The sequence below is a fragment of the Zophobas morio genome, unplaced genomic scaffold (assembly GCF_036711695.1).
Source record: "Zophobas morio isolate AGI-343-1 ecotype UQ-CSIRO unplaced genomic scaffold, CSIRO_AGI_Zmor_V1 ptg000011l, whole genome shotgun sequence".
NCBI classification, from domain to species: Eukaryota; Metazoa; Arthropoda; class Insecta; order Coleoptera; family Tenebrionidae; genus Zophobas; species Zophobas morio.
The window spans coordinates 4,016,230-4,088,318 of NW_026972116.1; the positions used below are offsets into that span (position 1 = coordinate 4,016,230).

Consider the following 72,089-nt stretch of genomic DNA (forward strand, 5'->3'; position numbering starts at 1 on the left):
GCAGCGTTGGTGACAAGCCAACAGAACATACGTTGACTGAGTATTTTAAATGTTCAATGTTTATTTGATGATGATATATGATATATGATTTCATACATGATTTGGCGAACTAAATTTTAATAACACATTGAAATATCGGATGATTAAAATAATTGTATCGAGTTATCTTTGACTTTGTCTTTATAGACTGGTACTGATATGTCAAATAAAATGGCAAATGTTAACACAAAAATGGCAAACACGAAAGCAAAATTTCAAGATGTATCCCTTTATCCTATAACGTTCACCAATCATGTTCACAAACAAAAATCTCTGGTATTCTATGCCCGATATCAATTAATTCCAAAACTGCTGTCAAGTTGTGAATCGATTCTGTACGGTTTTTTAATCCCCGATATAAAAAGAAGGCCGTTATGTTATAATTTTGAACCCTTTGTTTGTTTATAATACGAGTTTGTCTGTCTGTCTGTGGCATCGAAGCTTCCAAACGGATGAACCAATTTCAGTGCTTTTTTATTGTTTCAGAGTTGGTTAACTCGGGATGATTCTTAGCTATAGTTGATAATAATCACTTCAGTTATTTCAAGATCTGCAGCTTATAACACTTTTGGTGGTATGAGCTTGGTTGGCGCAAAGGTGAGAATAGCGCGTCGATCGCCGCAGCGAATCTCAATCAATTTCATACTTGTTAAGGGTTCATTGTTTTTGTGTTGGGAGTTTTTACGTATTAATACACTTTTCTTGTGAATGTTTTTACGTGATTCAGAAAAAGAAAATAAACACGTGAAGTTTGAAAAAATTTGTTATTAACATGCTGGAGTAATTTTGAATGTTATCCATTTTGTTCTAAGCATCTTTGATTTTGCAGCAAATGTCTAAATTTTTGTTAGCGTTTAACAAACTATTCGGTTAAACTCCTAAAGTACATTCAAGAGTAATGTGCGGTGATTTTTAACTTTCTGCTGTAGTTAGCCATGACGCTTACGTCAGCAGTGAAACTGAAACGGCTGACGTAAGCTTCATCGTTAACTGGAACAAAAATTTCAAAAATCACGGGGTGGTATCGAAGCATTAAAACCGTCGACAAGTAGACGGAAACGACACAACAAATTTTTCATATTCTAACAGAGTAAAATTTCAAAAAACTGTGAAATTATCCACCAATGAAGTGGATTGTATTGCAATAAAGTTAGACAAAATCACGCTAGATGTATATATAAAAATTTTGATAAAAGATTTGAAACCTTGTTACGCATATAATATGTACATAGTAATCGAATCCATAAGGCAAATTGTCACTTTTATATTTTTTGGATGTGTCATGACCTCTAGAGTACGAAACAAGTGGTCTCCCGTCTGCTTGTCTATCTGTTTGTCTAGCGTGTGTATTCAGTTTTATTAGACACGTTATCTCCGTAACTACTGGACCGATTATTGTCAAATTTTGCATGTATGTTAGGAACGACATGTAGATGGTTAAGCGCTAACTAAAACTTGGGTAATCATTCCCACCAACAATGAAATGACGTCATATCCAAAATTTATCATTATAAGTTTTTTTTTAATTTATAAAATAAGACACTCCTGCACTTAGGGTGTATGAATCCGTGTCGAATTTTCACTAGACATCCAGAATTTTTGGAAAAATTTCAAAACTCTACAGTAATATTTTTGCAATTTAACTTTGAAATTACTAAACCGAATGCTCTGAAATCTGGTAAATACTTTATGGTTATCGTATTCATGGTAAATCGTTAACCAAAATTTATTCGTTCATCTCATCTCAAAAAATTGATGACGTCATCTCAAACTTTGCCGAATAAATCCTCCCTGAAATATGCAAAATATTATAACTGTATCCTTGTGGTTTATCAACACACTCATAGCTTTTAAAATTACTTATATTGAGTGACCCAAAAATTTGATAAAAGAGTCAATTTATTTTACGGACTAAAGCAAGAACTGCACAACCGAATGCTTTGAAATCTTGCAGATGTTTTAAACTTATTGTAAGCATGGTCAATTTTTAAAATATATCTGTTCATCCCCCTCAAAAAAATCGATGACGTGATCTCAAAATTTTGCCGAATAAATCCTATCCAAAATGTGCAAAGAATAGTGACTCTGTACTTGTGATTTATTACTGCATTAAAATTTTTAAATTTCTCATACAGGGTGACTCATAAAAATTAATGAATAATTCAATTTATTTTATTGATTAACTCACGGCTCACAAAAGCCGCTCACTCCATTTTCCCGACAATTTAGGAATAAAATACTGTTATCATTAATATTACACTGCACGTATCCAAACTGACATACATGTCTTTGCAAAAATGTTGATGACGGCATCACAAAAAACTCATTTGAAACGTATGCGCAGCACGCATAACCAGTTTTTATAAATTGTCCCAATTTTCGGGAGTGTTAGTGTTTATAATAAGTAATTAAAAAAATACAATTCGAGTAATAATTAAAACACATAAAATAAACACAATAAACAGACTAATAAGATGCTTAATTATATCTAGTCAAAATACGAAGAATCAAATCTTAAGAATTAACGCCGAGGTATATCACCTGCTAAAAAGAATCTGTAAACTTATTTACACAGAAAATCTCGCGAGTGTATTTTATTACTGCAAATTAACTTCAAAACTTAATAAGTTTTACTAAATACTCTTTTCTGCTCTTAAAATTTTCGGGGAATAAATGGACCATAAGATAAGGTATATATTTCTGAAATATCCCAAATAAGCAGTTCAGAAAAAAATATGTAAAGATTATTACTCAAACATAACCAATACTACTTCTAGAAAAGTATTGCATTACCTTGTAATTTTTTGTTTTTTCTTTCGTGAATTATAAGTAAGTTTCTTCGTATTTTGCTATATGTTTGTAAAAAAATGCATGCATATGTAATGTCTGAAAAAAATTGCCAAATTTCATAAATATTGCTTGCCAAGCTGGAAGTGAGATAACAATACATTCAAATGGGGTTATTTGACAAATGTTTGTCATTATAGTATATCCGGTGATGGGATAAATAAAGATATTCTAGCTTAACGTTAATTTATTGTCAAATTTTAAACAGTCGGTATGTAAATTTCGAATAATATATCTAAAAGAAAGTTTAACAGACAGATGATAAATAAACAGACAGACGCGAAAAATCTGTATTTTTATAGTCCAGTTGTGAGTTATGGTATGCCAAGGAAGCTTGAAATTAAAAATTCATGAACAAAACAACCATATATGTAGGTAAACAGTTTTCTCCTAACACACTTTGAGCACATAAAATTCTATTAAAAAATCCATTTACCTACTTCTATTATATCATTCAGCTCGTATTGCCATCCATGTCCCATAATAAAACATACAAATTCCGCAATTTATTCAAGAAAATATTTCCAGCGTCCTGCCCTGGTGATGATAACCACACCTGTACTATATACATACACGCCGAATGAAATATTAACATACTCATAAACATGCTAATATCCGTAGCCAGTGGCCTATTTTTGTTAGCCTCGTTCCGTTTCTACTCGTGTTAAAAAATAATAGCCCTAAGAGCTTCGCAGATGTAATGCGGAGCTTAAACGTGGCGTTAGTTGTAATAAATCGGCGGGTAGAAAAGACGAATGGCAGCATTAAATGCGGTAAGCAAGTATTCTTCGAGTGCTATTCTCATCCTTGGAACCTAACACAAGGCGAACTGTCAGAGAATAGAAGCAGTGGTGGTTCCTGGCTTGAGCTAAACGCACGTGCGTTAGCCCGCATCCAAAACGGAAATCGCTGCTTCATAATAAAGATTTTCCGCCAACTTCCTCGGAGGTATCGTGTTTACACCCTGTCGACTCCATTTTTGATTAGTTTAATTAACCCGGACAAGCGCCAGAGCGCGAACCTACCGCATCTTAGAGTGAGGATTTGTTGAAGTCTGAAAGTCGAAATGATCTTGATAAAACACTGCAACTAATATCTCTAGGATAACGATGTTTAACAATAATGAATGCATTGTGATGTTAAAATGAACTTTCATTGTGGTGGAGTCTGAACGCAGTTTAAATATGGGTGGTGGTTGCAGTGAAGTGCCTTTCAATGTTCTCAAACTTTTGCAAGTGTGGACGGTTCTGTTAGCTTTTAGCCCAGCAATGTCAGGTTCGTTATTTGTTCTAAGACTCTTCAACGATATATGTATATTTTCTATAAGAGAATGGACTACGATGAGTAATGCAGTTAACATTTTTTGGACTGATATGGGGACGCTTTTTTTTATCTGAATTCAATTTTCATCAGTATTGAAAATACCACTATTGCAAAATTAACGATTTTTTGTAATCTATTTTCATTCAGTTATTAATTATATCCTGACGTGTAGGGTTACTTAACAAAATTTAAAATGATTATGTATATAGTATATATAACAAATTTGTTAACTTTTTGCGTATAATAACTTTTAAGTTATAGCAACTACGAATATGATGCTTCTACAATATGTAGTTTTCTCAACTCTCAAGTTAAACACCAATCAACGTTAAGCCCACGTGATCGTACCGAATTCAAACCTTACGTGTTTCTCTTTCTTTCTCTCTCCATAAAATTAAAATCCTTACAAAAGAATTAATAAGAGTAATTTATATCAGAATACATTTTAACATGCATGGAGAATTGATTGTGCTTCAAAGGCGAGGAAAGTTGTGTTTAAATAAATTTAGAAATTTTTTTCATTTAGTTTTGCCTCTATTTTTTGACATGAAAAATATAAATGGTAATTAAATTTCGTGAAAAATTATTATTATTGATTTGAATGATTCATGTTCTTTCAAATTGTATTAATATCCATGTTTAACAAACTCCTAATTTACTGATAAAGCATTCTATAAATTCTGTAAAGTAAAATCAATTTTTCCGGAAAATACTCAAAGTTGTTTGCTCAGCAGACTAACTTTGGGGTTAACAAAAAATAATAATCTGTTTGCTACATGCTACATTTGATTTTGAGATTGCGGTGTTGTTTTATTAACACTACATTTTTAGCTCCCCTCATTTGCGACTGTCTTACTTGCTTGCTGCCCCAAATCGATCTTGACTACATATTAAAGTTTGAGTAATAGCTATTTACTGAGCTCTGCATATTCACAAGAAATAATAAATAGGGAAGTACTTGCTAACACCGGACAAAGACTAACATGTGGCTGTAGGTGGCAAACCATCTGCATTTCTTAATCATAACATATAGCATGGGAAAATGTTTTAATTGTAGTTACTGCGTTCTTCTAATACACAAACTAAATTTATGATATTTGACCACCTGTGAAAACACTAATACACAACAGTAATTGTATTTGGGGTTGTTTTAAGAAGATAATCAGAACACCGGAAGTTCATATCAATACATGTTTATGTCACATTCTGTGTTAATAAATAACTATAACTATCTATATAAAAAATTCAATTCGTACAACCAACAGGAAAATAATTGATTACACCGTTCGAATAACATATAAAGTTTGAATTGGTTATATTTTTTAATAAATCAAATAAGTATAGAGTTTGTTAGCAAGTTTACAATACTGCTAACAACTTGACAATTTTAAGCAAATAAAAATTGGTCCAAAGTTATTTCGACAGAACTTCCCTCTCCCCTGAAATACAATAAAACAAATCCACCTTTTTCGACAAATTATAAAATTTGATTATGCGAATTTTATATTTTTATAAGCTAAAATAAAAATATGTATGCGACGGTAAAATAAATGTAAAGAAACGTGCTGGGCTTACCTTCCAAATTAGTTTTCTCTTAACAAAATCGGTGATGACGTCATCAATATTTTTGCAAAGACACGTATATTATTTTAGATAGGTGCAGTGTAACACTAATGATAACAGTTTTGTACTTTCAAATTTTCGGGGAAACGGGGTGAGCCGTTCCCGACTTAATCAATAAAATAAATTGACTCATTCATTAGTTTTAATGAGTCATCCTATTTTGTATATTTTGGATAAGATTTGTTTGGCAAAATTTTGAGATGACGTCATCAGTTTTTTGGGAATGGGTAAAGAATAAATTTTGCTTAACCATTTACCATGATTACGGTAACCTTAAAATATTTACAAGATTTCTGAGCAATCGATTTTGCAGTTTCACAGTTATCTTACAAAATATTATTATTCGGTTTTAAATTTTTTCCAAAAATTCTAGATGTCTTGGGTGAAAATTTGGCACGGATTCACACACAAGTACAGCAGGATCTTATTTTGTAAAATAAAAAAAAAACTTTTTATTATAAATTTTGGAGATGACATCATCAAATTGTTGATGGGGATGATTAGACAAATTTTGGTTCGTATTTAACCATCTAAATGATATTTCTAACATACGTACAAAATTTGACAACAATCGGTCCAGCAGTTTCGGAGATTACGTGTCTAATAAAAATGGATACAGACAGACGGACGAAAACGGGAGACCACTTTTTTCGTACTCTAGAGGTCTACAGGTCGAGAAAATATGAAAGTGGCAATTCGGTCGATGGATTCGATGACTATACTTCCTTAACTTACGCTCAGGAAGCAGAAAATATAGCAGCATAGCAAGTCTCATACATCTATGGCATCAAATACACACTATTCGTTTAATTTCAAACATGAAATAATTTCATCCATTTCAACTTCCTTCGGTTACGCTCGGTAAGTATTGTATTAGGGCCCATTTGGCGACTGGCTATTTTTATCTTTTCTTGACGTTCCATAGCCTCTTGAAGTACGAAAAGAGTGGTCTCCCATTTCTGTCTGTTTGAAATCTGAACCGATTTTTATTACACAGAATCTTCAAAATTTCTGGACCGAATGTCATCAAATTTTGTATGCATATTAAAAATATCATGTAGATAGTAAAACGCTAACCAAAATGTGGCCAATCCTCCGCATCGACAGTTTGATAACGTGGGCTCGTTGTATTGCGTAATTAACACTATTTAAATCTTATGAAATAATATACTCCTGGACTTGTGGTTTATGGATGTACTTTGATTATTATAACATTTGTTTTTTGTTTAACCCGCTTTGTTCTTTGGGACTATCTGTTTTTTATATTAACAAAATAGGAATAATAATAATAATTATGTTCAGAACATTTTGCTCCATTGTGGCGTAATTAATTATTTTATTTTATCTGTTTTGAGGAGACAAAGTCATTTAAATCAAACAAATTGCTGCGTGCTTAATAGTGACATTCTTTCGATGTATCAACATAAAAAATCGAAGTCAAGCATGTAGACTGGTGATAATATCTTTTTCCCCTTGACTGTTTGTTTTAAATATATTTCATATTCTCCGCATATATGCGAACCGGGCTTGCTTGGAACTTGGACGTACGCCTGCGCGGTGTACTTTACGCCACTGGTTTTTATTTTATAGAGGTTATTACAAAAAAACATCGCAAAATCAAATTTTATAATGTTTTAGTGAAGCGGAGTGTTGTACTGCAGTTCCAGGACTTCTCAATTTCTGTCGAAATAATTTTCGACCACTTTTTTCAACAAACGAAGAAAAAAATTTAAAATTTTTTAATGCAAAATTTGGTGATAGGACTGTGGGAGTCAGGGGGAAATGCGACGATATCAAATTTGACAGCAAAATGTGTTCCAATAGAAATAAAAAATTGAACCCCTTTGGGAAGTTTGTAAAATAAAAAGGAGAAGTAAGTTATGGTGGCTCCTTTTCATTTGAAATGTCCAGTAGTTTCGGAGATTATCTGTGTAATAAAAACCGACACAGGTGACGTACAGGCGGAAACGGGAATTCACTTTTTTCGTATTCTAGGGGTGATGAAATCGAGAATACATGAGGGTAACCTGCCACCCGGTGGAGACTATTACCGCTCGTGAAGTAAAAATCAGTAGAATCAAAATGCTACCTATCAGTTTCGCCAATGGGTGAAATGACAACCATCAATGCACCAAATAAAAATTGGTCGAAAGTTGTTTCGACAGAACTTTCCTCGTTCCTGAAATAAAATGATATTTTTTTTTAGTCACTCTGTATATGCAAATCCAAAAAATATTAATGGAATGATAAATCACAAGTACAGACTCATCATACTTTGTACAATTTAGACATGATTTATTCAGCAAAATTTTGGGGTGGCGACATCAATTTTTTAGGGGGGATGAGCAAATACATTTTGATCAAAAATTTACCATGCCTATGATAAATTTAAAACATCTCCAAGATTTCAAAGCATTCGGTTTTGTAGTTCTTGATTAACTCAATAAAATAAATTCACGCATTCATTAGCTTTTTTGGGGCACCCTGTATATGCAAATCCAAAAAATATTAATGGAATGATAAATGACAAGAAGAGACTCATCACATTTAGTACATTTTAGATAGATTTATTCAGCAGAATTTTGGGGTGTCGTCATAAATTTTTAGGGGGAATGAGCAAATACATTTTGATCAAAAGTCTACGATGCTTCTGACAACTTTAAAACATCTTCAAGACTTCAAAGCATTCGGTTTTGTAGTTCCTGAGTAAATCAATAAAATAAATTTACGCATTCATTAATTTTTTGAGTCACTCTGTAAAAAATATGAACGAAATGATAAATTACAGGTACAGACTCATCATATTTTTTACATTTTAGATAGGATTTATTCGGCAAACTTTTGAGCTGACGTCATCAATTTTTTGGAGGGGATAAGCAAATATATTTTGACTAGAAATTTATTAAGCTCTTTATAACCTTAAAACATCTGCAAGATTTCAAAGTATTCGGATTAGCAGATTCAAAATTAAATTGCAAAATGTTATTTTATAATTTTGATTTTTTTTCCAAAAATCTGGACGTTTCGAGTAAAAATTCAATTCGGAGTCATAAACTACATGTGTAGGGCTATGTTATTTTATACAATTTAAAACCCATTTACTATGTACAATTTTGAAGTGACGTTATCGCATTAGTGGTGGGGATGATTAGAGAAATTTTGGTTAGCGTTTTACCATCTATAGTCTTTGCCATTTCTATTGAAACACCACTTGTTAACCGTAAATTTGGCAACGTTCATATTCAGGACAATTTTCTAACTATAAGCCGTTGTCAGTCAACCGAAAGCTGTTACCAATTGCAAAATTTTAAGCAAAATCAACACGTGCTGTTTCAATAGAAATGGCAAAGACAATACATAATATTCCTAATATAAATACAAAATTTGACAACAATCGGCCCAGTACTTTCGGCGATTATCTGTCTAATAAAAATCCGTGACGGCAGACAGACGGACAGACAGACAGACGGAAACATGAGACCCATTTCTTCGTCTTATAGGGTCATGAAAGGTCGAGAAAATGTAAAAGTGGAGAGTCGGCCGACGGACTCGATTACCATACTTCCTTTGCTTACGCTCGGGAAGTAAAAATGAATTAAGGAGATTGATTGTGTTCTAAATGAAATGAAATAGTTTCTACACACAAATAAATACCTGCAGTAGTAATACAGAAAATGATTAGGTACATTTTCGTCATATAATGACAATTTCAATTGGCCGATAAGTCGCTTGATGTAAATGAGCTGAATGTCAGACATAAGTGCGTACGTTTCGTTTGAACTGTGCACAGCACATTTAAGTTTGAAATGTTTCATTACATGTGTGTATACAGTGTGTTTTACGACTGGACGAGTAGTAAAATACTACAAAATACACATTACACATTACACAATATATATATTATGTATATAAATTTATTTATAAATTAATTGTTATATAATAGGGAGCAAGTAAGATTCATTTTTCATTTCTTGCAGCTGTCTTACGCCATCGTTTTGTATCTTCCCCTGTTACTATGGTGAAATAGTCAAAATAAATATCTGGTAATGTGTTTTCCCTAATTTACCTTAAATATGTAACGTAACATCATAACAACTGTTAGAATCTTAAATCACGTTTTCGGTTTTGTGTTCACGATATACGGCGTACTTGATTTTATTATCCGAAGCAATTTCAATAAAAATGTAAATTTTTTCTACAATATTTAATGAACTGTATTTGTTTTTGTTTTTCCACAATAAAATATAAACGGCAGAAATGAAAGTCTGGCTACAAATGAACCGTGGAATATTCGCTCCATTTTTCATTTTTATTTTTAGAGCTTGATATGAGCGAATGAAAAAGTTTATGGTTTTTAATATTGTCTTTACAAAGTTTTGTTTGAACCTCTCTTTACCAGAATAATAAAAGATAACAGCAACTAATATGGAATTGGCTAAATTGGAATTTCTCCCGGCAGTAAAACGAATAAAGGGCGAAGTAAAGCTGTTAAAAATTAATTTTATTTAAAATTAGTATCGTTAAGCACTTTGCCGTTGACAGATGCGGAAGTTCAGGCAGATACAAAGAATTTCAACCCAGCTGAAACTAGAAAGGCGATGTTACAATGAGCTAAAGTTTTGTCGTTAAATTAGTTTCTCCCAAGGGTGTTACAAAGAATCCATAGCTGTTTAGGCCTCGTCCTCCTCATAGAAAAACATTTGGCGAGAATGGGAAATTTCTGTAACGAGTAGTTATTTTTAACATCCAAACTCCAGAAAGCACCTATCGCTGTATAAAACTTGTCGAAATCCATTAAATTTTATCTCTTAAAAATTTAAATGGTTGTTAAACATGCAAGCCAAGAACCTGAAGGTTCAATTAACAAGCGCACTGTAAAAATACGACCAGTTTTTACGAGCAATAAGGGGCACTATTCTGAGAATCCCAATAACCGACAATAGTAAATATTATTGTTATTTCGGTTGTTTTAATTTGATTTCCAAACAGTACACCTTTGTAAATACAAGAACCGTAAAAAGGGGACGCTGAAGCGGCCTTTTTAATCCAATTTTTAACCTTTTTACGATTTGGACAGCGGCCATATGAGGATTTGTGGTCCCTATTGTAATTTTCGTGGAACATCAGGAATATTTTATAATGAAAACAGCTATAAAACTTTTCGGTTAGCGGTTTACTAGAATTAAAGATGTTTACGTACCGAATTTCAACAAAAGCTCTTGCGTAATTAGCCTATTGTGAATCAGCGGTCCATCCATTTCGATTTGTGTAGAACAAATATTTTAACGGAATTAAATAATACAGTGATGTAACTATCTGAAATAAACCGCCTCATTTCGTGTGATTTAAACTGCTTCGTAAAGCTCCGTCGTATGACAAAGTGGTCGAAATATGTTTGACATTTATAACAGTTAGATGCTTTTAACTGCACAAAGTAAGTCGGCTTGTAATGGCTTGAAAATGTAAATCATAACGTACGTTTATTTAAATTTTTGCGTTGAAAGCTCCAAACGGCGGCTTGCTTTATTGTCGTTGGCATTCTACAATGCTTATATGTCTTTCATCTATAAAGAGAAAAGACTGTTTCATTATTTTCGGCATGCATAATTTAATGTGCTGGAGAAATTATCCTCGTTCTCTTCAAAGTTACATACTTTTTATAATTTGTATCTTCTATTTTACACGTTTTTGTTGGCAACAAAATTAGAAGCATCTATTTTTAGTCGCCAATTAACTTCGTATTTTGATCTTTCATTACACAATGGATGATATAGGAGTATAATATTTTAGTTTAATAAAAATACATTAAATTGGCGTTATGTTTTATCTTCATAATTATTACTCAAACAGAACGTTAACTTGTTTGTTTGTTAATTTTCTGTACCCTAAATTTACACACGACGGTCTGTTTTTTATCATCCCACTTGCTTATTTTTCAAGACTTTCGAAAAAGATCTTGGTTAACTAAATAAATATGAACGATAAACAGTATTTTCACCAAACAAATTATTTCGATTTTTTAGTCCATGGGAATCTAAATAAACTAGATTTTTTTAATACCTGTTTTTAGAGAAGTAAAATTCTTTTGTTGGACGTGGTGCCGCAACAACTCTATTTATATTACAATAGCTTGATTACATTTAGAATATTTAAATTTAGCTCTCTCTAGGTATGCAACTACGTGTTTAATTACTTAACACCGTTTAAAATAGACGACGATGTTTCAATTAAAATATTCATTGTTGTCTTAGTAGATTTGTATTAATTTTAATTTCTTTAATGATGGCTCGAATTTTCAAAAGACGTTTAAATACATGTAATGTAAAAACAACACTTCTGCAAAACAAGATAATTGGAGCAATTTGTTAACATAAATAGTTTGTTATTATTTGTAATGAGATATTTGCTAACATTTAAATATTTATGTACTTTGTGTTGGCAACTGATTAAAACATGTTGATTTTTTGAAGAACGACTTGTAATAAATTATTATTTTATTCTTTTTAACTGAAGTGATGATGTAACAGTCAACTAGCAAATTTACCAAGCTGTTCACCAAAATAATTTTCTTAAAACAATCAAGATTCAAAAATTGAAGCAGCTTCGAAAATGAAGTAAAATACATATTTGTTTTCCACTAATTTTGTTTTTGATGCCCGTGTCTTATTGATCTGATGTCAACATTCCTTTCTATGCAATAGCTAAGAGAAATCTTTTGTTTGTGTTCCTGTCTTTTTGTTGTTTTTCTATAGATCATTTCAGTAGAGAGAAAGACTCCAAACGGCTGTTTTTCCACTAGTGTTAAGATATTGAGGGTAACGACAAAAGATTAAGACCAATGTCTTTTCACCTGTTCCATTTTTTAAAAGAAAGAGACCTAAAACTGTCAAACAATGAGTATTTAAATAGCTTTATATGTTCAGTTCGTGGTTGGTATTTCAGAAATAATTTTTAACCCGTAACGCAAAAAGGGGGCTGTTATAACTGTGTGCTCTTTCTTTCTCTCCCCCCCCCCTCTCTCTCTCTCTCTCTCGCTCTCTCTCTCTCTCGCTCTCTCGCTCTCGCTCTCTCTCTCTCTCTCTCTCGCTCTCTCTCTCTCTCTCGCTCTCTCTCTCGCTCTCTCTCTCTCTCTTTCTTTCTCTCTTTCTCTCTTTCTCTCTCCCTCTCCCTCTCTTTTTCTCATGTGTCATAAACAGTTAAAACAGTTAGAATGAAGAAGTGAATAATTATTATAAAAAGCATTAAATCCAGTGTCAGTTGCCACTCTTGCAAATTGATCAACTTGTTTTTGTAAGAAATCTCAACACCGTTGCAATGAATTATAAATAAAGTTGGTTATCCTACAAATCGTTAATTATCGTCTCTTCAATGGTTTGGCATGGGAAATGTCTAATAATACTATCTCATTTTTATAAAGCAAAAAAAAAACTGGCCTCACTTTTAGTGGTGGTCCATTAAAATGTCTGAGCTTTAAATCCCTTTGCTTTCGCCTGAATGCTTCCATCTAAAAACAGCCTGACAATTCAACATATGCAGACGCCAGTGCATCAGCAATTCACTGGAAGAAGTCCTAGATCAAGAATTATAGGCAGCCATGCATGTGCTACGGATTAAGATAATGAAGACTAAATAGAAGTGAATCTAATATCTAATTAAATGGCGTTTAGAATCCATCCGGAGCGTTAAGCTAATAGCTGGAGGAATGCAAAGCGACTCTCAGATTATTAATAATCCACATATGGAGTAAATGAGGTGCAACAGTGACAGTTGACGAGGAGAACAGCTGATTTTGACGTTGCCGTCACCGCTTGCGTAAACAATGAAATCGTTCGGTAACTGTGGAGGCGACGACGTTCCTCAATCTTCAGCATCCAACTCACTTGTGAGCTCGTTTTATTAAGGCTTTACTTTCTTTGCTCAAGAGATATTTGCCACGCATAAAAAAGGGGAACTACCGAACCTATAAATTCAATATTTATACCCAACGTTTATTCAAGGGTTCCAGGAGTTAACTGTTGAGTTTTTCCGTTAGAACAGCAGAAATGATTGAAGGGAAATGTGTAGATATATTTTTTTATATATATATTTTATGAACGAAAGGGAGGTGCGACGAAACAAAAAATCGAATTTTCCTATCATCGTGAGTTAATTCAAGAAAATTTATTTATCGTTAAATTAAAATGCAGTTCAGCACAAACTGGTTCAGGACACGTTTATAATGTTTTTACTTCCCTATCATAGATTGTAAAGCGGTTCATTTGACAAGTAGCTAATTTCATGTTGTGTTTTTTCACTTGCCTGTCGCTTGTCTTTTGACAATTTTATGACACATATAATTTCCGAAAGTACGGAACCGATGGCAGTGAAATTAGGGTAAACATTCAGATTTTCCTATGTAATATAGAAGGTGATTATAAAAGATTGTAAGTACATTAAATTGGTTTAAAATTTTGTGAATTTTTGTTCTACTGATTGATGATTACTCGTCGTCACATGCATCTTACAAATACATAGAATTAGAGGGGGTAGAATAATAAATCCCGACAAGACACAGTAAGAGGATTTGACTGACCCCAAGGGAAGTGATATCTTGATGTCCGGTATGGAACGTGCGCATTTAGTGCTACGGAAATAACATATTACGAGATAAATTCAAAAAAAGTACACGTTTTAATCAAACGCGTTTATTAATAAAATTGTTTCTCAATTAGTCAAAAGCTTATTGTTGGCAGGAAAGTTTACATATCTTTATCACGAATTAAATAATGTAATTATTTAATAGAAGACATTCGCACATTCACACTGTAAACAGAAAAAGATGTACTAGTGGACGATTTTATCATATTTCTGTTGCAACCGAGATAATGAAATTATAAGTTCATAAGCAGGACTGAGAATACTGTCCAAAGTAATCATTTCCTCTGTAACAATATTTATTATTTATTTACTGATTTTTGAACTTTTTTTTCTAAAATAATCTGTATTAACCTCAACACTGACATCTACGATGTAAGAATGTAACAGCTACAGTGTTTGCTGTTTGGCTGTGCACGCTTGGGAACTGGACATCACAGAAAGACAGAAGATCCCTATAGGTTTCCTTGAGTACAAATAGTGTTTGCGATTATCATTCTACCTTCTCTATTTGAAAAAATTCGTCTAATTTTTTGGAGGAAAAATACAACGAAGGGTCCTTTCATATGAAAACACAAACTTTCAACAAAAACGTGCGCCGCATAATTTTTTATTTCAGTGAAAAAAATTGAGGATGATTTTTGGATAACAAATATTACAAACCGACGTCATTTATGCTTCACTTTCGATCGGCACCCATTTCAAATTTGAAGTTGTGTTATTTGCAAACTCTATTATTATTGGGTCGTAATTTTTTTCCTATAACACGTATTGAAATGATTGCTATTTTATTTTACTAAAAGGTGCGCTTTCAAGGGTAAGTACAAGTGCCTTACCTGAACAAGCACCAATGGTGGGCTACTGAAAGTTAGTTATAATTTTTCTGATTTTGGTAATATTCAGCTGGCTCCTGTGCCAACACCATTGATCAAAGAGAGTTTTTTCCAGGCATTTAGTACTCATACAATAGAAAATGTAACTGAAGTTTTAAGTTCCTGGACTATCATTTTTTGGAGAAAAAATCCTTGAAATAGCAGACTTTCGGAAATAACTTTTTTTTCCCCCTGAAATCGTTAGATTGAGGAAAAAATACAAACTTGAAACTTTCAGGAAATATATAATAAATATTGTTATAATTGATCAGTGAATAAAATCGGCGTGGGTAAACTCAACAATTTATTTCTTATTAATTCGAATTTACACGACTAACTATTACAGCGAAAATAATTCCGGCGCAACTTGACTGGACTCTCTTGACTCAACTGGATAAATAAGAGGTAATCGTTCCCGAAAATGGCCTCTATTTAGACTAATACTTCCTTCTAGATGTGCAGCGATTGGTATCTTTTCGGATTGCCGTTTGCGACTTCCGCTTCCAGGCTTTTCTTTAGCGATCCGCCGCTCGATGGCTGTCATTGACGATGAGTCATCATCAGGGTACAGAACAGAAAGCTCTCGACGCCCCATAGGCGTCGTACCGGGGCGATGTATGGGTTTATGTCCTAACAATATAATACAATATATTCGTATTTTCATGGCAGTAAGTCCGGTATATAGTCACTGGTCCGGTTCTGTTATTTTCACCTTACTAAGAGATATAATTTTTTTAATGGTAGTCTCAGAAGATATTAAATTAAGTTACAGCTCACGAAACGTAGAACAATATATGTATTTAGAATTTAAAAGAATGTTTTACAACAGTACTATTTATTAAAAATAAAGTAATATTTTCAAGACGTACGTAAGTATATGAAAATTTAAAAACAATTCATTTCATTCAGTGTAATAAAAGGGAAAATAAAAAATTTAACTCCAATCATAATGTTATGTAATACGTTTATTTATGTATTGCTTACTTGGTTTCTGGTGACTTTTTACAATTTCGAAGTTGTCAGAGCCTGATTATCTTCATTCTTTAAAGTATTACAAAAAGACGTACAAAATTAGAATAAAGTCTTGTATTCTTGATTGTGATAAAATTCATAAATCTTTTTGTAGCTTCAACATATGTTTTTGAAACAAAAGAGAATTTTATGCTCGGAATTTGTTCTAAATTAGAGTAATATAGTAAATATTAATTTGACTTTGTAAATTAAGACAATATTTTAATTGCAATAAAGCATAATTAATTAATTTAATGGTAGTCCCAGAAAATATAAATTAAGTTACAGCTCACGAAACGTAGGTGTACAAGTAAGTTTCTAACAATAAATATCAATTAATTTTTGCGTAGACATAGTCTAAATGATGTTGCCATTTTCAAGATCTATTAGAAGACCAAGAAAATTAGTTGGTGTTGAAAATTGAAAATTTTTTGTTGAAAATCTTCATTATCAACAAACGTAGCCTCCGAATCAGCATTTGTTTTATTGATAAAGAATTTGAAGTACATATTTGATATTCTTATAACTAATAATCAATTTGTTATATTTACACCACCAGAAAAATTCTTTGATAACTTGTTTTCTACGCAGATATAGCTCGGATTCGCAGTGAGCACTTAGCACTAAGATATTTTGACAAATCATTTATGTATCATATGAATATTAGGAGTCTCAAGACAGACCCATGAGGAACCCCAATATCCATGTCCCGATTCGAAAACTGGTTTTTTCCTATTTTCACACACATTTGTGTTTGTGTAGATATGAGATCAGCCATTCTAAAAAAAATGCCCCTTATACCCACAACAGATCATTTTTGTTAGGCTAAATCTAGATTTTTACTATCAAACATTATCGACAAATCAAAAAATACACCGGAGACGTGCTTCTTATTATCCAAACACTTTTGTACATATTCAAGGTTGTAAAAAATGGCACTTTCGATTGACCCCCGCCTAAAGCCATGTTGACATTCAGATAAGATGTTATATTTTGTTAAAATGACAATAGTTTGTTATCTATACAATTTTCTAGTATTTTAGAGACAATACTGGTTACTGAGCCGGGTCTGTAGTTTTCTGACTTAGTGGAGTCTCCATTTTTTAATACCGGTGTCACATTTGTTGTTTTTAAATCTGCAGGATATTGTCCCAATTTGATTGACCGACTAATAAGGAAAGAAACAGCTATTGCGTTTTTAAGTGTTTTTATTAGCTTAGTGGATATGTAGTCAAAGTATCATTCAAATTTATAGCAAAATGTTTTTTCTGCTTGTTTTGCCTGTTTTTTCGTTCCTTACTTTCCAAGTAGTTTTTATTGGATTGTTAAGAATTCGTTGTCATTTTATTATAAAACATTTAGCAGCCTTTCTTTGGATATAATGTGGTCATAACTCTAGATACTTATTAATTAAACTAAACAGATCTTTTATATCTCTGTTCAATTTAATCAGAGAAGGCGTTATCCAAAAGGGTTTGCTCGTATTTAGCGAATGTACAGTCTTAACTGTACATTTATATTTGACTCGTATCTAAAAAGTTCTTCAGCTGTGTATAATTGCAAATAATTTTTTGTGCTGGTCTATATTTGCCATTATTCCTTAGATTACATAATTAAGTCAGTAGAGAGCTCAAACACTAGCGCAAAATGGTCACTCAAGTTGACATTTTGTACAGTCATCTTACGTAATTTGTTTGAAAATGTAATTAACGTGTAATCTAATTTTGAAATTGATATTACAAGATTTTTAATGGTTACAATTCGATGAGGTTCGAGATTTGTACAATTTAACTTATAACATAACTAACTATATATAAAGGAGATTCTTTAATGAAGATTTTTTTGGAAGTTGTTAAATAATAATCAATGTTTAAAGTAACACGTTGCGAATAATTGCTAAAACAGTAATTCAAAATTAACCTCATTTGAATTAAAGATACATCTACTCGACCACATGAAGTTCTATACACTTACATTTACAATGCAAACGTTGTTACTGCTAATTTTTCCCTTAATCGCATAAATTTCTATTTCAATGGAAAAATTAGTCAATCCAGCAGATTGGATGTTGTTTCGTTCATAAATTGAGACACCCCCAAGGTTATAGGATTATTTGCAAAAGTAATTAGCTAGGACGTAGCCCCCAATTTGGGCAGTGTCAATACATATTATTATTGCTATACCAATGTTTCGTTAAACTTAAACAGAGAACTTCTGATTTATTGCTGTATGTTAGGATCTCTAATAAACTAATTTTATTGAGTATGTACCGTATATTTAAGCATATCAACTTAAAAGTCAACTGGTTTTTCTCATTTACATTGCTTAAACTAAGATTTTGTGAATGGTATAAGTCCTCCTCGAAAATATATTTCAAGCGTCTAACTGTCACATTGTGTGGCCAGAATGTATATTGGAGAATAATAAATGTTGTAAGTCCAGATCAGCACCTTCTTTGAATGACGATTTCTTGATTTGATTTTCAGAATCCACGATTAGACTTGCAACAATAAAATCCTTTTCGGAACATTTTTCTTTTAAATATGTTTCCAACTCAATAGCTGGTTTTACATTTGACACATGAATCCATATATGTTTTTCAGCGCCCACAAGACCGTTTTGTTGTATCTTTTTGGGTTTTTTTCTTTTATTTAACTGATTTTCTTCGATCCGATTATCTTTGCTTAGCTGTTTCTTGTGAGATTGAACTTTTTCTTTAATTTAGTTTTATTAGTGGGTTGTACACGATTTTTGGTATCATTATTAGCTTCTTTTTCAGTATTGATGGTAATAACTAGAGCCATGCGGTTGAAATTTAAAAGCTGCGAATTGACCCCCACTCCGGCAGGCCAGAGGCTTGCAACCGACGTTATGTATCGCAAAGAAAATTACGCGAAAAATAATGTTAGCGGCATGTCAGTTGATGATTTTAAAATCCATATTCACGAAATAAGAGTAATAATAATTTTAATAATGTTCAGGTGTCCGTCTCGTTGACAATAAAACTATTTGTGTGAATTATCAAAAATAATCCATAAGTGAAAAGCGAGAAGCGAGCAAGGCAATTCTATAGCGATCGGCACTGTGGGCCGATAGTGGGGGTAAATAAATTTCGACCGCACAGCTCTACTAATAACTGTTTCTGGGGAAGCATCTAACAATTCCTGTCCCTCTTCTTTTGAGGATTCACATCCGTCATTTTTTTACCTGCCAGCAACATTTTCCGTCCCTCGGGAGGTTTTCTTTAATTAGATGGCTTAATTTAGCCTCCAGATCAACAATTTTGATAAACATTGGTAATGTAATTTTAGTCACTAGTTTTTAATTTCAGTTATGGATAAAGTTATGATGTCACTGGTAGTTTTCTGTGAACGTGTATTGTAGTTTAATAGTTGTTTTTGGAAAATTAGAAGAATAATTAATAAATAGTCTGCTGTGAGCGAGGTGTGTAGGTGTGAGTGAACGAACTTCTTATTACAAAACTATATGTGATAGGATATTGTTTCTGGTTAAAATTTCTCATTTTTGAAAAAAATCTTTTAAAGAATTATCCTGTTTTGGACTTTTTGTACTGCATATTTACTAGTAGGGATTATTAAAACGTACCTATGTTAATTGTGCACGTAGAAACTCAGTTGAGTAACATAGAAAGAGAAAGCATAAACATGCTTTTGGTACGTTTTTCAAGAAGATTTTGGAACATCATTTCAGGCAATTTTAAAACTACAGTTGAAAAAAAAATATATATAACAAAATAAATTTTTTGAAGAACAATCTTTTACCACCCCGATAATAAATTTAGAAGAAATGTGATTTAATTTCACCCGGCATTTATGTCACGAATATCGATTTATTACTCTCTTTAATGTTATTCTTATTTGCAAAAAAATATGTGACGTTCAACGTAACTGTGCCAAAAACTACTCCCAGTTATTTACGATGTGATTTAATCAAAATAAACATTTTTTAACAACTTGGACGTGTGTAAATAATTTAAATAAAATACGAGAAAAAAATATTTAATCCGACTTGTAGATTAAGAATTCCAGAATATATTTTTGTGTAAATTGAAAATGAAAACATATATTTGCTTCAGAAGATATATTTACTAGAACACTTTGCTTCTTACGATTACAAATATACGTTTGGATGGAACTGAGACGTTTATTGCTCGAATAAAACCACTCTAGTTAAAATATTTAGACACAGTTGAAAACACCTGAAGCAAGTAAGACGTCCGTTTTTAAAAATCAAACACGTGCAGGCTTCGCACCTAAAAATACACTACAGTTACTAAACCACAGTAATAAAACCGCAACAATTATTTGTTTTAACACCACTATTCGTCCAGGATGTAAACGATATCGTTGACAGTCAAAGCTGCTATGCTTGTCCAAATATTTACAAAGGACGTCCTGGAACTATCATTTTCTTTTTAACTTAGGTAGAAGAAAGGTAGTAATAAAAGTATAACGTCGGATGTGTCGAGAACACAACGACCTATAACACTGTCTAAATAGTTGACAAGGCGCCAAAGGACCCAATGAGACAATGCCAATACATCCGTCACGTTGCAAATGGCCAGATGTGCACGAACTAGTGCTTACTTACTTACGCTTTAAGATAAGAATTGTTTGGCTGGTTGGTTACTACCGGGTGGCTAAAAAAGGAACTGCTTGTATTGTGTTGTTGTTTATCGATACAAATAGTCGCATGAGACTAGAATAGATACTCGGGCAGTTGTTTGTTAAGAGAATAAAATGTGTGCGATTGTAGCTATGCAAATAATGGCCGTGTAACAGATACTCCGGAATATTTGCCTGTATTGTCTGGTAAGAATAAGGATAAGAATAACGATGCACTGCAAATTTGCACTGTAATAACAGTGATAACAGTTTTTTTTATAGAATATCCAGCCTATGAAATAATTAGGTGTAGTCGCGTTTAGAAGTATGGTTATATGTCTTTAAAATTATCATTAATCATAAATTAAAACGAGTTCGACCTCAAAAACCCATCATTGTTATAACAAATTTACCTGAGAGTGGTTTTTGAAGCCAAGGTGCACTTTTTCGTTGCCTGCCGATTAGCTAAACAATAGAGTTATGTCAGTATATTCAAACTACAATTTTGAATTCATTGAATAAATGCACAGAAAAACATGTAAGTATAAAAAGTACCTACGTAGAAAGTCTTAATTTTCTGATTTTCTGGAATAGGCAGCGTAAGAAAATAAAACTTAACATCAAATTTCACATTTTAATGTGTTGTTTGATTTTCCATGAGTTCATTATTTTTTATATATCTTCTATTAAAGACAGAGAAGCGAACTTCAATTTTCACCTTTAAATAAATTCAGACTATTTACAACTGAAAACTGAGCTCTTGCACTCGGTAAAAACGTCCAATTAGAGATTTGTGTTGTACAAAGGGACACACTTTGATGATGATGTCTTGTGGTAATGCCGTAGTTTATTTCGGATCGCCCTCCTCTGCATCCTTGCATTTAGACTGGATATCTGCGATGATCACAAACAAAGAGGGAACTGATAAGGAAATACCACTCTCAACATGTTTGAGGATGATCTCTCTCCCAATAAGTCCTGCGATCCTCATAACATAAGCCCTATTGCAGTTAAAGTTATGGTTTATCGGTAAGTATTTGAAATGGTATGAAAAGCTTATAGACAAATGTTAATATCACTATAGGACACTTTAGTTTAGCCTCATCACTAGCAACAATTTGTGTATTTCAGAAACGCAAGAACCATGAAAGAACTGGCAAAAATGTGCAGAGCTGGAGTGGATATTTTGCAGAAATCATGATCCTTTCATTGTTTTACAAAATTCTTCCTTAAATTAGCCATTTTGTACGTTACCTACCTATATCGCTGTAACTATACAAAAAGTAGGAACGTTATGATATTTGTAATTTTTTATTTCCTGGGTATAGACTAGGGGAGCGTTGTATTAGGGTCATTTTTTTAAATACAGGATGTTTTTTCTAATTTTGATGAAAAAAAGTATATATTTGGAAACATGAGATAGATTTAAATCAGGTACGCCACGGTTAGGACAAGAAAACTACAACAAAAACCTAACGAAATGTTTATTTAATTGATAAGAATGTATATTTAACAGTCGTATTAGCAAAACATAAAATAACTTACGAAGAACGCAATGAAAATGGATTAATTTAAATTGACCTGTTTTGTACAATATGTATAATGTGCCATTCATCTCTAGCTGCTACTCCCAACTGCTGATTTACAATAAAAACTGATTTTTAAGTTGTAAAGAATTTCTTTCCAGCACGTTGGTACCAATGGTATAAAAGTAAAAGTCCAACTGTATTAGTATTATTATTAGAAGAACTGAGTTTGAGGAAAATATTGATTTAACCATCGTGGTACAAATTTATCATAATGAGCTGATGCTCCATCTTGTTGAAATTGTTTCAGTTAATGGAAAATTATAGATCACATTCCACAAGTGAGTTTTTACAAAAATTTTGCATTTATGTTATTAAAAAGGTAAAAAGTCCAAATATTCAGTTTATAAACGATGCCACAGCATACGCTTACTTTTTATCAATGCTTTCGTCTTTATTTAGTCATCAGTGAGGATGACTTTTATCCTTTGATAAATATCTACAGTTCTGTGATGAAACAACACTTGTGATAAAAGAAGTTTCATCCGGAAACATTCTTCAAAAAATCTCTATCATCAAACAAATTTTTTTGTGCCTAAAGACTCTAATGTTGCAGATTGTGATGTTGTGATTGTGAGAAGAATGTTGAACTTAGTTATTTTTAATATTTTATCTTCCATCCTGTAGGAGGAGATTTCTCAAGCTGGGGTGATAAAACTGGTACTTGATTTGTACTTGCGATTCGTATACAATTTTTATTTCTATTTTGACTGTGTAGGAACGAGTAGATACATAACATCTCATGGTAAAAATAGACATAAAGTGATGATTTGAAAAGAGTTGCATCAATCAAGGACTACTCAAGTTTGACAGAGTACAGTTGAAACAATTGTATTTAGTTAGGAAAACTCATGGACAATAATTTTCCGAAAACGTTTTATATACCTACGGTAATGGTGAAATAGTTGAGAATGAAGAAACGCCATAAATTGTTTAATAGTACATAGTTTGTTTTTTACAACACAGATTTACACAACTTCGGTATAGTCTCAACTCTATAACATTCTTGGGGTTGATTCCTGGTGCAAACATTCGTCTCTGGTTTGTGCACGAATTAATAGCTATTTAACGAACAAGTTTGTTAATAAAGGCGATTAATAATCGAGATATTTTAACGCGCGAGGAACAAGCGCGTTAATGGTCGAGATTATTAATCGCCAATTAACAGTAGAGTTAGTTACAATAGTTTTCCGGTGATCGTAATTAAAAAAAAAATATTGAAAATTCAAAATATGAGTTATGCAACCAAACATACAAGTGAAATTTTTTATGAATAAACATTAGTTGGATATGTCCAAATCACGACGGATGCATAAAGTGGATCGAAGCATAGAATACTTTGGCCACAAGCCTTTTTGGGAAATTTTGGAGAAAGATGCAAGTAATACGGATTTCGAGTACCTTACAACCAGCTTTCCGGCGCACCAAGCAACTGACTCATCGTAGGTTTTTTGTAAAGCATTTTGCTTCTTTCTGGAAGTAAATTTAGTGACCCCACATTTGGGTTTTTCTACTTCCGGAAGAGTTAAAGAATCCATTTCTATGCAATTTCCCATTTTGAATCTTGATTTGGGAAATTTTTGACATTCAGAAATATGACATTTCACGTGTATGTCTGGTTGCCTAAAATCATGCATTAATAGCCTTATTAATGAACTATTTTCGTACATAAATTATGCATTAATCGCCTCATTAATAAACGATCACCGGAAAAGAAACATTAATTGTTAAATAATTCTAAAAACAAACAGATAATATTATCAGAAAATCAGACATCATTAGTAGAAGATTTTTTCTGGAAAAACTTGATGCTGAAGAGTTAGACGGTCTTCAGACTTTAGAAGAAATGAAGATATTTTTGAAAAGTTTACGAGCAAATGTGTTATTAACAATAAACCTTTTTGGGGTCTCATTAGTCATTACAGAAGAATTTTTTTTATAAAATAATTTTCGCAGAACTAATTAACGTACGAGCATCATCCGCTCAATTAGAGCGTGTTTTTTCAAATTGGTAATTTGTGCATTCTCCCTTGAGAACCAGATTAACAAAGGATAAGTCTGAAAAACTTGTTCATATCTATTATTCAGTGAAATTAAAAGATACTAATTCATCAGATTAGTATTAAGTTAAAAAAGTTTATACAGGTTTGTATTTTTAAGATATATTTTTTTAATGAATGTTTGACTAATCTTTAATTTAAAAGTATCTTGAAGATAGCGGAGTCAGAGGTAATACAAGATAAAATGAAAGAAAAGCATTATTTTCGGAATTTAAATTAGAATGTTCTAAAATATTGTCGCAAATGGAGCAAATGTCCCGCGTAGTAATGGCGTTTTCAACGTGCATTAAATTAAGCAAATAACGTAGCAAAATTTAACTACCCAACTCTGGCCTCGACACAGGTAGCCAGCAGTTATATTATAACATTTCAATTTAACCAATCAACCCATGAACTCAGTAATCTCTAAAATCGTTAAGTTGAAAATAGTCTGGCACAAGTTTATTTTTCGTTATCCTCTGTCAGATTTCAGAATTAATTATTGTTATTGTGTGACAGTAATTTTAAATAATATTGTAATTAGTGTCTACCAGTATTAAATATGGTTGAATTTGGTAGCCTGCACTGCTGAACCTAATTCCTGTTTTTATAGAGCTGCTTTGTAAATTTGAGTTTTTACAATGACAATGTATATTACTTATCTTAAGTCTATATATCAAATCGCAAGAATTTTAATTTTTTAGACTCAATCTGAAATGTCTTCTGTTTTATCATATTTTTGCTATAAACATTGTCCAGACTTGAATTTTTTAATTTTTTCTTAACGTAGTAACAAAGACAAGTTTTGTAAATTTTAAAAACTTAAGATAATAGATATTTACGATATGTGTATCGTAATGTGGAATTTTACGATACGCGATGGAAAAATTGTCCAACGAGCCGAAGGCGAGTTGGATAATCCATCAAGTATCGTAAAGAAACATTACGATACAAATATTGTACAACGTTTTATCTACTTTCAATAATTTTCATAATAATTAACACAGATATTTTTGTAATTTTTTAAATTGTGTTTATGGAGAAAAAATAAGGCGGCTAAATTAGTAACCTTAGTTACTGATTTGTTTACGTTTTTCACAAGCGTTCAGTGAAAGCAATTTATGTGCAAAAATTAGTGATTCAGAGGATAATTTGCCTTCTGATATTGAAGTGGCTGCTCAATCTGCTATCTGCTATCGATACGTTAGTTCCTGGTAAATCTAAAGAACGTTACGAGATAGCGTACAAATATTTTGATGAATGGATGGAAGTTAAGAAAATTGGTGACGTTTCTGAACAAGGTGATGCATTCCTATTTTGCTGAACAAGCAGAGAAGTTAAAACCATCCTCCTTATGGTGACGATATTCCATGTTGCGAACTTGGGTGTTGATTACCAAGAATATTGATATTACTGAATATCATCAGGTTGTGGCTTTCTTCTCGGAAATCAGAAGGTTACCGACCCAGAAAATCGTTTATTTTTTCCAAAGAAGAGATAAATCAATTTATTAAGAAAATGAATGATAAGGATTTCTTATTTATGAAGGCAAATTGCAGCTCATATTAATAAAAAACAATCTTAAATTTATATAGTTTCAGGTTGTTTTAATAGTCGGAGTGTTTGGTGCTTGTCGACACGAGGAGATGACAAATTTGACGACACGAGACGTTAGAGCCGAAAAAGAATTTATCAAGATCACCTTACTGAATTCAAAAACTAAAATTATGTGGAATTTGCTATAAGGAGAGGAAATTTTCAGGGAATAATTAACATGTTGCTTGGTCATAGAGGCTGGAAGTCGGATAGCATGGCAGAAGGATATGTTGAAATATCTGTCGAAAATAAGAAAATAATTGCTACGAAAATAATGGGTTCTTCAGTTACTGTGGGTTCAACAAATTAGGTCACGGTGGAGAAGCCCAGCTTCAACATAGGAACAGCGTCTGGAGTTAACTTTATAAATGTTTCAAACTGTGTAATTTATGTTAATAAATGGTTTTGCAACTTTCTTTTCTAAAAGTCACTCTTTACCGCACTAGTGCGGTAATTGTTCCTTTACCGCACTTAGTGCGGTAAAAACTACCATTACAATATCAAAGAAAAACCTGTAATCTGGCACATTACATAATGAAAGTAGATAAATATTTTAACGTTTCGGTGCTTCCAGTGTGGCATTTTTGCACTAAGGTAACGATTATTATTAACGCACCTAGAAATGACGAGTCTATTTCCAGATTTTAGAATCATTACAGAAACGATGATTAACGACCTATCTGTTTTTTTTAACATCTGATGTTCTGTTTCAAGTGTAGAAAATATGAAACTATGTTATTTCTAAAATAAGTGTGTAAAATGCCGGCAAAGTGAATTTCCCGTTACGAAACGAGATATTCAACTCCATCGTAAGAACATCTGGACGTGTTCTTCGTAAAAATCACTCACATAATATTCGATCAGTTGTATTTGGTCTGTCGTCTTCTTGATTAAAACAGTTTGTCTTCCAGAACGTGACCAATGAAAAATAGTTGAACATTTCGCGATTTCCTTTTTGACCGAATGTTTGTTGGTAGGGGTCGACGAAAAATAATCGTACAGTGTTCGGTGCTGCCCTGCGCGTCGTCTGTTCGGTATTTATGTTCACGGGTAATAGAGTCGAATGGTCGTTCTATAAAATAATTGCTTTGGCGAACTCACAACAATAAGAGCACTCTATCCTCTTTGTATTTATGTTCATTGTTATAATTATACCATACCTTGCTTGTTGTTTAGTAAGTCAACATAACATGCAGGTTAATCATGAAACAATCGAGTAATTGAATATACACTTAACCACTGACAACGTTTATTTTACCGATGATTTCAAAGAAAATTCAATTATCGTGTTTCAAAATTAATTGCCTGCTGCAAACGCAGGGCGTAATCAAAATTCATAACTATCGATGTGCACGATAACTGGTCAAACAATAACAATTTCATAACGGTTGCTGGAGACGTACAACTCTTGCTTACAATTAGATTATACAGGGTTTTATAAATGATTCTAAGGGTGTAGTTGACCATGGAATCAAAAAATCCTGCTTCGCTGAAATTATGCCTTATTATGACAGTTCTCACTTGTCATTAATGTCATTTGTAACCTGTCGTTTAAAGTCATCGTTTCCATTGTTTTAACGTTTTTCAAGTATTAAATGCAGTAATTCTCGTTGATCCAAGCTCAAAACAAGAAAACAGTCGTTTTCAAAACTCTTACGAAAATTTTGTTTTTGTGCTAGGAAGCGAAGCCTGTGAAAATTCGTAAAAGAAGAGTATGTGTATTTTGTAACTGCTTCTAGGCAAGAATATCTGGCCAAATATCGTGATTTGATCATTCAAGAAACATGACTAGAGGCTTACATTAGAGACGTAATCAACAGATTTGTTCGAACTGGCAGTGTTGACTTAGAGAAATCTCCTGGAAGACCTTCAGTATCTGAGGAAGTTGTTGAAGATTTGAGATGACTTGAGCAGAATCTGCAGACATCTCTGACAAGATTTCCTCAGCAGTCAGAAGTTCGTGTTGTAACATGAAATTGTACAGTGGGTCCAAAGTATTGACGAAAATATATTGCAGAACATTTTTGGAATTAAAAAGAGAATGAACATGTGGTTTGAACAAAATGGTGAACATGTTCAACATTTACTGTGATGTTTAACTGTAATAAATTTGTTTCTTTTTATTGTATTGAATTAGTTTTATTTTTTAATTAGAAATGAAGCATTTAAGCAACCAGTTATACAGATGCTTGTGGTATTTGTCGTGAGTCATTGGACTTTAGTAAAGTCCATATAAAGTAAGAGGTGGCACGTTTCTATGATCTACTTCGACCCTACAATAATTTGTAGAAAGCCGGTAGTAATATACGTGCGAGCCGAGCCTTGAAATTCGTAACGAGTACTGTGAAGAAAGTTACCAGACGTATAACGTATGGTGTTATATTTCACACTGTGATTAGTTCATTGATTTTTTGAAATAAATATTTTGACATTACTTATCTGATATTTCAAAAAAATTAAGTAAATCTAGCTATTTGCTTTAAATATTGCATGTATGCACGTGGATACTGCTAGCAACGGTTGTTTGAAAAAAAAAATTATTGTCTTTGTTTTATGAATTTTTCGCAATAAAAATTGATTTCCAAACCATTCCTAAATAAATTTCGAAAGAATCTGAAGAAGCGAGTGCCCAATTGATTCCGAGGGAATTGTCTGAAAGATGTCAAAAATAATTTCTTAGTGAATTTTGCAAGTGGCTATGGGAAAATAATGGACAAAGAATTTGCTAGGAAGTTATGTTAGCATACTGCTTAGATTTGGTGAGTGAGAATTAAATGTTCAATCAAATGATTATTTCACAAATCAACTGTTTTCTAGTGTAAGAGAATCTATCCATCACCACTATGGCCAAAATATTCTATGAGAAAATCAAGTTTGTTTTTACTTCACGAGCGTAAGCAAAGGAAGTATTGTAATCGAGTCCGTCGGCCGACTCTCTACGTTTACGTTTTCTCGATCTTTCATGACCCCTAGAAGACGAAGAAATAGGTCTCCCATTTCCGTCTGTCTGTCCGTCTGTCTGCCGTCCCGGATTTTTATTAGACAGATAATCTCCGAAAGTACTGGACCGATTGTTGTGAAATTTTGTACTTATATTAGGAATATCATCTAGATGGTAAAACGCTAACCAGAATTTGTCTAATCATCCCCACCATTAATGCGATGACGTCACTTCAAAATTGTACATAGTAAATGGGTCTTAAATTGTATAAAATAACATAGTCCTATACATGTCGTTTACGACTCCGAATTGAGTTTTTGCCCGAAACGTCCAGATTTTTGGAAAAAAATCAAAATTATAAAACAACATTTTCCAATTTAATTTTGAATGTGCTAACCCGAATGTTTTGAAATGTTGCAGATGTTTTAAGGCTCTAAAGAGCATCATAAATCTTTAGTCAAAATATATTTGGTTATCCCCTCCAAAAACTTGATGACGTCAGCTCAAAAGTTTGTCGAATAAATCCTATTTAAAATGTACAAAATATGAAGCGTCTGTATTTGTGATATATCACTCCATTCATATTTTTCGGATTTGCATATACAGGGTGGTTCAAAAAAATTAATGAATGCGCAAAATTTATTTTATTGATTTACTCAGGAATCACAAAATCGAATGCTTTAAAATCTTGAAGATGTTTTAAAATTATCATAAGCATGGTAAATTTTTGATCAAAATGTATTTGGTCGTCCCCCCTAAAAAGTTTATGACGTCACTACAAAATTTTGCTGAATAAATCCTATCTAAAATGTACAAAATATGGTGAGTCTCTTCTTGTGATTTATCATTCCATTCAATTTTTTTCGATTTGCATATACAGGGTGACTGAAAAAAATTAATGAATGCGTCAATGTATTTTATTGATTTAATCAGGAATTACAGAACCGAATGCCTTGAAATCTTGGAGATGTTTTAAAGTTATCATAAGCATGGTAAATTTTTTATTAAAATTTATTTGCTCTTCCCCCCTAAAAAATTGATGACGTCACTCCAAAATTTTGCTGAATAAATCTTATCTAAAATGTACAAAATGTGATGAGTCTGTACTTGTGATTTATCATTCCAATCATATTTTTTGGATTTGCATATACAGGGTGACTCAAAAAAATTAATGAATGCGTCAATTTATTTTATTGATTTAATCAGGAATTACAGAACCGAATGCTGTGAAATCTTGGAGACATTTTAAAGTTATCATAAGCATGGTAAATTTTGTATCAAAATGTATTTGCTCTTCCCCCCTAAAAAATTGATGACGTCACTCCAAAATTTTGCTGAATAAATCCTATCTAAAATGTGAAAAATATGATGAGTCTGTACTTGTGATTTATCATTCCATTCATATTTTTGGATTTGCTTATACAGGGTGACTCAAAAAAATTAATGAATGCGTGAATTTATTTTATCGATTTAATCAGGAATTACAAAACCGAATGCTTTGAAATCTTGGAGATATTTTAAAGTTATTATAAGCATGGTAAACTTTTGTTCAAAATATATTTGTTCATCCCTCCTAAAAAAATTGATGACGTCACCCTTAAATTTTGCTGAATAAATCCTATCTAAAATGCAAAAATATGATGAGTTTGTACTTGTGATTTATCATTCCATTCATATTTTTTCGATTTGCATATACAGAGTGACTGAAAAAAATTAATGAATGCGTCAATTTATTTTATTGATTTAATCAGGAATTACAGAACCGAATGCTTTGAAATCTTGGAGATGTTTTAAAGTTATTATAAGCATGGTAAATTTTTTATCAAAATGTATTTGCTCATCCCCTCTAAAAAATTGATGACGTCACCCCAAAATTTTGCTGAATAAATCCTATCTAAAATGTACAAAATATGATGAGTCTGTACTTGTGATTTATCATTCCATTCATATTTTTGGATTTGCATATACAGGGTGACTCAAAAAAATTAATGAATGCGTGAATTTATTTTATCGATTTAATCAGGAATTACAAAACCGAATGCTTTGAAATCTTGGAGATATTTTAAAGTTATTATAAGCATGGTAAACTTTTGTTCAAAATGTATTTGTTCATCCCTCCTAAAAAAATTGATGACGTCACCCTTAAATTTTGCTGAATAAATCCTATCTAAAATGCAAAAAATATGATGAGTTTGTACTTGTGATGGCGAGGGAAGTACTGTCTAAACTCTTTAGACCAATTTTTTAGTAAATGAATCCACATTTTTCTTTTATTTTTATTATTGCGTTGTGACAATTTTACCAGCTTTGTCCGGTAATCGACTTTACCGGTCAAGTCCGGGAAATGACATTTACGAAAAGTAGTCAAAATCGACACAGTATGATATAAATTCATTACATATCACCTGTTTATTTAATGTTTTCAATTCATATCTACTGAATACACCATACATGTTTGAATGTATTATGTAATTTTGTATCGTACGATTTTTTGCGAATGTAGACTGTATAGTATGTAATTAGATTACTTTTTAGGAGGAAGTAACATTACGAAAAATATTGTTTATAATATGAGCGAATTAGTGACATTGTGTGCTTACAAGTACTCGGTAAATCTCGTGCAACAAGTACAGACTCACTTGTAAGATATTGTTTACTGCACTTGTTATAAGTATACATACGAATAACTATTATAGTTATTATACAGGGTCATTATAAAATATTGTATTTAAGGAAGGCCATGACATTGTGTGCCGCGTTTTTCAGTTTTGTGGAAAGGATTACACTAATATTGGAATTTTTATTTTTAACGCCACATTAGTGGCTGAACTGTTTCGGCGCCAACGGTTTATCAAATTCTGTCGGATGTCAACAATTTTTTCGTTTGTACTGATTACTGGTGCGTTTTCCCACACTTTGTGCGTTAATTGACTTGTCTTGTTTTCATTTTTGTTGTCTTCCCCTTTGTTCGAACTTTAAGGGTCGGTTTTTCAGTGGATGGTAAATTCAAAACTAATAGTTTACTAGAGGTTTTTTCATTATTGTAACAATGGTTTCTATAGCGACATACCAAAGCCTTTAGTCTACCATCGATTGAAAAACCGGCCCCAAGTGTCTCAAAAAACAGTTTTTACAAAACTTCAGATCATTGTGGATTATGGAATAATCTCAGGTAATGAACACAGAGGAGTAACTATGGTCAGTGTTACAAATGACTTTTTTAGGTTAGAATGGTTTATTTTTTGGAGCAATCATCATGTCCTATTACTGTAATGGGTTGTTAAATGAGGATGGGGATTGAGTGTACTCTGTAGATGCGTCTAAAAACGAGTATCTGGTGAAATATCTTGTTGTCATTGAGTAAGAATCTTTGAAGACGCATATACGGCGAATTGTGACCAGATTTAACGACACTGGTAACGTTTCTAAGTGAAAACCGACGGGGAGACCTCAAGTTAGTGAAGACATTGTTGAAGATTTAAGAACGAGAATGGAACAAGGTCCGAATAAATCTTTGTCAAAACTCTTTACAGTCTGGTGTACCATACAGCACGTGTCAGAAAATCGTAAAAGAGAAGTTACATATGCATCCATATAAGATTTCATTGGTTCAGGAGCTGCAATCAGCTGTTTTTCTCTCCGCGTCCGGTATTGTCGTTGGTTTGAAGCTAATATGGACGATAACTCACAGAACTTCAGAATATGGAGTATTGAAAATCCTTACGTTTTTGAAGAAACACCATTACACGTAGTGAAGGTTGGTGTGGGGTTAGCTGTTTCCAGACGACAGTTCATAGACCCGATATTTTTTCAACTAAATGAATGTGGTCAATACACAAAATTGGATGTAAAAAGTGTATGTAGGTACTGCAATAAAGTTTTTTTATCTTCAGTAACTTTAATTTTTCTTTCTGTGGTAGTTGCATTCTCTTAATTTAAAACTTACTTCAACTTACTGTTTAGTGATAATTCTAGTAACTTTATTACTAGGAAGTTTAAAAAATCTTTATTAAACATTCTGTTATTTCAAGAGGTCTCGTAATCATCTACAGAACTCTTAACACTATGCTCCTGAAATTTTATTGTTTTTTTCATCTTTTTTATTATAGAAATTTTTAAAAATCTTGATATTAAGATGGCCATATGGGCGTGTTTTGAGTAGAATTTCTTTGACATTCCTGTTATGCAGATCTGGCATGTTTCAGATATCTAGAAACCGCAAAGCTTAAGGTATTGCCTGGAGATGGCAGTTTTCACTTATTGTAGAGACGAAGATCAAGGCTTTCAGTTGTATTTTTTCAAGAGAAAAGCACCAATGTTTTGACGATTCCTTACAATTTACAAACTGGACTTTCGCGGGATCACAACTTTAGCAAAATTATTTACCGCAAAAACTACTCAGTGTAATTTTAAAACAGTGGTACTGTTCTTTAACTGTTATAAGACTTGTTCTGCCATTGTCCTTTATGTGATTTTTCACAATTTTTACCTTGCAAATTTAACCTCACTTTTTGGATTTTATTATTTGAAAAATTATTGTTTCTTTGCAAAACAGACCAGACGATTTTTTCTGTTCACTCCCAACGACTTTCCAAGGTGTAATTCATGACAAACCCCTTAAACGCTTTTCTTACAATTTACAACTTTTGAAGGTGAAATGTATCTATTTATTGCAGTAGCGTCCACAAATGCTCGATAACACTGCAACCCCCTAATGCTCTGCCCTGGCGTATTTTCGTGTCTATTTAAAATGAAATTAAACCACAAACCTGGCATTTCAATTTTTGACACATTTGATAGATTTGTTTCGACGTTCGTGACATTTCATAAGAGTTCAAATCATTTTGCTGATTAGCGGCACGACAAAAATTTCAGTTGTTTTTCATAGGTAAGTTGACTACAGTATTTTATAATGACCCTGTATAACTTATAATTATGTATGTAAAAAGCTTCACAGTAATTAAAAAGCTTTCTGCAGCATTTTGTGCGATCTAGTTAAATCTGAATCCTTACTACTACGTAGGAAAAACAGTTACATCAATAGATTAAAGTTCTGCCTTATTACTGAATATTTCCACTTTTTTAGCTTATGGCTTAAGTATGTTATATATTATTACAATGTTATTCACGCCATATACCTTTTCATGTATACGTTTAGAGTCTGCCATTTATCTCTTTCGGTATTATTCTTCACTATCATCCATCACGCGCAATTTGTCTTCTTTTCTACTTAAAACAAAAACGAAACTTGGCTATGGAAATACGTATATTTTTTATGTTTATATTTTCCTGCATGATTTTTTATTGTCATTTTGAATTTCTATATTTGTCTGCTGTATAAAATTATTTCCCATTCTGTTCTAACTGTGTTCTATAATGCTACTAGATTCGCGAACGTTTTTCTTTCAATAAGAATTCTTTTCCGGAAATGATATATTTTATGTATCTGCAGGTAAGTATTGTTACGGTGAACCCAAATAGCTCCTTTCGAATTGTCCGATTACTTTGCCATAAAATACGATGAACAAGAACAGTTTGGTTTACAGCATCCTTTTACAGATTTGTTTTAATTCTACGAAACTAAACGCTTATTCTCTTGTTGGTTGTACTGGCTCAACCGCAGTTGCTTACCTGATAATAATTACTCGTGCTTGTGGTCAAATCCGGACTAAATCCGGTGATTTCTATGTAAATTGGAATTGTGCATTAGCCGCATTGCGAAAATTACATGCAGAATTTACTTAATTTCGCGTTATCACTGCGATAATTAATAATCAGATTAACACTAGGACGCAGCGCCTCGAAAGAGGATTTCTAACTTGGGTGATATAAATAGTTTTTAATATTTACTTATAAATTATGATAAAAATAAATTACCTTTCATAAGTGTTGTGTCACGTCGAAAATTAAAATTTCAATAAAATACATGAGAGTTGACAAGCGGAAAATATCGTATGTTTGTGTTTGGTCGTTTAGCAACATCACTTAAATTTTAACTGACACGCTGCTACTAAACTGCGTTTAATTGATTACGTCCATTCCGAATTAAATTCGTAGTATAAATTTATGGCCTGGATTTAAAATTTGTACTTTGGCGTGTTTCACACATTCATTATACTTAAATTCGTTAAATCCCACATCGTGTTGAAAACGTTCCAGTATTCTATATATTTTATTTATTTGTTTATTTTTTTTTAATAGTGTATAGAGTTAGATAATGCAATGGCTGGAAGTGTGCCAAACATTTAAACCGTGAAACCGATCCCTTCTCCCTCAGTCAGTAACCGTAGGCATTAAATAAGCTCACGAATAAATCGTCTTGTTTCAGGATACTCTTGGTCTAGCACTGCAAAAAGTGTTGTAGACCACAATTTGGGTTTGTCGCCAGTCTTCGATGATTTTACGATAAGAGAAGTCGAAGCCACCGAGGGTCAAACGCTTCTTTTACCTTGCACCGTCAGATATCTTGGCGATAAAGTTGTAAGTTTTATGATCCGAGAAGTTGTTTTCCACTTACGTCAAGACCCAATTTTCACTAAATCGAACACAAAGTTGTAATTTATAATTTAATGTTACACTGACACCTCGTTGTAAAGCCACAGACGTAAACTGAGCCAAGACCGGGTGATACGAAACGATTAATTGCAGCAGATAAAATTTTACGATTTATGAAAAGGGCTACACCTGTAGCAGACTGGCGAGGATAACATCTCAAAAGTAGCTCCAAGTTGGAAATTTAAAAACATCACATTTAGCACAATTTCAAGCAAAGATTTCTGCTTTTGTCGTAATAATGGTTATGTCTGCTCTTGAATTATCAAAGCTGAAATGGCCACAGAACTAAGAGAATAAAATATTAAATCCTTTTCGGTTCAGCTTTAGAAATATCTTTGTTATAAGTTTTAAATGTAAAGGGATAAAACGATACGAGTTCAAGAACGAAGTCAGAATGGAAATCATTGTAAGGGGCTATTGTAATAAGCTTTTTCCGAGTAATTTGAATTTAGTTTTTCTTTCTGCCTTCTCAGAGAGGATTTTATGTTTCACAACAGCAACTCATTACAAAACATTCCTGTAGTTTTTATCATTATTGTGGTCTTCTTGCAAGTAGTCATACTGTCGTTAAGCTGCGTTCTTTGTATCTAAATTTTACTTTACCGTTCAGTACTCAAGTATTTCAAGGTGCAGTATTGTAAAGGTTAAAAAGAGGTCAATGGGTGCAGTAGGGGAACTAGGGGCTTGTTGTAACAGGGGTAAGTTGTAACACTAAATTTTTACCCACAATTTAAACTCTTTAACGTCAGGTATTTTACTGAATTTAATTCTTGCACCATAAGACATCATGTCATCACAACCACTGTTCCTTGAGCCAGCGCAGTGAGTGGATGTGTGCACGTGTTTCGTTTTGGCCAAGTAATGTAAAATATTGCTTTAGTAAAATTTGGTTTTTCGTATCAGTTATTAATTAATTTAAAACTTTTAGTTTTGCATGTAGCTCAAAAATTACTCAGCTTTGATATTCCTTACACATTTTGACGCTAAGCCACATAATTTTGTCGAAATGTAATGAAATGTAGAAAATTGTGCTACGGGGCATGTTGTAACAATAGCTTTGGGGCAAGTTGTAACATGTTACAACTTATCCCAAATTCACTTCTACAAATCTCGTACCTAGCATACGAACAGCCAGCCAAAATTTTGACCTATACCATATATCGCTTTCCAGATATATTAAGAAAAAGGAAGACAACACTCAAATTTCTAATGTTGACTCTTTTTCTAAAAGTTTATTTCAGTTTTACTGAAGAAAAATTGTATATAATGAAGTGTTGTGTTGATTTTTGAAAAATAAAGTCTAAATATGTATCAACATCAGCTTTAGTTTTACTGGTACTACCTGTCTCATGGCTGTTACAACTAGCCCCAACCACGGGGCAAGTTGTAACAATGCACTTTTTTTAAGAAAATGCCTGGTGTGAAGTGAAGGTGAATAATTTTGATCTTTTGCCTGTTCAGTCCAATAGAGGAATAGTTAGACTACCGATAGATACTTTTATAATGGTCAAACAGCAAATAGATACCAAATTATACTCGTTTTCCTAAAAACTGTTACAACAAGCCCCTCGTTCCCCTAATCCAAGGAGAAAAATTAATAACAGACGTTGAAATTTACTCAGCTGAAGAATCGATATAATCATATCGGATCCTTTATTGAAGTTACGCTCTTGAGTAATAATTAAATTTCAATTAACTCGTAATTAAAAATTGGCCCAGTTTTCATCACACTTTGTTAACTTCATCTTACACCAGAAATTTCATTACGAACGTTCTAATTTTGGAATGCACTTGTCACAATCTCCGCTTCGTATTGCGACAAATCCGTCCAGCGTGTTTCTTAAAAAGAGCAGACATTTATCAGAAAAATCCCTCAGAATCATACATTTCGCGCATGTAAATGTAATCCTTAAAAGCATTGTGTATTCCTTAAAGGAAATCGTGTGTTACAGGTGTCTTGGATTAGAAGCAGAGACTTGCATATCCTGACGTCGGGTCGCTTTACGTTCTCCAGCGATAACAGGTTCGAACCTGTTCCCTCTCCAGCTGGAGATTTCTGGGGACTCAGGATAAGAGGTGTTCTCTTATCTGATACAGGAAGATACGAATGTCAGGTCAATACCGATCCGAAGATGAGTCTAGCCTTCAATCTTACAGGTACTTCCATTCACATAGCTCTAAGTTATAGGTGTAACTGAATCCATACCTGCAGACAAAAAATGTAATTCTTATCATATATTATACATTGTATTCAAAAGAAATTAATATACCTATATTTAATTCACATTTTAAATTTTTACATATTACATATGTGCTTTAATTTATAAAGAAGCATTCAGTTTTAGGACATTACGTGTTGTTTATTGGAATCAAGACTTAAAACAAATTTCATATTTGTAGATGAATATTATGGAACAATCAGTTGCCCAGGAACAATAAACACCTTGAATTTTATTCTTCCCTATTGTCTTGAGTTTTTGAGTTTCTTGAATACTAGTTATAATAAATAAGTTTTGGGAGCTTCTGTAAACCAGATTTTGTTTAAACAGTTACCGAGTTATCTGAATAAGAGAAAAATGGTAATTTTCGCACGATCGGGCGGTAAGTAACGCTTACTGGCCCTATTTTTAAAGCGGTAAGTAAATTCCAGTATTGCAATGGGGTCGATCGAAGAATGGGCTATCTGCATATTTTCTCGACGTTTCATGACCCTTACAGTACGAAAAAGTAGGTTTCCCGTTTCCCTATGTCTGTCTGTTTGTCGTCGGTTAGATAATTTTCGAAGCTATTGGCCCGATTTTTATTGTATATATATTTTAGGAACACCATGCAAATAGTACAACGCTAAACAAAATGTCTCTAATCATCCCCACCAACATTTTGATAACATCACCTTATAATTGTGCATAGTAACTTTATTGAATCTTTATAAAATAACATATTCCTGTGCTTGTGGTTTATGATTACGTCTTGAATTTTCTCTTAGGGATCCAGGTTTTCGCAAAAAAATAAAAATTACAAAATTACTATTATCAGAGTATTGACATGTAGTAAATTCGGTGCCGTAAAAATGTTGAATTACTAACGCGAAGGTCCTGGTTCGATGACTCATGGGCCACATTTTTTATTGTTCAAATCAAGAACGATTCACTCCATTTTCTCGAAAATTTAACAATACACTAATGCTGCACTTGCCTACATTAAATAGTCATAAAATAACAATTATCATAATAACAGATATACTCATCCAAAAATAATATTCAAAATTATTCAAATCAGCCATCTTGCTGTGTGCTTAATCGTCTCATTCTTTCGATATATTATAAACATAAATATTCTAAGTTGATCATGTTATATGTTTACTTCCCTAGTGTAGCTATGGCTCTCCCTTTTCCGTCTGTCGTCTGTTTGCCGTTTGTCCCAATTTTTATTAAATAGATAATCTCCTAAACTACTGGACCAATTGTTGTCAAATTTTGTATGTATATTAGGAATATCATGTAGTTTGTTAAACGCTAACCAACATTTTTCTAATCATCCCCACCAATAACGTGATGACATCACCTCAAAATTTTGTACACTAAACATAACTTAAATTTCATAAAATATTATATCCCACAGTTGTGTTTTGTGAATCCGCCCTTCTTTTGGTTATTAATATTATTATTATTATTATTGTTATTGTTTGCTACCTAGTACACAGCTCTGTAAGCCAGGCCTCATGGATGTCTCAAGGAGAGCCTTGTCTTGCAGACGGAAGTTCCGGGTACGGATCCCACAGCGTTGCAAAATCTTTCAAAACAAAAACGCAACACTCGATAATGTGAGAGAGAATACAATACAGTTATAGGAACACTATTAGTATTACATTGCACTTTACCGTACTCTTAACAATGCATTAATAGTTTTCCATTATTATTGTTAGTACGAATTATCAACCAGTGCATTGGATGTCATATACAAAACTAAAGTACTGCTTTGATACATCAACGAATGCAGAAAAAAAACTCCACAGGAGTCTCTAACAATGTCATTTGCTTATCGGCGACTTGACACATCGTACGCCAAATTTATAATAAATAGACTCATGAACAAGTGGAATTTACTAACATCGCAAACGGTGGCAGAGAATGGATGACGGTACCATTTTAAAGCAAACTTGAGTACTGTTGACTAAAACAAAGGTGGATGTCGTGGCTAAAGTCAAGTATGATACATCAATGAATGTACTTACACAAAACTTCTTTCTTCAGTCGAACAAATACAGTGTCCGAAAAATTGAAAATAAAATAATAGACGCAATAAATTTTATAAAATTAAATTTCTAACTTTTTATTGATGAACTAAAAACGAGTCACCTCATTTTCTCTAAACGATGAAAATGTAGCTCTTTCTACCTCTTTTATTTAATGACAAAAAAAATATATAATAATACTCAGAGTATCTGTTCCATTGTGGCTTATTTAATAGTTTTAATTATCTGTTTCAAGAAGACAAACTCATTCAGAAATTTGTTTCTAATAAATTTCTACATTATAAGCGTGACATTCTTTCGATGTATAAACATAAACATAAAGAATGGAAGTTAAGCATGTAGGCTGATAATAATACACTTTTTACCGTTGGTTATCTGCTTCAAATATATTCCATATTCTCCTTCAGGTTTTTATTTTATAGAAGTTATCATGAAACAAAAATCGCAAAATCAAATTTTACAATTTTTCGAAGAAGCAGAACTTGTTGAACTGTACTTAATTTTTTTTTTTCAGTTATGGTGAAAATAATAACAGTGCTATAAAATAAAATGCTAGTTATTTGCCAGTACCTCAGATTTAATACATAGGGCCAGTTTATAGAATATTTTTACTGAAATCACGCATTTAACGAGGCATTTCTTTAGTGAGTTAGCGACATCTGATTGGCGTAGAGTGGTAATTTAATGCTGTGTTAAAAATTTAATCGCAATCAAGTATTTATTTCTTGAGCTACTTAGTTTGCATAATTTTTCAGATTTTTCAATTTTTTTTTTGGTATTTGGTAACAAAAAGGAAAATAGAATCAAGAAAATGTAGGATGTAAGGATTATTTCGACAGAACTGCCTGCCCTCACTCCAGTGGCGTAAATAATACACCCGCGTATGAAATATATTTAAAGCAGATAACCAACGGGGAACAAAGTATTTTTTATTTCTCAGTATTTGTTTAACTTCGACTGTTTATGTTTTTACTTCTAAAGAATTCGACCATGAGCACGTTTATATCGTATCGACTTCGGCATCAAAGTGTGCATTTGTGTTAAAAGAAGCTAAAATTTAATTGATTTTGTCCCCTCAACATAAAAGAAAAGACTAATTAATTAAGCATCGCCGGCTATTTTCCCAAAAAATATAGATAATAGCAAGAACAATATAAGAAACAAAAAAACCCATGCCACATTCGAACACGTGCTATTTTCACGTCACATGCTCGCAAGGAAGCAAGAAAAACGATACGCTAAAGGAACACCGTTTATATTAGGTTGCTGTACAATTTCCATTTTTCGCAAAAATTTGGGTGCCTCGAGGAAAATCTGAAGACACATTCATAAAGAACAAGTCCGGGAGTATGTTATTTTATAAAATTTAAGTCCTATTTACTATGAAAAATTTTGAAGAGACGTCATCACATTATTGGTAGGGATGATTAGGGAAATTTTGGTTGGCGTTGTACCATCTACATAATATGTATTAATAACATATATATAAAATTTGACAACAATCGGTGCGGTAGTTTCGGAGACTAACTGTCTAATGAAAATCTGGAAGACGGTAGACAGACAGAGAGACAGACAGTCAGGCAGGCAGGAAGACAGACGGAAACGGGACACTTATTTTTTTCAACTCCAAGGTCATGGAACGTTAAAAAAACATAAAAGCAACCAGTCGCCCGATGCACTCGGTTATAATACCTTTGTTTAAGCTTGGGTAGTAAAAAATTATAAAAAGTTATTACTTGTTTATACAGGCGACAAAGATGATAACTAACATTGATAATAATTACCATTGGTTAACATAATCCATTGTGTATTGCACAATACATAATGTTTTCATATTGCCGTCCTGATCGTAAGCTAAGAAAATATAGTAATCGAGAGTAATAGAAAGTTTGTTTTTAATTTTATAAAATAGGATATGCCTGCACTTACTCATATTTTTGGTAAAAGAATCAAAATTATACAACAACATTTTGCAATTTCATCTTGAAACTGCTAAACCGAATGCTCTGAAATCACACAAACGTTGTAAGGTTATTGTAGGCAATTAAGCATGTTGAATTGTTAATCAAAATTTATTCGTTTATCTTTATTTATTTAGACTACATATGTACATCCAAAATATTGCCTGTTACACCAAGCCAAGTGGTGCCTGTCTAATAAATATTTCTTTTATCTTTTCCGAAAAAATTTATGACATCTCAAAATTTTGCCGAATAAATCCTCTCTGAAATATACAAAATATTATGACTCTATACTTGTAGTTTATCAATGCAATCACAGTTTTTAGAATTACAGGGCCACAAACAAATTAAAATTAGGCAATTTATTGTATTGATTAAATTAAGAACGACTCACCCCATTTTCCCGAAAATTTGGGAATACAGTACTGTTACTATTAGTACACTGCATCTATCCAAATTGATATATGTATCCTTGTAAAAATATTGATGACGTCATCAACATCAATTTTGTAATGGAAAAACTCACTTGAACAAACGCGGAGCACGCTTCTTTAGCTTTACTTTAAATAATAAAATCTTATATATTTTTTAAAAATCTGGATTTGTTGAGATGTACTTCAGGGGTGAGTGAAGTTTTGGCGAATTATCCTTTGATCATTTTTTTATATTTTGTGAATCATTATTGGTTACAGGTAATAACATATTTTCAAACAGACTTGTATTTTTAGATTACTGTTGTAAATTTTATTATAATAACACGAACATTTTCCCGAAAGGCAGGATCGTGGACTTTAATTCAGACCTCTAAAAAATGCAAATCGCTTCATTTAAATAACTAGAAGATGCTTATCATATTGAGTCATAAAGTGGCAATAATTTCAAATGTATGTGAAAACAAACAAGAATGGCAAACGTAAATAAAAACAAAATGTCACTGAAACAGGCGATTCAGTTAATTTCAGTAAATGGTATGGTCAACAAAGGTAGTACAATCAAAGACCATTAAAGCTCCGTGAAAAAAATCAAACTCTCTAGTAGCTCCCTGAAAAAAAAAAAAAACAACTTAAACTAACCTGTTCTAGATCTCTAGAATAAGTTCCTCATCTCTTTTTAGGCTTACAATTCACTTGTTTTATGTTCTTAATGTCGAATTTAAAATCGGTAGGAGGTGAAAATTAGTGCAAATTGCACGAGAATGAACTCGGAATATGTTATCCGAAACAACGATCAACAATGTCACGTAATTCTCAATAGGCAAGCTGATCAGGCAACTTACTGTCACAGGTGTAAGACATACCACAAATAATAGGGAATTTTTTAATTATTATTCTTTATTATTATCTACGATAACGTGTAAAATAAACTCATTTGACATATACCTTGTAAAACTTTTATGACTTAAGCAACTTAAGCCCTTATAAGTCAAACTGACTGTTGTAAGCTTTGTGGACTCGAACCGCAAGGATTATTATTACTGTCCATTTTTGCCATAATGGAGCTGCGAACTGAGTTAAGTTATACAATAGCCAGTTTGACTTATAAGGGTGTTCTGACCTGAGGCGCTTAAGTCATAAAAGTTTTACAAGGCAATTTGGAAGATTATTTTTTGTCCTAAATTTAGGAAAATTTAAATCAAAATAAACCACTGTTTTGTATGTGTTTACTTAAACGTGAAATAAATACCAGGAAATTTGCAAACAATCTTTATTACTCTCCGAGCGTAAGCTAAGGAAGCATAGTAATCGAGTCCATCGGACGAATTGCCACTTTTATGTTTGATGACCCCTACAGTACCAAAAAAGTAGTCTCCCTTTCCGTTTGCCTGTCTGGCTGTGTATCTGTCTGTCTGTCTATCTGTCTGTCTCTATCCATTTTTATTAGACACGTAATCTTCGAAACTGGTGGACCGATTGTTTTCAAATTTTGTAGGTATGTTAGAAATTTCATGTAGATGGCTAAATGCTAACCAAAATTTGGATAATCACCCTAGTCATTTCAATGAACCGTATTTTAAAATGAATTAAATGTTATACAAAAATATATTCCTATACTTGTAGTATACGAATCCGCTTTCAGTTTTTTCGCTTAACGTTCAAATTTTCGCAAAAACATATGCACAGTATAATAACGTTATATTAATAGCACTGACTATCATTCTCCGTGGAGTAGTGGCAATGTCGGGGAGAATGCGCCTTACGGCGAAGCACACGACCTACCCTCGCGGGTTCGATGCCGAACTTGCCTTTTTACTTCTCTTTTTCTTGCATCGGTAATACGCTGTGACTACTTTTCTTTTGTGTTGTGACTAGTAGTATCTATGTTGATAACGTCATCACAATTTTTTTATTGGTCAAATTAAAAACGAATCACCCCATTTTCTCGAAAATGTGAAAAATACGCACTTCTTTATTTAACAATGATAAAGTAAGAACTACAACATTCAGAACATTTTCTACGATTATAGTTCAATTATTAAATTTAGTCCTGTTTTGAGAAGACAAACTCATTCAAATCAAACTAATTTCTACGTGGCATTCTTTCGATATATATAAACATAAATAAACGTTTGAATGTCAGACTGCTATTACTTAGTGGTGAAGGACAAGGGGTGTTATTTATGTCTCTGGTTTTTACTTTACATAGGCCAAACGAAAATCGTAAAATCAAATTTTATAATTTGTTTAAACGGCTGGATTTGTCGGATTATACTTATAGTCTTCGACCAATTTTTTATTAATCAAATTAAGAACCTTATTTTTTAGATTTGCTTATACAGGGTCACGCAAAAAAATTAATGAATTAGTCAATTTATTTTGTTGAATAAATCAAGAATTGCAGAACTAACTACTTTGAAATCTTGCGGACGTTTTAAAGTTGTTGTACGCATGGTAAATTGTTAATCAAAATCTGTTTATTCCCCCAAAAAAATTAATGACGTCATCTCAAAATTTTGCGGAATAAATTCTACCCAAAATGATGAGTTTCTACTTGTGATTTATCATTGTATTAATGAATGAGTCAATTTTATTGATTAAATCATGAACGGCTCACTCCAATTTCCCAGAAATGGATTTGGGAATACAGTACTGTTATTTTAAGTATTACACGGCACCTATCCAAGTTGATACACGTGTCCTTGCAAAAATGTTGATGACGTCATTCCAAAATTGTGTAAAGAAAAAACTCAACTCGAAAATGCTGGATATGTTTCATTGTACTTCAGGAGCGAGGGAAGTTCTGTCGAAACAACTTTCGACCATTTTTTGTGTTAAGGTCGACACAACAAATCTTGTGCATCATTCGCGCAGAATATGTTTTTGTACCCCTTTTTTACAGGCCTTGACTATCGGCTCGGTCCCACAAATTAACTTATTTTCGCGAAACGCCTTGTTTATAATACAAATAACTATTCTAGAATTACCTATACAGGGCGTTTCGAAAAATTAATGCACTGAGCAATTTATTTTACTGATTAAATCAAAAGCTACTTACTCATTTCTTTAAAATTGACGGAATATTCTGCTGTTTTTACCATCAATTTGTGCTTATACAACTTAATATAATACATATTTTGTTCCTGCTAAAGAGTTAATGAACTCATTAGTCATTACACAATTTTATAAAGAAAAACTCATTGAAACATGCGCATACGATGCTCCTTTATCTATGGTTTAAAACCTCGTTTCTAATCATTTAGACTCATGCTTAGTAATAATTATTGTAATTATTATAACCTTGACGACTGCCACTACCTTAGAAGCGTCCAGAATCGAATTATACTTAAGGAATTATACTTAACAAATTATGTGTCTACTTGTACATTATAAATTCTTGCAAGCTTCAAACTTTCTACGCATAAATACTAATGCCCGTTTGCACTAACGTTTAAGTCAGATACTTAAAATTTAAGAATTTCTTAAAACCAACAATGTGTTGCACCAACGTTTAAGTCTTTCTTAAAGGGTTCTATGAAATCTTTAATTTAAGCGCCCGATTACCTGAGGCTTAAATTTGTAAGCAATGCTTAACGAGACACAACGATACAACGCATGTGCGGTACCCATGGTAACAGAACAACACTTTATTTCTATTGGATAATAATTTTGGTGATTACATGAAATCGAAAATTTCCAATTTTAAAAATTATCAGTGCTCAAAAGTGTATCTGAAGTGTAAAATAAAGTCTTAGCAATTTAAAAATAAATATAAAGGAGGTATGTACCACAGTTACAATGTTTTGTTGTAAAGAATAACATGTTTTTTTCGTGTTCGTAAAAAGTGGAACATTTTTTATTAATTTTTGTTTATAAACGATACGTTTATTTCATGGCACTAGAAGCGTGTCATAGTGTTTCATTTTTTCACGCATTTAAATGAAAAAGTGTCGTAGCGTGTCATTTTTTAAAGGAAGACATTCGTGCGGCAAATTTTCCATCTCGTGAAAAAAATATACACTTTACGCACTAGTTGCATAAATAACTATTTTTCATATGAACAATAAAAAGCGCCAGAGGGGAGCGAGAAACTACAGTTATTTGAGGTACAACTGAACAAGAATAGGAAGAGAAAATATGGAATTATAGGTGCGAAAGCGAATTTTAGAGTTAGACATTGAAATAAAAAAGAAGCAGCAAAATAAATTTAAACGTAATAACATGGAAATGTAATAAAATATCAAATTAAAAAGTAATATAGCATAGATTTGTTAATATTATGAATTTCCCAAAAAAAAAGTTATAAAACTTCTTCTAAATTCATTTCCCGTCCCCCGGTTTTGAACAATATTGACCTGGTATTTGACTGTCTTCTAAGCCCATTTTTTATTAAACACCCAACCAACGTTAGAGAAAATAAATATCAGCACTATTCGAACTACACACGCACAAACTAACCTAAAATATTTGACGTTTCTATACAAACAAGCGTCAGTGTTGCCAATAGAAATGAAACGTTTACACAATTCCCCAACTAAGTATTACTTGGTTAAGTAGAGTCTAAGCGGCGACGGTGCAACAACTGTACAATTTAAGAAGTAGTTACTTTTAAGAATTGCTTAGCTAAGCAATGCTTACCGCTAACGTTGGTGCAAATGGGCATAAGAGGACCAATCAGCAAAATACATCGTAGGCATGCGCACTGCTCTGTTGCGAGTTTACCTCGGGTTGCATGGGTGAAGGTGTGATTAGTCCTCAACACTTTCTTAATTTGCTGTTGGGAACGAGTAAATTAAACCCGAGATTGTTAAACATAATTTCATAAGTTCTACTTGCTTATAACTACAGCGTTATAATCCATATTATTTTTGCCTTTATTTATAGGGATTATTTTTGCTTCTAGAGCTACTTAGGTATAGTAACAGGGTTCATCTGCTGAACGACTACTTTAGTAAATTTTCTAAAATGGTATTAAATAATAATAAAAAAAGTAAGTGTGGAGTCTATATTCTGTGAAATATCTGCATCTCTTATAATTTCTACCGGTATCGTCAACGATGTTGATAGACACGGAACTGAAGATATCAGGACACTTATTTCTGCTTTCGATAGATAGCAAAGAATTTTATCGAGTTTATTTGATTTTGTTTGTTTTAATCTCATCGTAAGACGTGTTACTAAAGCCTGAAATTATATAACTAATTAATACCACTAAAATCTTATGAAAAGATTTCTCTTACTTTACTTTCTGTATGTCAAGTTAGGGAAACTTTACTTTCAGGATACTGTTAACTTTGTAATGTTAAATACTGTGGATATTGTTGTATAGGGAAAATACAGCTCATTAAAAAAATTATATATATATATTAGGACTTTAGTTGTTAACTTTTGACCGATAAACACTTCAGTGTATTTGTAAGTACAATTTCAAAAAATAAACGAATAAAGCAAGTTTTTGAAAAGTGAATTAAAATTCATAATAACGATCTTATCGTGGTATACGTTACTCACGTACTTTAGGCACCTTGGATCTCTGAAAATCCGTTATAATTGTATCGTTTCAGTTTCAGGTGTACGAAAGTTGGAGGACACTAATTCAAAATGGGTTGGGCAAGCTCTAATAAAAGGTCGGAGCGAAGTTTACGTTCGAGATGGGTCTCCAGTGACCTTCACATGTGAAATATCGCCCTTATCTGTGGCATCTCCACAATCTGGAGCGCATGGAGTTTTCATGACCGCTAAACCGAAAGTGCGGTGGTTGCACGACAACAAAGAACTACTCTTTGAAGTTAGCATTCTTTTTATTTTATTTCACGACACGAGTGGGATTTACTACTTCGATCCCTAGCGTAACCCCACCTTGCGAAACAACTTTGGAATTCAGTAGAGGAACACAATTTGCTGTTGCATAGAACAATACATTCCCAAAATTACCAGTTACCTCTAAGTTCGAGCAAACGGCAAATTGTTGCATAATAAGGAAATTGTTTCTCATCTGCGTTAACTCTAGTTCGAGATTGATATTTAATGCAGTGTATTATATTCGACGTCACTTAAAATTGGCAAATAAACTCGGACAGTTATATTATTCACTCGGATTCTATCGCTAGTAGATGTTCCACTTTGACTAGCATTTTCCTTCAATTCCCATAGTCGTTTTTTAGTAGTTAACTAACTTCTCGACTTAATTGCACATTCGCTCTTGCCAATTTCTTAATCAATTCTGCCGTTCCAGACGACAGACCCTCATATTTCCATGAGAACCCTCTACGGAGAAATGACTCAGAAAGTGATTGGCGTACTCAAGATTTCAAAGGTATCGTGGAGGGACAGCGGACAATATACTTGCCTACAAATGTCGGTGAAACCCTATTCGGTCAAACTGTTTGTGGCTGAAAGTAAGTCTCGTTTCCTCTAATTTAATGTCGTTCAATCAGCCCTTTCAGAAAGATTAGTTAACGGAACGAAATGTAACCTGTAATTACTAAATTGTTGTATTCAGTAAAAATAAAATGCCGCTTTTTTCAATCGAGCTTTATCAGTCATGACACTAAATGTGTTGGAACAGGAAGACAAAAGTGAATAATGGCAGAGGGGCGACCCTAAGTGCAAAGGTTGATTGAACGTTACTATACAAAGGACACAATGACAAAAACTTAACTATTGTAATCAGTTTTGTAGAATATCCCACTTCGAAGTGATTTACGATGCTGTATATATATATGTCTACAAAATATTTTATTTTTTCTTTTTTTTTCAGGAGAGCACTCAGAAGCAATGCAACGCGATTTTCCCATGTTATCAACTGCAAATCAGTGCTTTTTACATCTGGGATATGTCTTTTTAATGCTTTTGTATTTTCCTACTTAGTATTGTATGCTACCAACATAAATAAATTATTCGATACTAAAATTATTAAATTTTATAAAGTTATTCTCCTTTTCAGTTATGGATTTTTTTTGACTAATAATACGTATTCTTGTCTTCTTAATCCTGTTTTAACGGTTCTGTTTTTAAAATACTGAACTAAGTCATTTCGATACAACTTTAATGCAATTGTTGTTCAAAGGGAGCACACGGATATATAGCAGAGAGTTTAAAAGTTACTGTTTGGTACGGATCCTATAACTTTTCAAAAACCAGTAATCTGTGCCAGTAATCTCAACTATTTGTTTCATAAACTTCGTACCTACATGTCACATGTCTGTCTATAAAATTTTGGAACGATGCGTATTCCTACGAAACCAAAAATTTCAACAAACTGTCGGGAAGTTTTAAAAACTCGTTGTCATCAGCTGAGGAAATGACAGCAAAACTGTTGAAATTCATTTATAGTTTGATAGTTAAATTTGTCAGTACCACACGGATAATAACGGATTTTATTCCAGATTTGGATAACAGTTATATTTTTTGTGACAATTAAAAATGTATGATTATCAAAACAATGTTTCTTAATCAATTTAGTAACAAACCTTCGTTTCAAAAGAATTACCCTATTAAAATATTAATATAAACATAATTAATTATATGTCTGGTTTTTAAAATATATACAGTACATCTTTTTAAAATGCCATACGGGTTTCTACGTTAAATTTTATACCCTATGTTAACTCATGTTTGAGTAAAGATTCAAAGTTGAAATTTTTACTGGATGTAATTTACGTCACCTTTTGTCGATTTTTTTAAAGGTTATACTTTAAATTAAAGGAAATTTCTCAAAAAAACAGCCAAGTATAAACAGACCTTTACCTGACTACTCCTTCGATTACTGGATTTTACTGACAAAAATTCGTTAAGACACAGTTAAAGAAAAAGTGGAAAGTGTCATTGAAAACATGAAAGGCTTCTCGACAAGAAACATCGCGCAAAATTTTGCTACAACCTTTCTACATCGTGTCATACCTGATAAGAGCACAATTCAAAAATTTTATGGTAGATTTTACTAGATCGTGGACATCAAAAACGCAGTTTCAGTGAATTTATCTTTTATTTCCTTCATTTATATTTGAATTCCATCACTCCGTTTCTTTTATAAAAACTGCAGTAAATGTGTTTAACGATTAAATTAGAATTATCCTGTAAAAAGTGACAAGTCAAGAACTTCTATGATGTACCTAAACTTTTTAGCCAAAATAACTTTTACTTCTTGAAACACAAATTAACAATTTACTGACAAAGCGGTAGTGAAAATTAAAGTAGAACCCTAAGGCTATTTCCACCGCAAAAATCATCTGCGAGTTTTTACCCTAATACAAGTAAACATGAGGTCTAAAATTTAACATGGGAATCCCTATCGCCCCTTTTTAAAAAGATGTACTGTACCTGTATGTAACGGATAATTGTGGTGTCTAAAGCGGCGGCATTTTTAATGGATCGGACGTTGTGCATATATACAGGGCGGCCAAAATAAAGTAGGACAGTTTCCTTTCCTCAGTGTAACTTTCAAATCTGTATTGACGTTTAAATGTCATTGTTAATGATTATATATTCAATGAAGTCCAGTTTACACAACTAAATTTCTTGCAAACATCCTTTCAAGAGGTGTCCTGCTTTATTTTGGCCGCCACTCTATGTCACAGGAGGAAGGGGCGCATTTTGAAACTCTACCTTTATAATCACTACTTTTGAGTTTACATTATTGCCATTTGATTTGACAGTACCAGTTTATCAGCGACCTGCAGATTAAAAGTCAAGGCTGACCCAATTTAAATAAATAATGATCACCCGTTATACGTAAAAATTCCTTTTCTCCAAAATTGTTGTTTTCGGAACATAACGTGTACTTTAAGCCCATTCGCAGTTATTTTTAATTGAGTTTATTTCTTAGTAGATTCGAGTGACATCGATAGCTTTTTAATAAAATTTTATAGTTAAATTTAGTAAGACTGCTTTTTGTAAAGGTGAAGATCCGCGAAAATGCTGAGCGAAACAATACTTTAATCCATAAAAATGTTTTCTTCTTTCATACAATTTTTATACTTTTGTATTTTAACAATTAAATAATTTGGTTGAACTGCCTTGTACTGATATTTCAATTAATAGCGAAGCTTTTTCGAAAAGATAAAATCTAAAACATTCGCTACAGGTATGTGTACAAAATGGTGTTGATTTTATAATAATAAAATCCTAGTTGTTTTTCTTTATTGGGATTCGTTGTTTGCGTAAAAATAAACTGTCCCTTTTTAACAAGGTCAAGTTCATTAAAAGCTGCTGTAAACAGAGTCATTATACTGAGAGTGTAATAAAAACACCATGGATTTTTGAAGATTTTTTTTTGATAGAATTATCGTTTTGTCAGATTACTGTCAATTCGAAAGTTTGAACACGGTCGATGGGGCATATGTAAGCTATAGCCGGAATTAATCCACTAGTTTTCCCCAGCCTATGTAAATTGTCACAGCATGTAAATTGTAGCGGATAATAAAACCAGGTATATTATTATATCAAAAAGAAAAAGAAAAATAGCCGAAACTTGTTTCGACAAAACCTCCCTTGCTCCTGAAGTACAATGAAACATATCCAGCATTTTTGAGTTGAGTTTTTCCTTTACACAATTTTGTGATGACGTCATCAACATTTTTGCAAGGACACGTATATCAACTTGGATTGGTGGAGTGTAATACTAAAAATAACAGTGTTGTACTCCCAAAATTTTCTGGGAAAATGGACTAGGCCGTTATTGATTTAATAAATAAAATAAATTGTCTTATTCATTAATTTTTTTGAGCCATCTGTTTAAGCAAGTCTAAAAAATATGAATGCGGTGATAAATCACAAGTAAAAACTCATCATATTTTGCACATTTTGGGTAGAATTTATTCGGAAAAATTTTGAGATGACGTCATAAATTTTTTGGGGGGAATACACACATAGATTTTGATTAAAAATTTACCATGGTTACAATAACTTTAAAACGTCTGCAAGATCTCAAAGTATTCAGTTTTACAATTCTTGATTTATTTAATAAAATATGACTGATCTATTAATTTTTGTAAGCAAATCTAAAAAATGAGCTGTTTAAAAAATGATAAAATTAGATTTTACGATTTTCGTTTTGTGATAGCCCCTGTAAAGTAAAAACCAGAGGCATAAATAACACTCCTTATCCTTCAGCAGTAACTACGTAATAGCAATCTGAAGCTCAAGTGTTTACTTATGTTTATATATACATCGAAAGAATGTCACGTAGAAGTTAGTTTGGTTTGAGTGATCTTCTCAAAATAGGACCCCTTAGGGACCAATTCCAAGTTGGCCAGTTGCCACGGCGCAAGTCATTGGTGCAGCGCCACTTTATAATGCCGATTTGGGTATCAAATGCTAGTTGCCAAGGGTGACGGAATAAACAAACACACTTGTGTCGAATTTTCCATTCCAATTTGCACCATCGAGTTACGGCACCTCTACTAGGTAGTGCAATTTATCTCCAAAAATGGCGGTCGTCTGTCAAGTTTTAGCGGGTGTTGCTGTTATTTTATCCGAAAATTATAGTGAAGGTGAGGTCGAAACGAAAAAAATTACCGAGAGAGCTAAGATGTCGTTGTTGCAACTTCGTTGCATTAATGGAAATTTTGAATTTGAATATGCACCATAACTGTTGGCGCAAATCGGTGGCGCAAAGTGGTGAGTTGCGTCGGCCAACTTGGAATTGGGCCCTTGGTTAGAAAAGTCAGTGGAATGGAAGATAGGGTGGCGAACAAAATGAAGAAATTCGAGAAGATAATGAGAAATGCAGCAGCAGCTAGCCCATGTAATGTGATGCTGATGACGCCCCACAGAACAATTCTACCATGATGGTCAGCCACCTTGGGCATCATACAAGAAGCAGTTCGAAGCAGCAGCGACGGCAAATCTCTGAGAAGAAGAACAAAAAGCTACAGCGTTGGTTTGCGAGACACTCTAAACTCTGTCTGAAGAAGATAGAAACAGATGCGACAGTGCCCTAACTGCTGCTCTGGAACTTCGATTTGTGGATGAACATCTGAGACACGTTTTTGCAAGCCAAGTGAAAACAAGAACCCAGAAAGTTGGAAAATCCCTTTAGGAATTTGAAGCAGATGTCAAGAGACTGGTACGTCTTGCATTCTCCGACGCACCACCAAATTTTCAACACAGGCTTGCGACAGAAACTTTCGTAAATGGTATTCGCGAAGTTGAAGTTAAGAAGGTCCTACAACTATCAAGGTATCAGACATCATCCGAGGCCTTAATTCGTAGGCTGGAAGTTAGGCGGCGTACAGTTCTTCAAGAACCTGCCACAAAGCAGAGTGGCAGAACTAGCGATGGAAGAAAACGACGGAATAAAGAAGATACTGGAAAAACTGTCACAACCAATGGATGGTATATCTCAAGGATTAGAGAATGGTATGCCTCTTAAGAGAAATCTAGAATGCTACAAGTGTGGGCGCCAAGGACATGTCAAACGCAATTGTCGTGCTCGATCACCAGCTCCGAGGAGAAGCAGACAGCAGAGATCGTCTCAACGGATGTGCAGGAAAACTAAAAACAGCCAGTACTTTAGGGGATGTGCTGGCTGGTGTGAATAAGGCCCCCAAGGAAGTGAAGATAGGAAGCTTCATCAGAGGCAGTAGTCCAACTATACCGGGGAAGATTAATGGAACTCCTACAGCAATCACGATTGATGCTGGCGCTGAGGACTCGTGAGAGCTAAAGACCTAGCGACTTCATCCGAAACAATCAGATTAAAGACAGTGACTGGAGAATCGGCGCCAATCATGGGCCAGGCAGAAGTAGAAATCTACATTGGTCCGTTGAAGATAAGATATCGCGCACTCGTGGCTGGCATCGAAGATGACTTCATTCTGGGAATGGATTTGATTAGCCGCCATTATTGAATCCAAGCCTGTAAGATTGATCGCGTGCCAGAATGTGAAAGTTAGAGGGAATCCAGAAACGATTGTTCCAGTTAGAGCAGACATCACACACGAATTTGTCCTCGGCATTATTCAATCACCGCACACCCCCAAGAAGAATCTTGATTGCTAGTGCTTTAATCAATACGGAAAATAACATACCTGTACGCGTCACAAATGTTTTTCCCAAACCCAGGAACATCAAGAGTGGGGAGGTTCTTGCCGTCTGTGAACCAGTCATGAAGATAGTTCATCAAAACGAAGGATTTTCTGATAACACTGGTGAAGAAAGAAAAAGCAACTTAGAAATTCATGTCCTAGAGCTTGGTCATCTAACCGATCCTCAACGGAATGTGAGTAGCAAGAGAGTTTCTGCAGGAACACAGTGGAATGTTTCCATCTGAAGAGTCACGTTCATAACATTATCAGGATTCGCCTGGTTTTCCACGTTAGACCTAAAAAACCACTACTGGCAAGTTGGTATTCATCCAGAAAATAAGGGAATCACCGCTTTTTCTGCCGGAAGCGGCTTGTATCAATTTATGCCTTTTGGACTGTGCAATGCTCCGGCTACTTTTGAGAGAGTAATGGAGATAATATTACGAGGGCTAACATGGAAAACATGTTTGGTTTATTTAGACGACATCATGATAATGGGAAAGACATTTGCGTAGCACTTGACCAATTTGGAAGAATTAAGTATTTAGCTGAATGAAGGGAGGCAGATTCGAAGTTGAAACCGAAGAACTGCCTCCTCTTCCAAGAAGAAGTAGAATTTCTGGGGCATACTGTTGCAGCAAACGGGATCAGACTACGGGAACAAAGATCAATGCGATTCGCGATTAGCCAAGACTAAGAGATAAACACGAATTTCGGAGTTGTGTACGTACTACAGAAGGTTTGTCAACGGGTTTGCTGATATTGCTGCTCCTCTGCAACGGCTGGCGGATTTGAAGTCTCAGTTTAATTGGACTGCTGAATGTAAAGCAGCCTTTAAAAGACTGAAGAACGCACTATGTTCTAGTCCTATTTTGTCCTATCCTCAATCATCGGAAATGTTCATTTTGGACACGGACGCGAGTAACATCGGAATAGGTGCCGTATTGTCACAGGTGTAGGACAAGGAAGAAAAAGTCATCGAATACTTCACATCGAAACTTGTTATCGAAACCTGAGAACATTTCCACAAATATCTGTATAGACGGGAATTTCTGTTTAGAACCGATCATGCAGCCCTTACATGGCTCCTTCAGATGAAGAATCCCGAGGGACAAGCGGCTAGATGGCTTGAACCACTCCAACAGTATCATACCAAAATTTGACACAGGATTGGTAAGCTTCTCAATAATGCGGACTTCTAGTCGAGAAGACCGTGTAAGAACTGCAAATACTGCGACAAAATTGAGCAGCGTGAAATGTCGTTAAACTGTGGAAGGACAGCAGTCGTAGAAGAGGATGAATGGACTACAGCGTAGCTTAGAAAAGACCAAGAGGAGGACGTTGACATCGGGCTGTTGCTCCATTGGAAAGAAGATGGGGCAGAACGACCAACTTGGTCGGTAATATCAGACGAGTCACCCTCTTTCAAGGCGTTATGGGCTCAGTGGGACGCCCTGCGTGTCGAGAATGGATTGCTTAAGCGAGCCTGAGGGACTCCGGATGGGAAACATACCACCATGACGTTGGTGGTTCCGGCTATTAGAACCAAAGAAATATGTCGAGAAATGCACAACGCTGGTTCTGGTGCTCGTTTCGGAATCAACAAGACGCTTTCTCAAGTTAGGGAGAGATGTTACTGGGTCCGTTGCCGAGAAGAAATGTATGACCTGTGCGGCGGTCAAGGGACCGAACACTTGCGAGAGGACCGATCCAACAATGCAACGTCGGTTTGCCTTTCGAAAGAATTGCAGTGGATCTAGCACGTCCTTTCCCGGTGACCGAGGATGGGAATAAGTATCTAATGGTCGTCAGCGATTACTTCAGCAAATGGCCCGAAGCTTATGCCATACCGAACCAAGAGGCCACGACGATTGCAACAATGCTGACAACTGGATCAGCAGATTTGGGATCCCAATGGAATTATATTCGGGCTAAGGCAGAAACTTCGAGTCAAACCTATTCCAAAGTCCAAGGGATACGAAAGACACGAACTACGCTCTTGCATCCACAGTCAGATGGAATGGTAGAACGGTTCAATCGTACCATGGAAGAACATCTTTCGAAGGTGGTGGCCGAATATCAGAAAGATTGGGATCGACACGTTCCACTGTTCCTACTGGCTTATCGGTCAGCTGTCCATGACACGACGAGTCACACACCGGCGCGCATAGTTTTCGGAAGATAACTTCGTCTGCCTTGTGACAACATGTTCGGTTCTCCGAGTGAAGAACCAAAAGAGGTCATAGAGTAGGTCGATGACTTGAAGAAGAAGCTGCTGGGCCTTAACGAAACGGTGCGCCACAAGATCCGGGTGGCGAGTGACAGAATGAAAACATATTACGACCTTAAGGATAACTCAGTAGAATTCCAGGCAGGGGATTTGGTATGGCTTTATAATCCCCGAAGAAGGAAAGGTCGTTGCCCGAAGTTGTTACCAGACTGGGAAGGTCCATATAATATCGTGAGGAGAATCAATAAGAATTCGACGAGGGCGGATGACGAAAATGAAGATTGTTCATTTAGACCGTCTCATGAAATATAAAAGTGACACCGTTGACATTTCTGATCGGGACGATCAGAACTAAGGAGGGGGCAGTATCACGAAAGAAACCCATACGCCCGGGATGACGCCTATTTGCCGTCGAGAGCTTTGTGGTTTATACGGCAATGACGGGTGACTCATCGTTGCTGACACTGTCGAGCGGCATTCGAAATCCCTGGAAGCGGATATTCGAGAAAGACCTCGATCGCAGAAGTATGGGTTTAAATAGAGGCCGCTAGCTGCAAGATTTCAAGGCATTCGGTTTTGCAGATTCAAATTTAAATCGAAAAATATTGTTTTATTATTTTAATTTTTTTTCCAAAAATCTGGACGTTCCTGGAAAAAACTCAACAGGGTGTGTAGGAGTTCTAGGACTATGTTATTTTACACAATTTAAAACCCATTTACGGCATACAATTTTGAAGTAACGTCATCACATGCAGATGTTTTAAAGTTATGATAAACATGATAATCGTTTAATCAAAATATATTTGCTTATCCCGTCCAAAAGATAGATGACGTCAGCTCAAAATTTTGCGGAATAAATCCCATCTAAAATGTCCAAAATATGATGAGTCCTACATCTGTGATTTATCATTCCATTAATATTTTTTTGATTTACTTATACAGGGTGACTCAAAACAATTAATGAATGAGTGAGTGTATTTTATTGATTTAGTCAGGAACTACAAAACCAAAAGCTTTGAAATCTTGCTGACGTTTTAAATTTATTGTGAGCATGATAAATTGTTAATCAAAATATATCTGTTTATTCTCCCGCAAAAAAATGATGACGTCATCTCAAAATTTTGTCGAATAAATTCTACCCAAAACGTGCAAATTATGATGAGTTTAATGAGTTTTTACTTCTGATTGATCACTGCATTAATATTTTTTATTTTATTTTTAAATCAGGAACGGCTCACTCCATTTTACCAGAAAATCTTAGGAATACGATACTATTATTTTTAGTATAACACTGCACCAATTCAAGATGATATACGTGTCCTTGCAAAAATGTTGATGACGTCATCACAAAATTCTGTAAAGAAAAAACTCAACCCGAAAATGCTGGATATGTTTCACTGTTCTTCAGGAGCGAGGGAAGTTGTGTCGAAACAACTTTCGACCAATTTTTGGTTAATCTAGAAATATAGTATCTTTGGTTATCATGATCATCCTTCAAACTGACTGGAAGTTATTGTAGGAACTACCTTAATTGTAAGTATTTTTCTTTTTACCTGGGGTCTTAAAACATAATTTTTGAAAGATTGTTACAGCAAATTTTGAGTTCTCCGACGAGTCTCTAAGGAATATCAGAGTACGGTTTTTTCTTTTCTAACAGTTTGGAAGTAAGTGTGTGCTTGTTAAAGTTGTCATTATTTGTTCTTTGATTGTTATATTGGACGCAGTTTAATTCTCGGTCAAGTTTCCTTAAACTTGTCATAGCATACAATAATGTGGCTGATTTCATCTCATTTAAATATGACCATTTTGAATTATTTTATGTTTTCTTTCTCTACCTCGTCATTACGAAAATAGAAAGTTCTCTTTCCTTTTTGTTAGTCGTTTGTCACCTGTCATGTGACGGTATGTATTTTTTGGAAATATTTTGAAGAAATAGGTAGTCTCCGAAATAAACACAGTAATTAATTTAAGATTCTTTATCTATAAGTATTACTTTAAAATTGTCATGAACTTCGTTAAATGAGTTCCACTTTAGCTTAATCTTTGTCATCGTCGTCAATAATATTACTTATTTAGATTTGATTTTAAATAAATAATAATTACACATTGAATATCTTCTATACTTATATAATAAAGCTGAAGCTTTTGTTTATTTGAACACGTTAATCTCAGAAACTACTGGTTCAAATTCAAAAAATCTTTTTGTGTTGGATAGTCTATGTATCATATCTACATATAGGCTATATACCATCACGCTATGATCATTAGGAGCGAAGTAGCAATGAAAAATTCGGAAAAACGGGAAAATTATTCCTCCTTTGAGAGCTTCCGTTGCTTACGCTGCTTAAACGATTAAAGTTACGTAAAAATCATGTATGACGAAATTGTTCCCCTCTAAAAGTTCTAAAGAAAAGTCCGCGACAGCATATGTCTATCTTTTAAGGTCGAGTCAGTATAACCTTTTTTATGGTAATGAAATTTGTTCTAAAATAATAATGCATTATGTGTAAAATTCTCGCGTCACAGTGTTTGTAACCGAACTTCTCCGAAATGGGTTGACCGATTTGTATGAAATTTTTTATGTATATTCGGTAGGTCTGAGAATAGGTTGTAAACTATTTTTTAAACCCCTAAGTGATAAGGGTGGCCCACCCAAAAAAATTTTGGTCTATTTTTTGGACAAAATTTTTTATTTTTATTTTTTTAAGAATTGGCATCAAAAAATACACATAACCCTAAATTTTCACCTTTTTACCACCAACCCCCATTTTTTAATCGTCTATATAATAAAAATCAATTGCTGTTCCTGTTAGTCTCGCTAAGACTCAAAAACGGCTTGACCGATTTGAAGAATTTTTTATATTACGGGGATGGTTTATAAATAAAAAAAATAAGGAAAACTTAAGAGAACAGTTAAAAAATAAAAAAAATCTTTTAAAAATTTTGTATGGGAATCGCCACTTCGAATTAATTTCAATAGTTGGCATTTCTGACGCACCTGTCGTCTAACTGACGTGTCATACAAAACTATTTCTTCCGTGCGATTGTGAAAAGTATATTGCATTTCAAATCGTTCTTTGTTTTTCGTAAAAAAAACGTCGTTTATTTTTAGAAAAGTCTTGGTTAAAGTGAATTTAATTACACATTGCGAAAGTTTCTTATTAATTTTGATCTGCCATTCTATTTACCTATATTCACTTTGTTGGTTTCGACAAAACCTCAAACTTTACCGTTATTCGAGGATTTAATTTGAAGTTTTCAATATTTTAAAATTCTCAAGACAAAATTTACAGATTTGATTGACTGTGAAAATAATTCTGTGTCGTTTTATGAAGTTCATTAAAATGCCGAGAAGACGACAGCCTCACATAGGTCCACGAAGTCAATCAAATGTGCGACAAACTACCTCAGGTGCAAACCGCAATGCTTTATTTCATGGGTAATTCGGATATGGAAGTTGAACAGCGTTGTGCTCATAATCAACATGAATAAAATGAATAAATCTGAGTAGAAACTAATATTCGAAGTACGAAGTACCTACTTCATTATTACTCTTATATACCTGAGCATCTACTCTATGTACTGAGTACCTACTTGGAAACATTGTATCTCCCCGAACACAAATTGAACATCTACGCGTTTTGTGAGCATTTAATCTAAAAATGAAGATCGGCGTGGCAAATAACTGAGCTGTCTGTAAAGCAGCTTAGAAAACGAGTAGGATCGTTGTAAGAGCGAATTTTGACTAAACATGGCGACTTTCATGAACGTGGAACGTCGTCAAAAGGTGCATTCAGTTTGAAAAACACATTAGGAGCAGGAATATCGAAAACTTTTCAGGTAATTAACTTTTATTTATGCATTAATTTTGCAGTGCGTTTTTTCTAACATTGGCCATAGCGATTCCCATCTCAAGGTGTCTACCCCATACTAACTTATATTTTGGTGACTCGATTTTTGCTTTGATGGTTGAACGCTGTCACTGTTGTCCTTTTTTGTTGTATCGAGATGCTACTTGAGCATCAACTGTTACCTACTGAAGTATTAGCATCATGTAGAAAAACTAGAAATATTTTGATGTGATATTCGAGTAGATACTTCGTATTTCGAGTATGAGCATTTATATTATTTTTTTATTTATATCAACCATTCTGAAAAAATTGATCGAACGTTGTTTCGACAGAACTTCCTTCGCACCAAAAGTATAATGAAACATATTCAGCATTTTCGAGTTGAGTCTTTTCTTCACACAATTTTGTGATGACCTAATCAACATTTACGATCAACACGTATACCACCTTGGATTGGTGCAGTGTAATACTAAAAATAACTGTATTGTATTCCCAAAATTATCTGCGAAAATCGAGTGAGCCATTCCATCAATTTTTTGGGGGCAATAAATAAATATTCTTAACAATTTACCATGCTTACAATAACTTTAAAACGTCTGCAAGATCTCAAAGTATTCATTTTTGCAACTCTTGAGTTATTCACTAAAATAAATTGACTGATCCATATATTTTTTTGAGTCACTGTAAAAGCAAATCTAAAGAATATGAATGCAATGATAAATTACGAAAATATACTGATGATATTTTCCACATTTTAGATAGAATCTATTCGGCAAAATCTTGAGATGACGTCTTCAAGTTTTTGGGCTTGATAAACAGATATATTTTGATTGAAAACCTACTATGTCAAACAGTAACTTCAAAACCTCTGCAATATTTCAAAATTCAGTTTTGCAATTCTTGATTCAATTAATAAAATAAATTGACTCAGTGATTAATTTTTTTGAGACACCCCCTGTAAGCAAAACTAAAAAATATGAATGGAATGATAAATCACAAGTATAGTCTCATCCTATTTTGGACATTTTAGATAGGATTCATTTGGCAAAATTTTGGACTGACGTCATCAATTTTTTGAAGGGGATAAGTAAATATATTTTGAATAAAAATTTATTATGCTTATCATATGTTTAAAACATCTGGAAGATTTCAAAGCATTCGATTTTGCAGATTCAAAATTAAATTGTAGGTGAAACGAAGTTCACGGGGTCAGCTAGTATTAAATATTTCTTTCACAGCAATGAGTAAAATATGGATCATTATATTAGGTATGGTTTAAACAAACACTTAATTTGGCTTGTTTTCCTTTAAGTCGTAAATGACTAACACTAAAATACATCTCTATTCCTGTGCAAATAATCATAGCTAGATACATTATCTCTTTGGGTGTATAGACTAGATACAGCTCGTAACAGTACAAAGCACGATTTAATAATTAACAGGCCTAGATGAGTGAGACTTATTACTGCATGCTATATCTATAATAAAACATTAATATTCTGCCAGCACGGCTTACATTATTGATTTCGCGTGATTTTTAATGAAATCACGGCACGTCATTATTTATTTATATAACAAGCCGCAACGATAATTTATTGAAGCAAATTTAATCCGTATAAAAAGTGAAAAACCCTCACAATGAATCATTTGTGACAATGTATCGCAATTTTCGTAAACCGAAACCATGCAGGCGGAAAAGATTTGTGCAATCTTTGCAAGATCACATAATTTTTACTTTTAGCATTGCTTCTATGAATGGTCTAATTCATGTGGTGCGAAGTAAACGTCTTCTCTTTGAAAGGCAAGTGATGGATTGCAAACGCTTCTGAATTTTCACTTTAATCAAATTTTCGCGACAGATTTTTATGGATTGTGTTACTGGTTGCCGGGTTGTCTGGTGCAATTCAGCAAACATTGCAAGCTTGGCGTCGATACGATGAACGTCCCGTTGTCATAACCGTGGAAAAAGATTTTTTTAATTGGTTGGTCGAATTTCCAAGCGTTATAATATGTTTGGGGGATATGGACCTAAATTTAAAAAAAAAATTGATTCCTTATTTAAAGTTGTAACCAAGGCTATTATTAGTGCATACACTTAATATAAACTATTGTAGTGAGCGAAATATTTCTTTCAATGAGCAAGATATAGAAGAATATGTTAACGATTTGATGTTTAATACTTACTTAACGTACTCAAGTTTAGAAAAATATGCTAATGGTTCGAAAGTGGATATTGTACCTGCCCACCTCTACTTAGAAGTGGCAAACATTATTTCAGGGAGAATTTCGTCTGATTCTGACAAGAAGAACACGAGAGGCGCTGTGGAAACTAACTGGCCAAAAAATGTAGAGGATAGATATTCGCTCATAATGACAGAGTTTGGTGTCTGTCATTGTTTTCATTCGGAATTATCAATTTATTTTGACATAGAGTTAGATAACATTCCGAAATCATTGATTTCATTAAGCTAAACAGACATTATTTTAGAAGTTTGATTAATAACGTTACGTTTAATTCTACTTTTCAAAGTATTACAAGAAACTACAAGGAAAAGGAAATTTTACTTAATCAGAAAAAAATTTATAAGCATTATTTGGTAAAGTTTTAATTTATATAGTTCATTCATTCTTTCCTTTCCATATCAAAAAACTATTTTTGCTTATTTGCACAGATTCTTATAATGCAGTACAATTTTTAACAATGCACTATTTTTGTCTTTGTTTTAAAAAAGCCGACTGGTATCATTTTGATAGTTTTTTTACTTGATTATAGCATGTTTAACAAATTGTATAAGAGTTGTTCTATGGAGTATTGTTACTTTATATGTCGTGCATTTTAGTAAAAAAAAAATTTAGATGTCTACCCACTTATTGCAAGAGTCATTCTAACGCAATTATGCATTTTTGAATTAGTCAGCTATTGCCAATCTTTTAATGCCAAATGGACACTCACGGGAGCTCATGACATACTATGTATAATTTTTCTACAGCATCTGCATTATTCAAAATATTAATAATACCCTGCTCGAACCGATGTTAACAGAAAATCGAATCTATCAAATAATCTTTATTAAATATAAATGTTTAGTTGAATTGCAACTTTTGTTTCAAGCTTTTTCACTATTAACAAGTTTTAAAAATTCTTAAAATGAGCAAAAGCAATATTTGACACATTTAGTTTTACTTTTACAGACGTACATATATTTGCCTTTTTATCTTCATAGTGTAAAATTTATTACAATTGTGACATTTTCAGCTCTTTGTAACAACTCCAACCGATATGATTGATATTACATCTCATTACTTCCGTGCAACAGATACTCTAATATTGCTCTCTTCTCTAAACATACTGGATATAGTTAGTGATGACGATTTGAAATATTTATCACCATCACACAGGAACTGTAAATTTAGCAACGAAATTGAAGGGCTAGAATATAGCCATATTTATAGTTACAATCTCTGTCGAATCGAATGTAGAATGCGTTTGTGCGTAAAGTATTGCAATTGCACTCCATACTACTACAGAAGGAACGGTATGTTCATAAAGCCTCATAACTTTTTTTTTAATACTTTTTTAGGCGAACCTGTTTGTAACATGACGGGAATGTACTGCTTGTCAAAGCACCCTGGTATGTCTTAAAATTAGTTAGATGGGAAATCTGAAATAAAAAATGTTTCAGAATTGATAACGCTTATTGATCCACAAACAGAAGATATTCTCTGTTCTTGCTTGCAGAATTGTAACGACCAAGTGGTGAATCTTGAAATAGATTCAGCGAGTCCTTGGTTTTTGGACTCCACTCTCACCATAAGCTTTAATACATTTCCAACAGAAAGATACAGAAGATCACTCATTTTTTCAAAAACCGATCTTCTGAGTAATATAAGAAGCAACCATTGGTCCACGAAAATTAGAGAGCTAAATTAATTAAAATTCTCCTCGAACAGTTTTTTATTCTGCTTTGTTAACTTCAGTTAACATACTAAAGTGTATTAGACCGAAATAGTGATGGGTCAAACAGTATTTAACAGATGAGAGAACTAAAAATTAAAAGAATATAAATAATGGACGATGATATGTCCCTTTTCCCATAATGCTTAGCAGATGCTGAAAAGAAGCGTTGCCTAATGTCAGCTGAAGGTGATTTTTGTAAATCACGCTTTAAAAACCAAATAGAGAGGAAAACCGAGAAATACAGGTTAAGCGCCAATAACTAGTCGAATTCCAAATATTTAATATAACATGAATTTGTGTATAGTATATAAATTAATTACAAGAAGAAATTTCAACACATGGATAAAAGTTTTATTATAAATATACATATCTTATATAACAATACAACAAAACCTAAAACAAAAGAAAATTAAAAGAAGAAAAAGTAATAAAACACGAGATAACCGAGGTAACAAAAAATCTTATTGTACTGAAGAAGGCTGGGAGGGATTGTATAGAGACACATCAAATAATTTCCAACTGAAAACACGTGCGTAACGAGAAAACTCTGATATAAACCGAAGAATTTTAGAAAAATAAACCGAAAATGAAGACTAAGAACAAATAATAAAATAGAAGTAGTGAAGTAACAATAGTAACAAATTAATATATATGAACAATAATTGAAAAATAATTTATAAAATTATTACAAGTTAAAGATCTGAATATTTCTAAAATAGCAAGTAAAAATGTCGAAGAAGAGAACACTATGAAAAACCTAAAGAATAAGAAAAAGTTGTGTTCTAATAATGGGAATGCAATTGTATGAAAATGTGTTTATTATAAAAACAAAACAAGTTGTATTTAAGATCTATCATAAGCTTCGCAAAGGTTAGAATATCAACTCATTGTTGTGCTTGCCGACATCGACACCATAATGTTAATTATTACTGCGTGTAATACTGACGTACTTCAATGCAACAACACAGAAGCTACAAAGAAACAAAGTAGCAATGAAGATTGTAAAATTTAAGTTGACCCTGTATAATTAAAATACAAGTGGTAACCAGATTTTCGTTCATTAACAAAAAAAAAGAAAATGACAGTGAATAAATGTGAGTTTTGAAACTTACTACATATCATAACAATAGGTAATAGAAATATAAAAAATAGGTACATATGATAATATGTACATTATAAAGTCATCAATTATATTAGATTAATAAAAACTGGAAAGCGACAAAAACAAAATTTGTACTATTTCTACAACCATATGAATTAATGACATAAACAGAAATTATGTCATTACATAGTAATTAAAAATTTCGCTACCTAATTTTCCTGGACTGCTTAATTACATAATTTTATAGTTTTTATTTTTAGTTCAAGCGGGTGGATTATTTGGCCTTTTCCTAGGATGTAGCGTGATAAGCTTCATCGAAATTCCATACTTCTTTACCTTGCGGTTTATATGGGGTGTGTTTGGCAAGCGATCCATCAAACCAGAAGTATAAAGTAGAAATTTTTGACGCAGTCTTTCCATAATTACGTTAATTCTCAAATTGAATTTGTCAACATTACAATGTTCGCCTCATCCTTCACTTAACTTAATGGAGCCTTCTCTAACATAATTTAAGATTAAGGAGTTTCATCTCGGCTGAATTATTAAGGAGCAATCTAATTTAGATATCACACAACCAGCACAAATAATCGATGGAAAAGCTAATCGCGAATAATCTATTGAAATGAGCTTAAAATTGATCCACTTACTGGGCTAGACTCATTTAAAGCGAAGACTGATCCTGTATCACAAATAAATCAGCAATCTATATGGAAATTGCAGCTAGGATAAAACTATATTGCAAAGATGATCAATTATTGCACTAATTCACAATGTTTGCCACGAGGAGAACTGCTTATTGGGGAAGTTCTAAATGAATGTTTCCCTTATGGAAGTATGGTCGACATTGGACTCTTGGGTATAATGCAGGTGAGATAAGTGATGTAGCGTCTTCACATACTCGTTTAAATGATAATTTTCCATTGTGTGCACGGCAGCAATAAATGTTTAATATTGTAGCTCGTTCTTTATTTTACTTTTATAAAACTTCACCATTTTAAGTCAAGCGTTCACCTGCCAACAATTAAAGACAACATTGTCTAGACATTATAAAAACACTTAACTATGTATATTTACATAAATGAGTGACAAAGCTGTTAATTAAATCTGAGTGGCTAGGTATTTTGTTATGAATACACAAAGCTCCACATTTCGATTTTTTCCCTTCCTTATTTATTTACCTACTCTCTCCAATTCGAATTATTAAAAAAGATGAAACTGGGAGGCTGCGTATTTTTTTAATCCGAATAAAATTATGATGCTGACGCAGCTTGACGTTCTTTGCGTTTTCGCAATATATTTGAGTATTCCCTGATGTATTTAATGTACTTAGAATGTACTTGGAGCGTCCTTTTAAGAAATCCATTAAAATTTTATCCAGTTTAATTCTTAAATTGCTTACATATTTGGATAAAAGAAAAATGTGATAACGTAATAAATGAAAACGGGTAATTTTTATTCTGTAGGTTTGTTCATTTTCTCGGTCATAAAAACACATGGTGGAATTAATAGTTGTCCCCATTACTAAAGCACTTATGCGTCTATGCTGACTATACATTTAAACGCTTACTAAATATATGAAACTAAATTTTGTCTATTGTTATTAACCGTTCACGATTATTTTAAATCAGCGCTATCTATGAAAATCTAACAGTTTAGTTAATAGTATTGTGTTTTTTTCTCATAATAAATTTATTTTAGGTAATAACTGATGACAATCTAGCATTTTTGTCACGGGTAAATTAGCTAAATTAATGACAACAAGACGAATGTTTTAAAAGGACGTTATATGAAAGTACCTGACGCTAACCTTACGAAAAACTATCTTGGCCTTCTGCGTGTGTAAAAGAACCGTGAATGCTATTACAGGACTATAATGGTCGCTGGTCTAAATGTCTTGTATATATAACTTATATTGCGAAGCAGTGTTTCAATTATTAACTCTTCCCAATAATAATTTCATTTCAAAGTGTATGTGTTTTTCTGTGGAACAGTAGTATCTTCATCTAAAAAAGTCTTTCAAAATGCCCAAGCACACAGAATTATTAATATGTAATTTGAGGTATTTCGGTTACTCAAAGTATAAAACTACAGGGAAATCAAAGACGTCGTGAGGACTGCGTTTGCCGTTTTAATATAAATCCACTGCAGTGCCGTAATGAAATACAATATTAAAAGCTAATTCTTACCTCAGTGGAAAAAAGGGTTACTTAACGACTTAAATAACTTCTGATTATTCGTTTATTATGCGGTTTGTAGCCGTTTGTGTCAAGCAAAACTTTACCAATTTATTTGAAAGTTTCAACTCGCTATTAATAACGATGTTTGTGGGCGTTATTGCAGTTTTACAAAAACTTCCAAGAGACTAAAGCAGCACACAGAACTGAGTTGGTTTTGTATTGTGACCTAGTAGCCTTAATCTGAATTTGACGGGACGCTTTAATCAAGTGCAGTAGTAATGTACAGCTTGAGCCCCATCATATCTTTTCTTTCTTTATGTGCACTTAAACTTAATGAGTTAGAATGAAATAGATTTTAGCTGTCGTAAAACGGTTATAGGAAAATACTTAGGGAGAACAGATCTTATCCTTTAATCCGTTTTATGGAACCGATAAAGAAACTGTGCAGCTCACATACCATTTTATTCCACAGCTAAGCTTAATTTATTAATTGGAATGGTTAAAGCAGTTTACATTTTTATTGATTGCTCAAGTAGCGATTTTGCAGGGAAAAAATTTAACGATCTTAATCTCCCAGAAACTCGAAGCACGTAATATTCTGTTAATCTTAGCACTAAATCGATACCGCAAGGATTTTTGTTTTAAAATAAAAACTCAGTACTGCGGAATTCTGCCTCGGATCTTTATTAAGTTTATGCAGGGAAAACCATTAATATTGCGGCACCGTATCAAATGCAACTAAATGCATGATATTGTACATAAAAGATGATTAACAGTGGCATAAGCGCCGGTTTAGCTTCATGTATAGGACCAATAGATAAACATTAGCTCAGAAATACATCAGACCAAATGTCTCGATACAAAGACCGAAGCACTGGAACAATATTCTACTCTCAAGGGATTTTTAATCATGATGGAATAACTAATACACCATAAAATAACATTAGTATTATGTACTTATAGAGAATAAAGGTCAGGATCGATGCTATGCTAGTAATCGCCAGAGAAACTGCCAAATGTGCACTTAAACATGCAAAATATACACGAAAGAATAATTGCTTCAAAGGTTGAACATTTCCTTTGTGCACAAAAATTTGCACAAGAATTTAAAAAAAGCAAAACATGAAATAATAGGACTTCCTCAAACAAAAAAGAAAGGCAAATGAGGAATGATACATGATACAATAGTACAACGATATTATGTATAGGGGAGTTAAAAGGGGTCCATTAACTTGGCAACACCAAGTTAATGAATTTTACTCAAAAGCTAGCACCTCGTTGTTCTAACCTAGCCTAGCACCATCAATCAAAAAGCTAGTAATATCTAATTATTGAAATAAAAGTCTTTTACTTGGGGGGGGGGGGAAGGACAAGTTAACTGTAGCCCCCGAAATTATTGAATTCCCGTGAAAAGTTAGTTCGGTTTAGCACCAGCTGGCACCATTAATCTAGCACTGGCTGAATGCATTAAAAAATGTGTTTTTATTAAATAAAGTCATAAAATAAAGGGTTATTTTCGGAGAGGGGGCTAAGTTAACGCTAACCCCTCAATATAATTTAACGACAACGAGAACCTACCACCTAATAGTTTGGAGCTAGCACCAGCTAGTACCATTAGTCTTATAGCTAACACCATTAAGCAAACTAAATAAAATAATTGAAAAGCCCTGAAAAAATAACTCGCGTCTATTTACAAAACCTAATTCCTAGCAGTGATTGAAAATAAATTATATTATTTTTGAAAATACAGTGGACGCTGCTTAATGTGATCACTTTGGGACTTGACAAATTGATCAATGATCCCACTAACCGACTGATAATAATAAGCGAAAACCACCAGCAGAGACAGTAAAACTCGAAACAAAACAAAATCATGAACAAGACAGTGTTTATTACACTGTAGATGCAGGTACATAAACGTTGGAATTTATTTTAAATTTTGGTTACCATTATGAAAAAGGAACACTCGATTTCCTTTGATTCTTGTAGAAGTTTGTTAAGTAAGGGCTGAGAAATTTTTAAAGTAACCGCGACCTTACGCTGGCTCATCCATAATGGGAGCGGTCATACTGTCTTAGCATCTCCAACTTCTTTGATATGCTGAGATCTTGTCATTTCGACTTGCTCATATTTACTTAAGTACCTACTCAAATTTAAAACAGAAAAAATTCGTTCGTTCAAAAGACGAAAACGCACTGATTACGCAAAACTGTCCCTGATTGTGTTTGTACAAAGGGAGTAGTATAAGCAAATGTACTTTTTGAAAGCAATGAATATTCATTAAAACACAATACCAGTTTCAGTCGTCTCACTTCTCCAAAAAAGCAATTCCCGCTTGTATAATAAGAATTTCGAGATTGATCACAATAAGCGAGATATTGATCCCAATAAACGGAAAAACTGTAAAGCATTGGTACTGCGTGGGTCCGTTTCAAGCCATTTTATCACTAGAGAGCGGATTTTATGAAATTTGCATATCCGTTATTTTTTGCATATAAGTCTTGATATTTAATATGTGAACGAATCATGCCAATTAAAAATGAATACAGCTATAAAAAAAATTGCATTTTTTTCAATTTTTGTGCTAATTTGAAAAAAAAAAAATTGTCATTCTATCGGCATTTATCTAGAAAGACGAAATTTTATTAATCATATTGCAAATATTGCCCTGAGCTTCAAATAACTACGAAAGGTTTGAGTTTTATGGTAGTTTGGAGACACCACTGGGTGTTAAGTCATCCTTCCAGGTAAATTCGCGCCCTAATTACTTTTGAAAATACCGTTCATTCCCAATACTTTTGTTCGTTAGTTAAGTGGTACGTTTAGTGGTGGTCGAAGGGACGTTATACTATTATTTTTCATCGCGAGTTTAAATCGAAAGCATTTAAAGGGATACAAGTGTATCAACATGTCGAAGATAACTCAAATTAATTTATGGATTAAACCTTTTCCTAAACTTATTCTTCAAGAACGAACTGTGTTTTGTCGCGCCTGCCCTAAACCGGTAACTATTTTCACATCTGTGGACGTAGTACACGGTTTTTCTATTTACAAATACATATACTTACTTTAGAATCACCGGAAATACTTTTTGTTAGAATATTTCGAAAAATATTTAAAAATAAATTGTTACCAAATTAGTAATTAAATAGTGGATTACTACTATTTTTTAATTTGTTCTGTTTATATTTATTTTTTAGTATAAGAATATTATCTTTAAAAACGTGATTTATGTGTTAGTTATTGAGATGTAATTAAACACTTTGCAATGTGATTTATGTATTTTTTGTAATAAAACGTAAGTTCGGGAACCCTGTTTTTGTATTTTATAAATAAATTTAGTTCGCTTTTTTTTTAATTTTTGGAGCATATGTATCTGCATATCTCTGCATATATTAAGAAAGTTACTGCATATTTGCATAAATTTGGTGCATATCATATGATCATATTTCTCAAAATTTTGGTGCATATTTTTCGCTCTCTATTGATCACACTAAGCGGTTGATAACATTAACCGTGATCATATTAAGCGGCGTCTACTGTAAATGCATTATAATTATCCATTACTTATAAAAAAGTCGCATTTTCTGCATTACTTTTCACAAATTACTTTTTAGAATATAATTAACGACATAAACATTACACATTTAATTAAATTACATTAGTTGCTTTCAAACCGCAACAACAAATGTGGAATAGCATCTTAAGTACGAAAATAGAGAGTGGTGAATCTTTTGGCGAAATATTTACTAGCTTTTAGACCTCCCTCCTATGTTATTTTGACTTATCTTTTCCTGTAAGTAAGAAAAACATCACTTGTAATAAAACTTGATGGTACACATCAGAAATAAAAAAACTACATTCACTGTTACGCGAAATGTCCAGCATTAATAGAAAAATTGACAATTCTGTATACAATAGCAGATATAGAGAACCAAAAAAATGTTTCAAAAGGGAAGTATCAAAATTTAAACGAAGTTATAACAATATACGTTTACAAAATTCAGATAATGTAACCAGAGAATGCTGGAAAATAATCAATGAAACGCGAAGCGGTAAAGATTCAAACTCATGAGTAAGAAATCTACGTACTCATAATAGATTATTAACTAATCCTAAAGTAATAGCTGATGAGGTTATTACACATTTCACAACAACTACTATAACAAGGAATAATGAATTTAGCACCTCAAAAATAGAAGATAATCCAACATCACTCTTTCTTCAGCCAACATCATGATATAAAATTGAGAGATTATTAAGAAAGACAAGTCAAAATTAATCATTTGTTGAAGGTATTTTCCCCGGTGAGCTAAAGCAAACAAAGTATATTCCTGTTCATAACAATAAAGGTCTAAAAGATGAAACATCTTCTTACAGGCCTACAGAATACAAAGTCAA

At 33.2% G+C, this 72,089-nt stretch overlaps 2 protein-coding genes and 1 long non-coding RNA gene across 5 annotated transcripts; all 3 read left to right on the forward strand.

Annotated features, from left to right (window-relative positions):
• Positions 1 to 3,582: 3,582 nt before the first annotated feature.
• On the forward strand, positions 3,583 to 49,240 carry LOC135127422 (uncharacterized). Of its 3 annotated transcripts, none has more exons than XM_064053861.1 (6): positions 3,583 to 3,659; positions 35,465 to 35,616; positions 37,644 to 37,848; positions 47,906 to 48,129; positions 48,577 to 48,739; positions 49,102 to 49,240. In XM_064053861.1, the coding sequence occupies exons 1-6, from the start codon at positions 3,587 to 3,589 to the stop codon at positions 49,209 to 49,211; spliced, it is 927 nt and encodes a 308-aa protein (XP_063909931.1). In that variant the 5' UTR covers positions 3,583 to 3,586; the 3' UTR covers positions 49,212 to 49,240. The 3 variants fall into 3 exon arrangements, with proteins under 3 accessions (XP_063909931.1, XP_063909932.1, XP_063909930.1); XM_064053860.1 differs by lacking the exon at positions 3,583 to 3,659 and adding an exon at positions 3,714 to 4,161; XM_064053862.1 differs by lacking the exons at positions 3,583 to 3,659; positions 48,577 to 48,739 and adding an exon at positions 3,712 to 4,161.
• LOC135127421 (uncharacterized) lies at positions 25,685 to 26,611 on the forward strand. The gene is made up of 2 exons (XR_010280225.1): positions 25,685 to 26,147; positions 26,201 to 26,611. It is a non-coding gene; the product is annotated as an uncharacterized LOC135127421 (long non-coding RNA).
• A 12,866-nt stretch (positions 49,241 to 62,106) lies between the features above and the next one.
• On the forward strand, positions 62,107 to 65,902 carry LOC135127295 (uncharacterized). The gene is made up of 8 exons (XM_064053739.1): positions 62,107 to 62,252; positions 62,311 to 62,514; positions 62,566 to 62,883; positions 62,940 to 63,048; positions 63,708 to 63,987; positions 64,033 to 64,083; positions 64,135 to 64,332; positions 65,772 to 65,902. The coding sequence occupies exons 1-8, from the start codon at positions 62,107 to 62,109 to the stop codon at positions 65,900 to 65,902; spliced, it is 1,437 nt and encodes a 478-aa protein (XP_063909809.1).
• The last annotated feature ends 6,187 nt before the right edge of the window (positions 65,903 to 72,089 follow it).

Coding starts and splice junctions, on each gene's coding strand:
- LOC135127422 (XM_064053860.1), top strand. CDS start 4,071: ATGGGTGGTGGTTGCAGTGAAGTGCCTTTCAATGTTCTCAAACTTTTG. Junction 35,617..37,643: donor GATATCTTGGCGATAAAGTT/GTAAGTTTTATG, acceptor CGTGTGTTACAG/GTGTCTTGGATTAGAAGCAG. Junction 48,130..48,576: donor ACAAAGAACTACTCTTTGAA/GTTAGCATTCTT, acceptor CTGCCGTTCCAG/ACGACAGACCCTCATATTTC.
- LOC135127295 (XM_064053739.1), top strand. CDS start 62,107: ATGTATCGCAATTTTCGTAAACCGAAACCATGCAGGCGGAAAAGATTT. Junction 62,515..62,565: donor AAATTGATTCCTTATTTAAA/GTTGTAACCAAG, acceptor AAACTATTGTAG/TGAGCGAAATATTTCTTTCA. Junction 64,333..65,771: donor TTCAAAAACCGATCTTCTGA/GTAATATAAGAA, acceptor TTTTATTTTTAG/TTCAAGCGGGTGGATTATTT.